Source organism: Coregonus clupeaformis, chromosome 25 (assembly GCF_020615455.1).
Source record: "Coregonus clupeaformis isolate EN_2021a chromosome 25, ASM2061545v1, whole genome shotgun sequence".
In the NCBI taxonomy this organism is placed as follows: Eukaryota; Metazoa; Chordata; class Actinopteri; order Salmoniformes; family Salmonidae; genus Coregonus; species Coregonus clupeaformis.
This window is the reverse complement of record NC_059216.1, coordinates 7503239-7575327: the sequence shown is the minus strand read 5'-3', so window position 1 is coordinate 7575327 and position 72089 is coordinate 7503239. Positions and strand designations below refer to the sequence as shown.

General features: G+C 43.8%; 1 protein-coding gene across 2 annotated transcripts; it reads left to right on the top strand.

Annotated features, from left to right (window-relative positions):
• Positions 1-36877: 36877 nt before the first annotated feature.
• Positions 36878-59653, top strand: LOC121538812 (solute carrier family 35 member F4-like). Of its 2 annotated transcripts, none has more exons than XM_045207430.1 (7): positions 36878-37183; positions 56033-56333; positions 56875-57094; positions 57227-57352; positions 57461-57653; positions 57737-57826; positions 58683-59653. In XM_045207430.1, exons 1-7 carry the CDS (start codon positions 36982-36984, stop codon positions 58922-58924), a joined length of 1374 nt encoding a protein of 457 aa, XP_045063365.1. In that variant the 5' UTR covers positions 36878-36981; the 3' UTR covers positions 58925-59653. The 2 variants fall into 2 exon arrangements, with proteins under 2 accessions (XP_045063365.1, XP_045063366.1); XM_045207431.1 differs by lacking the exon at positions 36878-37183 and adding an exon at positions 50873-51273.
• The last annotated feature ends 12436 nt before the right edge of the window (positions 59654-72089 follow it).

Here is a 72089-nt window from a genome sequence, read left to right as displayed (position 1 = left end):
ATCTGCGGGCCACCAGTTGGGGAACCCTGTCCTATAGGGAAGAGGTCAGAGACATGGCAGTGTGGTGCCAGGACAACAACCTCTCCCACAATGTGAGCAAGACAAAGGAGCCAAGCACCTCATTCACATTGACAGGGCTGTAGTGGAACGGAGATGCTGGATTTCCAGGGCCTTTTCAGTCCACAATGTGTTCTTGAGCTCCCTCACCCTGTGTTGGACATCAGCCTTAACTCTGGAGTGAGCCTCTCTTTTGGCCTTGCAACTGATGTCATTCTGCCAGACACAAAAGGCTTTATTTTTCTTTGTGATGAGCTGCTCTATTTCTGTGTCATTCTCATCAAACCAGTCCTGATGTTTTCTGGACTTGTACCCAAAGGTGTTCTAGCAGGTGTCGAGAATGTTTGTGATCAAGATGTGGTTGTCCCACTGGATAAGAGCGTCTGCTAAATGACTTAAATGTAAATGTAAAATTTAAGCAGACCCCAATGTTCTCCAGTGTTCTCCGATATCCCATGGATATTCCTGTGGGAGTTTTTCACCAAGCGAGGCCTGGAGGTGTAGCCGAGTGACAGTGTCGCCCAGGCTCTCAATGTTCAGTCTTGGCCAGGTCTGCATCTTCTGAACCCTCTTCTTCTGCATTAGTCTGTTGGACATTGTGGAGCGGATAAGGCGATGATCTGTCCAGCAGCAGTGGCGGCTCCTGAAAAAATTCTCAGGAGGGGCAATTTTTCTGATGATTTAGGTGACCTACACACATTTAAAAAAAGATATGTCCAGCAACAACATGAAGACAGGGGCAGCATATAAGTCAATACCAGAAGCATTTATTGACTGATCTCAAAAGTGTTGGCTTACCAGGGTTGGTGGAGCCCTCAGTTTCATCTTTGCCTCGAAAAGCTAACTCAAACACTCCGCAAAACTTCACACACTGGATTAGCCGGCTGAGGATGTGGCGGTTCTTGCTAATGTCGTAGTAAATATATTTGTTATAGTGAATATGGAATATGATATGTTGAGTAAAATGTTGTGCTAAGATCTATTTAGGTCAGGAGCTGGTTATAAGTTATGTTCCTATCCAATAACAATGGACAAAAGGGTCCTATCTTGTCAGCCTTGTCAGCAGGTGGCCAAGGACAACACCCACGCCATAGGCCTCTCAGTTCTTCCAACTCACGAGTTCTTGCTCTGAGGACACACACACACACAAACACACACACACACACACATCATCACTGTTAAACACACACACACACACACACACACACAAAAATCCCCTCTCTTAGGCTGAACATTTGAAGACAGAGAACCCGACTCAGAGCCAATGCAACAGTGACAGTAGCCTGGAGGGGACCTCGCCCAACTCATCAGGACCAATCAGAAGATCAGAACTACTAGATTGAACCTACTTCATTTATTGCATAAAATGTCTGCACACAATGTTTCGGGGCTCTCTTCAGATAATAATAATAATAATAATAATATGCCATTTAGCAGACGCTTTTATCAAAGCGACTTACAGTCATGCGTGCATACATTTTTGTGTATGGGTGGTCCCGGGGATCGAACCCACTACCTTGGCGTTACAAGCACCATGCTCTACCAGCTGAGCTACAGAAAGTGGATACTCATGGATGCGCATTGCAATTGTAAAATGTCAACACAATTGGAGACACCACGTCATTTTTGGAGACATGTTATTGACAGTAAACTATTGTAGATGCGACTGCTAACTAAATAAAACATTTTAGCTGGCTAGCTAATCATCTTAGCTAAATGTGGGGCAAACAATTCAGTTATTTACCGTTAATTTGAGGGATTGGGGTGAAAGAAATCGAGTTACATAGTGATACTTTACGATATACTGTATTGACAATATCGCAATATTTTAGCGCTAGTTGGCTGTACCTGCACCAAAACACCATTATTGTTCCTTCATAGCTTGTTCTCAATCTTTTCACATTGGGAGCCAATTTGTTTTCAGCACTTTTATTTCCATGACTGATCAAAACTCGTTCTCATGGCTTTCTGATCCCTCTGCAACAGACATATGGTGCGCAATAAAATCACAGTATCGAATCGCAATACGTATAGAATCATGAGACTCGCAATGCTGATGCATATATCTTATCGTGAGGTTCCTGGCAATTCCCAGCCCAAGTTCATTTGCCACAACAAATCTCTTCGCTAGCAAACGCAATGCGTCTCCAGCAATGTTTACTTTTTTGACGTTCTATGGCATCTCCACTTTCCAAGCATATATGACCACATGTAATATTTTGGTAAGTGATGCAAATAGTGAACTATGTAGGGCCAGGATGTAAAATATATGTAGCTGCAGCAATTTCTCTTATCTGATATGGTAAGTAATGGGGCTTGATTTATAGCTCCCTAAGAGTTTGACGAACGGGTCCGTGAACGCGATTGCAGATATCTTTACCTCTGAATAAACTGCCTTATATTATACAATTATCCACCTTGTCCAAAAGTCTCTACTTTTTCTCCGTTCTCCAGTAAACTTGTTTTATCAACAATTGTAAGGTTCAATGACACAGAAAGCAGTTCAATGTCGGGGTACAGTCGCTCTCTTACCAGGATCGCGGTCCGCTCTGACCAGGGTGAAGGTGGCCGGCTCCACCTCTCTGCCAGCAGCGTTTTCATTATTTAGTCCGTTCAGTAGCGGGTATGTACCACGATCAACAAGATCAGTCCAAAACCGAAGATCAGTCCAAAGCAGAATGTTTGCAGAATGTTTGTAAACTAAGTCTACAAATTAAAAACATAAAATAACGCCACACTGCAGGTCGCAACATAGACGCTGATAGCCGCCATTGTCTTAGTTACGTTCAACGTTACGTCACGTATGACGAAAGCGCGTAAGTGCATGCACACAGACACCCATAGAGAATGTATTGAAAGCTTTGAAATGTGAAAAAAATAAATTTTACATGACAGGCTATGAGAGACTTCTGGGCGATTTTCAACCTGACTGAAATCGCCCAAAAACGGCGGGGCCATTTGAAGCACGACTTTAGCCTGATTTGACATTTAGTGGCTGGCAGATCAGACGTGAACACTGATAACTGCTGTTGCCGTGATATAATTTTTTATAAATTTATAAAAAAAAATTATATATATATATTTTTTTATTTTTTATAATTGATTAGAAAAAAAATCCCTTCCTTTTCCCGTTTGGCAGTGCGTCGCCCATATCGCCCTATTGAACAAGCCGTCCCTGTCCAGCAGTCATCTGCACTGATCATGGCCCTTGTGACGTTCACGTCACAGCGGTCCCTAGCTCGAACAATGACATAATCAATTAGATGCCACCGTTTGGAGTGGGGGTGCCTCCAAGATGCTTTGAGTTAGTTTTTTTTTCTGGCGGAAGAGAGTGTTAGTGATGGTAAGGTTATACTCAGCACATTTGATGAGAAGGAAAACTCCATTGGAGTTGATGTTGCCAATGCCTTCCTTTCCTATTGTGCCTCTCCAAAGGTTGTGGTCCCGGTCAACCCTGGCATTGAAGCCCCCAAGAAGAATGATCTTCTCCTTCTTTGGGATGCTTGACAGTGTTGCGTCTAAGCTGGCATAGAAGGTCTCCTTTACTTCCTCCTGTGAGTCCAGAGTTGGGGCCAAGGCACTCACAACTGTTGCCATCTGGTTGTTAGCAAGCACCAGACAGATTGTCATGAGGCGCTCACTGATCTCAACGGGAAGTTCAGAGAGGTGGCTGATGAGCTGGTTCTTGATTGTGAATCCAACGCTATGGATCCTGGGCTCATCAGCTGTTTTCCCTTCACAGAAGAAGGTGTACCCACCCTTCTCCTCTTTCAATTGCCCTTCATCTGCCAGACGGGTTTCAGAGAGGGCAGCTAGGTCAATCTGGCATCTCCTCAGTTCTCTGGCTATGATCGCAGTTCTCCTCTCGGGTCGATCACTGGTTGCACTATCCATTAGGGTGCGAACATTCAAGTTTCCAAATATCATTTTTCTTTTTATTTGACCGCAAGTAGGTGATCCCTCTGGATGCAGTGAACCAGTCAGGAGTTTTCGAGGCAGGCTATTTTTAGGGCACCTTTTCTAGCCCCTTCCCGTACTGGGGTAAGCAGAGTGGATCCTAAAGGGGGCTGCTCAGTCATGGGTGCAGCTGCCGAAAGCTCTATATGCCTCAGTCCAAGAGCCCAAAGACTGAATCTAACACTCAGATCTCACAATCCTGCCCCCTACGGCACTTGCTGAACGCCATAGGACTTTGATCCGGGATGTATAGGGCGGATTCCCTTTTAGAGGACGCCTGTGCGTGACATAGCTTTACATGGGGAGACTGATGCACGGGAAGCCAACACACAGTCCTTGACAGATAGGGGTCGGGTCCAGTGGCATGGAGTCCAAGACGAATGGGGACCCTTCTCTGCTGTAGCCTTCCTCCACCTTCACAGCCGTTGTAACTTGCCGTCATCTTCCGCGTGCTCCACTGTTGAGGTCTTGGTTGGATTCCGCTTTGTCTGGAACCTCCCCATTGACCATACCGCCATGGGTGACCCTACCAGGAGCTAGCTTAGCTCCAGACGGCATCACTTTCGGGATCATTGGAACTGTGCAAGCTTCTCCACCACTGCAAGGTGGCGATCCTCGGAGAAGACAGTACAGTAGAGTAAAGTACAGTACTGTACAATGTACTGTACTCTATTGTACTAAACTATACTGTACTGTACTGCACTGCACTGTACTTTACTGTACTCCACTCTACTGTACTGTACTGAACTCTACCCTACTCTACTCTGCTCTGCTGTGCTGTGCTGTATTGTACTGCACTGTACTCTACTGTGCTCTGCTGTTCTGTGCTGTGATGTCCAAACTTGTGAAACATTAGGAGAATGACATTCATGTCCATAATTATGCATTTCTGTGTAGTACAGATCATGGAACCATGATGTAATTCTGTTACCGTAACCGGGTGTAAATCCACTTCACTTACTGTAGTTCAATAACCAAAATAGATTTTTTCTAACTCAAGGTGCCATGTCATAGCTGACACCCCATTCTTTCTGCAGACAACAAGTTTTTAGAAACGTGGTCGCATAAAAACCTGAAGGACATTTTACCGTAATTCCGTTACCAAAGTTTGCATCTGCACAGTTCTTCCACTAAATTAGTTTTTGTAAAATTTTCTGTGACATTTTTTAAAAGTAGTCCTTGTGCATAGAGTTAGTTAAACTTTGAAATCAATGTTGTTTGTTTGGCATACATTTTAAAGTGATGTATGTCAAAGCCTAATTACTTTACCGTGGAATTGCCCCAGTGCTACACCTTCTCCTCAGAGCAGTAGCTCCAAACGGGACAGGGTGGAGGGGGGATAAACCCCACGTCATGGTTGAGCGTTACTGAGGATTCCCATCCAAAGCCTTGCACTGTGTTAATAAGACTGTGTTTACACTGAGTCGCTGTGTTTAGGTAGAGTTGTATGGTCGGGATTAAGGAGAGGCTGGTGGTGTTTTGACAGTCTTGTTAGATCCCCCCCTCCTTCTGCGATCTGAACTCATAGTGGTGCCGATGAGATGAGGGTTTGAAGGCACAAGCCCTGTTAGGCCAGCCTGCAGGAAGTGCTCAAGTGCTTTCATGTCAACGTAACTGGCCCAGTCTAAATGGCACAATCAGTTACAGAGCAGAGCTGTGATTAAATAGGGGCCTGACAGAACCTTCACAACGTTCGCTTCATCAAAGCTCCTGACCTGCAAGTATGGATTATGGCCCTTTAGCAGCAAAGAGGCCTAGATTACACTGGATCATATCAAACATTTAGGAACAGGTTGCAGTGAGATTTTTATCATGATGCGAAAATCACGTAGCGATGCTTAGGAACAGGTCTGTGGAGCTAATGGAGAACAAGATAACTTTGTGTACAAACATCACATTTAAGCAAGGTAATTAGCAATTAAACAAACTGTGAAAGAACAAGCTGCAAAACAAGGATAATAATTTAAATCACTGTAATATCAGAAAAATAACAATACATCCAGTGTTCCAAAATGATGAAGGTTAATTGACCCTGCTGCTTGCTGGCAGAAAGTGCATTTAAGTAATCTGAAACCTACACCTAATGACTATTGCCCCATCTCAAAATCTCAATTAGCTTTGCTTACGTCAAACCACGTCAGATACTTATAGGCAGTGTACATCTTTACCAAAGCTTCCCATGGTAACAATCTCCATCTCCCCACCACTGATTGCTGGGTACAGTAGTTCAGTATAATTCAGTGTAGTGTAGTAGCCTCCACACCAGGAACATGCAGCAGCTGGAGAATGTCAGGGCCAGGCTGCAGCGTCCTTGAAGACCATGTTAATGGGGCCTTGATCCCCTTTACAGTTGGGTCATAGAGGAACTTCCTCTGGTCTAACTCCACTCTCCAGCCTGTGGGCTCAGCGCAAATGGTGGCACAGCTCTGAGAGAATCTACTACTGTACAGTATATACTGTATCTATTGTCTATGTAGTAGTACTGTAAAAAAAAAGCTTTACATTTAAGCAGGGAATCAGGACAGATTTTACTATTAGTGCCATTCTTGCTGGGGATCTTGTGTTGCATATTTGTGTGATAGATAGTGTCCATCACTACAGCAGGAGCTGGCATCAGCTCCTCAGAGTTGTCAACTGTATTATTTTATTTAACAAAGAATACATTGACCAAGGTGATGATATCCAGATGAATGTCCACCTGTGTTGAGTTACCGACAGCAATATAAAAAAAGGGGAAACGTGGTGTTATCTCCGTTTTTATTACCAGACAGAGTCATCAGGTGGGATCATAGGAGAGGCACTTCTCTCGTCCTTAGTTTCTTACACCTGATGTTGTATCTCCAGGGAACAAAAGAGGGACACTACACAGAACTCATCCATCATCGGGACATATTTTAGAACAAGACAATTGCCACTCTAATCTAATGTTCAGCTGGCCAACACTCTCTGGTCTTCCCGATTCCAGCCTCACTCCTCTACACCTGGCTGTAAAGGAACCGTAGCCTACTGGTACCTGTACAGTCAGGACAGCTCCAGATGGAAAGATTAGTTATAGAATGGATGAATGGGGGATTTATGGGAAACAGTGACAGCATGGTCATAACACACTGACACATACATGTGGGATGGCCCTGGAGAGGACTTAATGGGCCATGATTTGGAATTCATCTCCAAGGACCCCAACTAAGGGGTTCCTCCTTTATGTGGAGGGGCGGCGGGACAAGGGATTGAAGTGGTCCCACATCTGTCCCTTTGAGGGTACAGTACAGTAAGAAAAACAGCTATCCCTCCTCCTCTTCCTCCTTCTCCAGAGTGTCTGTGTGACAGAGGGGGTGTACAGTACTGTATTCCCACAGTCAGTCTGAGGCTCTTGGCCCTCTCTGTCGTGACTATGTCCACTTCCAACCCAGAGATAACCCAATGGGTTTATGACTCTGTTACGGCTGAGGGGGAGGCTGTCCCAGTGGACCCCCTGTCCCGTTCCTCGCCTCCCTTCTGAACACCGCGATCTAATAGATAGTACATGACAAATGACTTCTGGCAAATGCATTTGCACACTCACGTGACACATTCTCGGGGACTCACCAATTACGCTGGTGCGGCCCCAGCCTCCCCATCCCACTGGTGCCTCTTATCAATGTGGGAGAAGGCACAAGAGGAAATGCCTCCTTAACTGGAGGAGCCTGCACACTGCTGTTTGTGTTGTCGTGCTCCCTCTCAGTCCACAGTGACAGAGGATGATGGGGGGGTGTAGATGATGTCTCAGAACTATTAGGCAGTGTGCCTAGTGGCACTCCCCTCCCCTCAAGGATCTGCACAGTGGAGTCCAGTAGGAGGATCAGATTACAGAGCTCTGGGAGAAGAGAGGACTACTAGGCTACATAACATGGTAGCAACATGATCCTGCTAAGGGTACATAACATGGAAACAACAGGATCCTGCTAAGGGTACATAACATGGAAGCAACAGGGTCCTGCTAAGGGTACATAACATGGAAGCAACAGGATCCTGCTAAGGGTACATAACATGGAAACAACAGGATCCTGCTAAGGGTACATAACATGGAAACAACAGGATCCTGCTAAGCACATGATCATGGGATCGACATGCCCTTTTACTCAGGGCAGGAAACACACATCTGCAGATGTTCAACAGCTGGGACATATCACTAACTATACCATGGGAACTAAAATATCAAATACACTATACTGTCTGTCTATATACAGCACTCTACTCTTTATCCACTATTTCATATACTTTAGTCATGGAATAATTTCATGAAGTGGACTAATACATTAAACAGATACAAATAAATATAGATATAGTATACAATAGTGATTTTCTTTTAGTTTACCCACTTGGTAATTGTTTTATTAATTGAATTTGAATGAATCTGAATAGGAGTTTGATTGAATAGGGCTCTATAACTTTTTGGTCTAACAATATGCACATTTGAGCAATGCTGAAAAAATAGATGGTTTGTGCAATGTAACTCAGAGTCCATTTGAATCTGTCTTAGTGAAAATTAGATGAAAGCTGGGGAAAGTGGAGAAGAGGAAGAGATGAGAGCACTACATAATTACACAGATGGAGAGAGATAGTAACTGGTATACTACACTCATTGTCCTGTCCATAGCAGACGGTATCAGAAATGATATGCATGCAAGCCAAAGGGAAGTCCCCTGAGGAAAGAGAAAATTGTGAAAAAGCTCAAATAAAGATGGACATTCCCATGGACAGGCTGGAGAGAGACTAGATGATGTTACGCAATTCCAGGATTTTTTTTCCTGGCAGTTCTTAGCACTAGCTGTCACTCACAGCAACAAGCCATCTCTACTAATGCAAATACATTTAAAGAGACTCCTGGCATCTATAAACTCTGTTGGATCCTATAAGGAGAGCATGTCAGTAAATGGAAACTTTATTGAATGAAGATGACTTGTAAAATGTTCATTAAACTGACCCTCTCTCAAACAAAACTTGTTGGCATAATCTACAGTATAGATCAACGCTTTGATAAACTATACATCATCTACTGTGAAATGCATTAACAGTGCTAAGTTGTGCAACTTACACCACTTTCATTCTTAACATGAATCAAAATACCTTTCATGGCCAATAACGAGAAAAACAACATTAAAACAAAAACCATCTGAGATTTTGTTCTATCTCTGTGCAAAATGATTAGCAACTGCTATCATGTCTGGGACCAGCGGTTCTCATGGTCATCGGAGTCTGACTGGGTTCCTGGATGCTGTTAGTGCACGCTATGCAAGAGCCTCAGAGACAATCTGAATCTGTTTTTATTTGTTTTGGCTTCCAATGTTAAAGTCTAATTGCCCTGCCTGTGGCCAGCTAATAAATACTTGTTTAGCTGGCTCTGCAATACAATACTATTGGACCTATTCTGTAGATTCACAGAGGTTTGTTTTAACTCTGACAAATCTAAAAAAGCAGTCACTATTACCTATTGGATTGAGATTTGTTAAAGTTATATTGTTTGTTGCACGACTGATAAATACCCAAAAGAGTAATGGAAGCAGCAGCTGCTCCAGGTGGGCAGGCCTGTGGAGGTGAAGATTAGAGGGGTCATTGACAACTAGTGTCCACCTCAGCTCCTATATGACCCCTAACACTTTCTATTCAGATAACTGATCAGGTTAGAAGAGGTCTAATGCTGAAAGCCACACTCTAAAAGGCCCTGTGATGACAGACAGTCACATTGAGTACCCGAGAATAGGATGTCAATCCGTACAATGTAAACCATTTAAAAATACTTTTCTTAAGTTCACCATCCCTTAAGTGAACATCAAAATATCTTTCAACAGGCTCTACTGTTTGTAATCTTAATTTAAAGTTTTATGTTTTAAATAGGGACAAGAGGAGTTCCTAATATTATCCACTTTTCCAAAATGATCTTGAGATAGAAACTATCCTTAAAGTCAAGCATATCTTTCAAGAACATAAACCGCGGCTGGCCTGTACAACAAACGTGTTTACTTTGGCTGCCTGCTGCAGTATGCAAACCTGTTTCTGGCAAAGCTGAAATAAAATGAATCGAGTTCAATGGGAGTAAGAACCAAACTACAACCATTTGTTCCCACTGTTGAAGCCATTTCAAGGCTAGCAGTGCCTCAAGTTGATGCTGTTTCCACAATGCTGTTTGCAGTTTCCAACATCCTAAGATACTTCCAAGCCATCCGGGTTCGATCCCGGGCTGTGTCGCAGCCGGCTGCGACCAGGAGACCCATGAGGCGGCGCACAATTGGCCCAGCATCGTCCGGGTTAGGGGAGGGTTTGGCCGGCTGGGATGTCCTTGTCCCATCGCGCTCTAGCGACTCCTTGTGGCGGTCGGGCGCATGCACGCTATTTCGGTCGCCGGCTATTTCGGTCGCCGGCTGTACGGTGATTCCTCCGACACGTTGGTGCGGCTGGCTTCTGGGTTAAGCGAGCAGTGTGTCAAGAAGCAGTGTGGCTTGGCAGGGTCATTTTTCGGAGGATGCATGGCTCTCGACCTTCGCCTCTCTCGAGTCCCTACGGGAGTTGCAGCGATGAAACAAGACTGTAACTACCAATTGGATATCACGACATTTGGCAGAAAAAGGTGTAAAAACAAAAACAAAAAGATACTTCCAAGCCATTGTATCCAGTCATAAAATTGTTTTTAGAATCCATCTAACAAGCTGTGGGCAAGCGTTTAGAGTAGAGAATGCAGGATCAGCACTTCTCAGTGCCAGAATTGAAATGACCGTTTCCAATTTTGAATGTCATACTACAGTACGTGTAGATGATATCAGAGTTGGCCATCTCCAGACCACTACCCATTTCTATATATTACTGAAATCTCCTAATGGGAGCTAAACGGAGGTCAATTAGACCTGTAGTTATGCTTAGTACAATCTATCCCCAAATTACACAATTCATAAACTAACAGGCCATTTCATGTTTTTTCCCAACTTGTACTGCATGTATGCTTCATACCGTCAGAACTGATACTGATCATTCAGTACAGTTTAGTCTCTCCAGTAAGGCCGTTGAAGTGACTTTATCTATGACAGATGTGAGCTTTGAGAAAGCTGGCAAAGGGGTTGTGTTCTGCAAACTACTCACAATTTCCTGAAAACTATTGGGATAGCACAGTTGAGTTCCCAGTCAGTCATCATTGGGTCATTCTTCCACAGAATGAAGTTTGTTTTTCATAAGATGCCAATGCGATAACATTTGGCAAGGTCTAGCTTGGCCTGTTCTGACAGCACAGAGAGTAACAACAACCAGTGTTCAACATGTCCCTCTGCACTGACATTGATCATTTGCCAGCAGGTCATGGAATACTGGAGGATACTCAGATGCTTTTGTGGATTGAGAGGCTTTGAAGCAACCAGTCAGACATATTTGCAATCCCCAGTAGGAGCAGTCCTCCATAGGAATGAATGGAATTGTACAGTATTTCAATTAAATGTTTCAATGACAAAATTACATGTATTTAAGTATTTTTTGTTGTAGTGGGGACAGTAATATTAGTAAAGAAAAAAAGTACTTTTTTATATATATATATATATTTATATATATTTAAAAGTATGAGGGGTTGGAACAGGTTCAGGGAACAGAACCAAAAATCGTAATATAACTACATTTTCCGAGGAACAGAATCAGAACTGGGAACGAAAGTGATCTATACTGTTCCTGAACAGAACCAATATTTTAAAATCATGGGAACCGGTTAATAACGTTATTTTACATTCCGGACATTTTTTTCCAGTTCCCACAAAAAAACGCAATAAGGCGCCTATGCAAAGCCCTCCCTCTGTCACTCACAAACGTATTCCAGTGTCTGCCTGCCAGTTGAAAATCTTTGCCAGTGTGTGTGCATGTGTAGGCTACCTGCCCCTTCCCCTCTGAAAGCATAGGCTACTGTAGCCTACTGATGTTTCAAGCGTGATTCAAAAATCTAATCAAATCAAAATAAAATCATTTTATTAGAGAAGAATGGATTAACTTTTTCAATGCTAGTTAAGGATACTATAGTTATCACGTTTCACATTGGATAATTAACTACAAAAAGGTACGTGTTTTTATTTAAATTCTGATGCCACTCTGCACACAAGCTTGTTAGCTAGCTAGCTCTGGTCCAACGTTAAGCCAACTCTCAGAAGTTCAAAGACATTCGAAGTTCCTTCATAGAGGCTGCTCCTCCGTAGGTATAATTCTGTGGGCCTAATTCAGATAATGCATTTCATAACAAGATGCCCAGCACTTCAAGCCAAGCCTCCTCCACTCTCTCTCACTCTCTCCTCACCCACAACATTTCAGTCACATTTAGTGTCCTACACTTGTCTGTCTAATGTATGTAAACAACTATAGCTTGCTCGCTCCATAGCAAGCTGCTCTATCCGCACTGATTTTTCAAGTAATTTAATGTTGAGCTAAATAAAATAAAATGTTAGAGGTTTAAAAAGGAACAGAAACTACCGTTACTTTTTGGGGGTTTAAACCGGTACAGAACTTTATTTTGTTGGTCGGAACAGTGGAACGGAATGAAAAAAATAATGGTTCTGTTCAGAACGAAATGATTGGAAAATAATTTTGCTTCCAACCCTTGAAAGGTATGCATTAAGGCGTCTGTAATAGAATAGTTGTGGCAAAAACATAAGTAGACATTAATAAATGCATTTCTATAGCTTCCAAAATATTTGTAACAATGGTGTAGGATTGCCAAGATGGAGGGGAGGAGGCTTCAACACAGCACACCAGTGGAGGCTGGTGGGAGGAGCTACAGTATAGGAGGATGGGCTCAGTGAAATGGCTGGAATAGAATCAATAGAAAGGAGTCAAACGTGGTTTCCATATGTTTGATGTGTTTGATACCATTCCTTATATTCCATTCCAGCCATTACAATGAGCCTGTCCTCCCATAGCTCCTCCCACCCGCTTCCACTGCAGCGCACCCTATCAGTCATCTACTGTATTTACATGTATAAATCATTGGGTGGAAGCGGACTGGAAGCACTAAACTTGTGTAACCTCAAAAAGGCTGGTGGGAGTTTTTCTGAGCCCCAGCCGCTGTGATCCACCTTGACGTCATACATACCCAGCACACAACCACCTGCTTAGACACAGGAACTAGCTAGGATACGCAGAGTGCACAGCTTTATGCAGAGTATTTCCTATCTAGACATGCTTCCTTTTCAATTGTTCATCTTGTTTCAATTGTTCAAGCTGGAAACCGTAACATGTTTCAATGCACAGTATGAAATTGTATCACTTGATGTAATCAGCTGTGTGATCAGCTGTATAACAAAGCTGTGATTTACTATCCTTGCTTGGAACTGGTTTCAACAGTATTATTATGTGGTGGCAAAGGAACACCATTATTGATCTAAACTGAATGATTTCACACACGTTTTCAAAGTGATTTACCCTTTCTGCCTACTATGCCCATTTGTTGTGACAGGGCCGAAACTGGAGTCGAAGGCCTGGGATGCCTGTCCAGCCTGAATATAGTCTGAACACTGCCTGAATTCAACAGGACCAGATTTGTTTGCACTTCCCTACTCCATGGAAACCCTGTGGAAATGGAGGGATAAGTGTTTTGCCATCTGGCCTGGTGAGGCTGCTGGGCTTTGCCCATTGACTTGGGTGCCTTACACACACCCCAAGAGTGTTTGGTTAATGCTCCCATGGCTCTTGAGTAAAGGTCTTTGTGGGAAAGAAGAGGCTTTTGGGAATTACTGAGAGCATACACAGACTTAAAGCCAGCCTCAGAACTTAATCCTACTGGCTCACTCTCTACGAAAATTGCAGCTCATCCCTTAACTCCTCAAGTCCATCAATCTATTTGTGTTATGCAGCTCCATCTACATTGCAATTTACTATAATTATTTAACTGTCTACACAGTTCTTAAAAGAGGGGTAGTATTATGATTACAGACTAAGATATTAACACAAGGCCTTGTATGAAATTGCTGTTTCACTAACATCAGTTTAAGGAAATAAGTGACAAGGCCAATCTATTCCTGAGTTCGACATATCTATCACCGTAGATACAATTGTGTCCCCTAGTGCACTTACTGTGTATTACCGCAATAAACAAATACCTCTCTCCTCATTACTGTCTTGTTCATGCCTTTATTAAATAGGTCTAGTTTGTTGAAATAATATTGATAAAGTAAAGAGGGATACCTGTAAATAACAAATACTGTAGATCATATGGATACATGCAAAGACCTAATCTAATGCAAGTTTGTGCTGCACAAATACTGAGATGATGAATGAGAATTATCCTTGTTAAATTCAGTTAGGTTACATTTGTACTGGGCAGATAATCAGACTGATCTAATTCCCTACATCCTGAGAGTGATTCAGAGTTCTGGAGAGACCATATGGAATTGTCATTCCACTGGATTCTGTGAACTGTTTATTTCCAGGAGGACAGTCACAAGAACCACACCTCCCAATAGAGCACACATCAAGATAAATCTTCAAGCATATAATGTCCTGTCAGCCCAAGTAAGGAGTGTGGTGTAAACTGTGGTTTATCCATTCATTTTGCTTGATCTGGATACAGCATAACCTGTTATATGGAATAAAGCCAACTCAATTCAAAACGTCACACAAGGGAAATGTTTTTTTCCCTCTGCTGTCAACAAACCACATATATGGGCACCCTATTATATTTCTTGGAATATAAGATCCTTTTCACAATTTTTGCAATAGTGATTGCCGTTTTGGTGGGCATTACTCTGTAAAAAAAAAGTTTTTTTTAATGTAAGGTAATGTCTCAGTTAAGTGATGTTAGTGTATTATATTATTGGTGCAAATGAATGCTATCAAGAGGAACAACACATTAGCAAGAAGCATCAATATCCTTTGATGATCCTTATGAACCACTAAGCACCATTCCCAACAGAGATGGTATGCATCCTGATGAACTGCTAATTTCTGGGGCAAGTGTACAACATACAACGTAAACTTTCAGTGTATCAGTATTTATCAAACAATCCCAAAGTGAATATCTATTTGTACATCACTTGCTTGTGAAGGAAATCATCTTATTTTCATTCTTTCCTCTGTGAGAAAAAACTGTTGTAATTGTCCACATTGTGTTGTATACTGGTTGTCCATAGGGTGGCAGTCTAGTCATATCCCTAAAGTGGATGTCAATAGGCAATGAAAATAATGCCAGGATATACTACTGTATACACTCTCTATATATACTATACTACATTTAAGACTTAATATGTGAAATACACTACAGCCTAAGACAGAGAATGCATTTCTGTCAGATACAGGAGGCTGATGAGGGCACAGTAACAGTTCAGCTCACTCAGATCAACATTAACAGTCAGATCTTGTTGTCTGAGGTAGCAGCAGTGTTGGGAGTGGTTCTGTTATAGAAGAAGCCACCTCCAGGTCATGAAACTCATGTTTCTCCCATAAATAGCCCAGAGTCAGTATGAGGCTCCCTCGGGAGTACCTTGGCTATCTCTGACTGTACTGGAGTAGAGTAGACAGAGACCAGCCCAACTACAACCAGACCTCAACAGCAGCAGAGCCTTCAAGCTTTTATTTACTGTAAGTCCACAGAGGCAATCCATCCTATCAGCCTAATACACCATAATACAGATTCCTTAGCAAATTAATTAATAATACACAGAGGCTAATGCCATGGACAAGTTGTGTCATGTGTTAAGGTCCAGAAAGTAATGCATACTGTGTTGAGTTACAGCTTGATCAATGTCCACTAACTCATACTGGGGCCCAGAGGAGAATTATGAATGATCCATCAATAATCCTATCTAGTTGCCAAAACCAGGCAGGACTGGTCAGTTGTTGGCCACAGAGGAAATTCTCTGGGCATTTCCACCCTAGATAACACCCTTGGGGTCGGGAGGCATTCATCAGAAGGTATTGATTCCCTGTTAAGTTGTCCCTGGGTAGACAGTGATCATGGGAGAGAGAGCTCAGCCTTTTGCCTCAAGCGTCAGCAGGGACAAATTGGTTTAATTAGGCTTGCCCTCTTAGGAGGATGGAAGGGCATTGTGGGTTATATTCAAGCATAAGTGTATTTTGTGGTAAGTCGGATCAATATGTGAAACAGGGGAGCTGTCAGACTGAGGTGGAGGGTCAGCGTGGCGCTGCAAGCAAGGGTAGGGAGATGGCTGACTGGATAAATACCATGCACAAGAAAGCTTTGGTCTCTGAACATGGGCTGTTAATGATTACACAAGTAAGAGATATAAGCTTAGGGAATTGTAACCCATGGAAATATACACAGGTGTTAGGGAATCCCAATAGGAGTGTAGTATAATAGGGGCCAGTATGGCAATCTTAAAGATGAGGACCCATGGACCTGGACAGTTTTTGAGGAGTCAAGGGCTCAGTGCTAAATCAGGCTTGGTTCCATTATAAAGACCTGACTATGACCTTTTCTTTTACCACACTATTACCTTTTTATTACACAACAACACAGACATTACTTTCTCAGTGACACATGATCGTGGCTTCATTATCGTCACTTTGAACAGCAGGCCAGAGGAGAGTCATCAAAGCCAATGTGGTAACCATCCCTCTACGTATTTCATCTACCATGTGATGTTAACTGTTCTCCCTCTCTAATTGCATGATAACAAATGGCTGCTATTGGCATGTTATAAAGAGACCATTTAGTGAGTGGTCAAGTAGGAGCTACTCATGACAACACTTATTCACTTGGTCAGGGATTCTACATGCGTGAAGAAATGGGCCAACCATAAATAACCAGAGTTTAATGAGAGTCTTGAGCCAGTATTGGAGGACTGTGAGAGGCCGATGTAAAGCGACACTAGTCTTGACCTGGGAGGACAACGTGCTCGGCCAACCATCTCCATACCGCTCTGGGCACCAGCTAGGGGAGAAATCCCACCTCTAAGATTGCCAATATCCCAAATCATTACTCTCATTACGGACAAATGACAGAGGCTGGTACAGAGGGCTCCTTTGAGACTTCTTAAATCCCTCCCCTGATCTCTCACTCTCTGGTGACTTCGACCTTGAATCCCCAGAGTGAGTGTTGCCTCTCCTACCATCAGGGTTCAGTGGGTTTTGGTTTGAGGAATGAACTCTCTGTTGATTTCCCTTCCATAGATCCCCTTTAATGACCCGTGGGGAGAGTGGCTGTAGGCTGCGTGGTCAATGTTGGGCTCAGAAATCTAGCCAGGGAGTAGAGTAGAGACACCCACCACTATACTGACTCCACAGTAATGTAGGCCTATATCATAATGCTGGTGCATTTCAGGGAGAAAACTGCAGTCTAACCAGAAACCTCCAAAATGACTGTACATTTAGCAGATGCTCTTATCCAGAGCAACTTACAGTTAGTGAGTGCATACATTATTTTTACATACTGGCCCCCCGTGGGAATCGAACCCACAACCCTGGCATTGCAAACGCCATACTCTACCAACTGAGCTACATCCCTGCCGGCCATTCCCTCGCCTACCCTGGACGAATTGTGCACCGCCCCATGGGTCTCCCGGTCGCGGCCGGCTACGACAGAGCCTGGGTTCGAACCAGGATCTCTGGTGGCACAGCTAACACTGCGATGCAGTGCCTTAGACCACTGCGCCACTCGGGAGATTACAGATAATAGAACTGGTGGGTTGTCTGTGGATACTGCATAGTAGATTGAATTTTCTCAGCGCTGCAGTAGTAAGGTGGGGTTGATTAAGTGGCAGAACTCCCATGGGACCTGCTCATAAAATGTATGTTGAGAGAAGACACCTGAAAGAATTCCATAGCTTTAACATGTAGCCTATCCATCCACCTCTATTCACAGCATCTCTTTAATGAGATTGTTATCTGGTAGCTGAGAGAGGTGAATGAGAAAAGGTGGTTCTATGAATTTCATCTTGTACATGTAGGTCTCGGTTTTTACAGTGAAGATTTATGGTGGAGGTGGTTAGTGAAGAATGGCTTGCTCATTCTGTGCTTTTCTATTTGGCCCCTCGCCTGCATTTTATTCTCACTTTACTCTTACTTTCTTCAGAGAGGACAGTTCACAGAATGTTCTCCTTTTATTGTATCACTCCTCTTATTGCCCCCTCCTTCTCATTTAAGATGGGAGAGTTATGTAAATCAATGCAGGCTTATCTCTCACAGCTACTTTGTAGAGTTTTTTTGTTGTTGTGCCAAATGTGACTGTTTTAGATTGCATTAGGAGAATGGGATCAGAATCCATAAGCAACAGACATAAAGTAGTATCTGAGTGGCACAACAGACCTTTTTACGATGCGGTGCTTTTAAAAGGGGTATTGAGGCAGCTTTACAGATAGCTGTAAACTTTATTTGATTTTGGTCGTATCTTTGGAGGGGGAACTGCAGCCAATAATCTCTTACCTATTTGATCACGATCTATGCAGGTTTTTTATAGAAATTGTAGCATACAGAGGAAAGTGACAAAATAGAACTGTGTCTTAATGTCTACTTTCTGCAGAAGACTGCAGACTTGAGAATTTTCCTTTTGAATATCCTTACAGTCCTGCAGGGCCGGCGAGAGATTTGGTTGGGCCCCCCCCCACCAAGTGGGAGAAGAAAAAAAATGGTGTCCCCCCTCTTGACACCGGAGAGAAAAATGTACGTTTTTAAAGTGAAATTCCTGCATTTTTACACATTTTGCCATGGGGCATAGAGAAAATGTTGCTGTTTTAAAGCAAGTTTACTGCAGTTCTACACATTTTGCCATGGGGTCATTTTTGCAATTTTATAACAATGGGGTGGAGATACATTTTTGCAGTTTTAAAGCGAATTTCCTGTAATTCTACACATTTTACTATGACTTATGCCATGTTAATAATATCTGAGTGTGAGTGACTAACTAAATCAATGGGGACCGAGTGACTAACTAAATCAATGGGGACCCCATGGTGGTCAGGGCCCCTGGACACGTGCCCTGCATGCCCGGTCGGTATTCGGCCATGATTACTACAAGTTTAGATAACCGACTATACTAACTTACCAATCTAAAAATTGTTAGCTGACATGGCTAATTGAGTGACTGTCAGTGACTGACAAAACAAGAGAAAAACTGCTGATGCACAACCCAATTTCCAACTTGCACCTTGTGTATTCTACTATTCTAACTATCAACAGTAAGTTGAGACCCCGACTGAGTTCCCTAGCAACAGGGTGCCCTAAGCGACTGCTTATGTCGCTTATGCCTGGTGCCGGCTCTGCAGTCCTGCATTGCGTTGCCCACAAGCCTATCAACATTAACACACAGTTATCAGTCCTCCTTATCGTTCAGTCCGTCCTCCTCAACAATATCTCCTCTCCAGGCGACCCCATCCATCATAGTGACTGGGGAAGGAGAAGCAGGAGCAGCTAGAGGAGCTGCAAGGGGCTCTAACTTTGTTAGGTTTATATAGAGAGTTAATAAATCCCTCTGGTCCTCCAGGTACGATTGAGTTAAACTGCAAGGAGAGGATTTGCCTTTCAATGTCCAGTCCAGCCCAGTCAGTCACTGTAGTGTCACAGGCTGAGTGTACCCTATACCCAGACTAATACAGAGCATCAAAGAGCATCCACTAATAAAATCTATGCATTAGACATACTGCTTCACCACTGAGCAGCATGATCTGCAACCAAATCAATTTCCTGATCCAAACCATCCATAACAATGGACACATCAGGTAGGTAGATATTGAACATACTAGAATGGGACGATTCTCTTTACCCATAAAAGCCATTATCTGAACTTTTAGTTCTGTTGCCATCTCAGACAATGTAACTATCATCGAAGAGGCAGAGTGCATTAGAAAGTGGAGAACCAGCCTTTCAACCTATTCCCAGATGGGGCATGCCCCTCTATCTTTGGGGAGTTAGGCTCTCTAACCACCATGCTTTACATTCCTCTCTCCACTTCAAACACACTCATCATCCCACTTCTCTGTTATTTTCAGCACAGCAAATGGACAACCTGGATGATTTCCTGAAATAGCAAATTATTCACTTGTTTCTTTGTGTGAGATGGGAAGTTACCCTGGCCTGTATCCCCGAAAAATGGTTTGGAGAGATGAGATGAGCATGAGGAGACAGCCAGGCACCGCAGTAGCACAGTAGGATCCATGCTGAACTGCATGCGTCTGAGAATGGCACAAGGCCCATAACATCCAGATAAGGAAAGTAGATCCTGGCTTCTCTATACTATAATGCATTAACTGTATGTAAAGCCATTCATTAAGACACTGTTATTGACATGGTTGTGCAGTGTTACTTGTCAGGCTACTCTGCTGCAATCATGTTAACATGGATGACCACATTCAGCCACTCTGGAGACCTTCACCACCATATGAATTTCATGGGAAAGTGAGCAATTCTATGAACGAGGCAGAAAGCCAGTTTAGACAGTACTTGAGCGTGGCACCAAGGCTGATGCCACATGGGTTCCATATAAACATGTGGTGGCAACATGGTGGAATGAGAGACAACAACACCATCACCACCTCAGACTTACTGGAGTACTTGTCTCTGTAGTGAGTAGTGTAGTGATCTAACTGTTTCTCACTAAAAGCATGTTCAAACATGTATGAAACAAGGCGGAACTTGGTATGTTAGAGAAGCTTAGCGCTGTACTTCCGCTATTTTTTCAAATGCAGTCTGGTGTTTTATTCATATAGAGACTGGCTTAGGCCTACTTACAGCAGAGTGAGTAGAATACCTATTCGGCAATGGCCTTTTCTATTGGCAAAAGCAACCTTTAAAAGTAAATGGAAAGAAAGAAGAAATGTCATGGGCCGACCAGTCCACAGCAAGACCACGTTACATAAACAGCTGACTGAACTGTATGTTTGTGTTTGCAGGTCAAAACAACAAAGAAAGGTCTTCATCAAACGACATCTAGAGTCATGACTACATGGAACTCTATTCCACATCAGGTAACTGATGCAAGCAGCAGAATCAGATTTCAAAAACAGATAAAAAACATCTTATGGAACAGCGGGGACTGTGAAGAGACACACACACACATACGCACACACGCTAGAACATGCACGTACATTGTAATATTGTTGTATGGTGGTATTATACATTTTGTATTGTAGATATGTAATAATGTTATATGTTTTATGTGTTATGTAAGTGCCTTAATGAGTTTGGACCCCAGGATGAGTAGCTGCTGCCTTAGCAACAGCTAATGGGGATCCCTAATAAACACAAATACAAATCTTGATATTTAATCTGGAGTGCGTTGTCCATGGATGTAGAGGCCATGTTATATTCCATAGATATGCATCCTTGTTTTATTGATGAAGCAAAGCTCATACAGAATATGACGCGTGTAAGAATGGCCCTAAGTGAAAAAATATTAGGGCCTCAAAGATTACTCTGTACACTGGGGAACAATTCAGTGAGTAAAACATTTTAAGCCTTCATGCACCATTGCTTCTGTATTAGATTTTTGATCACACATAACTCCTCTCTGATTGGGTCAACGAGTCTTCTATAGCTGCCTACCATCCAGCCCAGTAGGTATTGTATACTATATAGTTCCCCAATGGCATTCTCCATCCTACCCCACCTCCACCCTGTCTAATTAAAGCTATACATCGCTACAGTGGCATGCTGATCAAAGACATCAAATATTTAGCAGCCTTTTAAATCTGACCTTTTAGCAGGCCAACACGGCAGGCAGCCACCGCTGGCCTTGCTATATTCTAATGAGAAAACCTCTTCTACAACAGCCCTCTTTCTCCACCACCACGGCACGAGCAATGTTATCTTTAGTGCACATTGAATATTTATAAGGGAAAGAGGCTGGGAGCACCGTCACTGATCTGTAAGGTGACTTGTGGTGTCTTTGCAGTGGGTGCTGGCGCGGTGCCAACCAAGTCACATGGTACGTGATGTCTCATCAAAGTTTCCTTTATTCCTTTTAGGGGAAGGATTATGTTTAATTCTTGCTAGCTGTACCTATTAGTAAGGGCTTTCTCTGGAGTCATTAATGTACATTAGAGTCATTGCCAGAATATATAGATGTGTCAATCTACACCGGCGGTAGGTACAGTGAGGGAAAAAAGTATTTGATCCCCTGCTGATTTTGTACGTTTGCCCACTACAAAGACATGATCAGTCTTAATGACTTGGAGAAGATCTGCTAAGGGACAAAATCCCTCCTGAGATGTGTGCAGACCTGGTGGCCAACTACAAGAAACGTCTGACCTCTGTGATTGCCAACAAGGGTTTTGCCACCATGTACTAAGTCATGTTTTGCAGAGGGGTCAAATACCTATTTCCCTCATTAAAATGCAAATCAATTTATAACATTTTTGACATGCGTTTTTCTGGATTTTTTTGTTGTTATTCTGTCTCTCACTGTTCAAATAAACCTACCATTAAAATTATAGACTGATCATTTCTTTGTCAGTGGGCAAACGTACAAAATCAGCAGGGGATCAAATACTTTTTTCCCTCACTGTAGCCTAGCGATTAAGAGCATTGGGCCAGTAACCAAAAGGTCGCTGGTTCGAATTCCTGAGCCAGCTAGGTGAAAAATCTGTTGATGTGGCCCTGAGCAAGGCACTTAATTGCTCCTGTAAGTCACTCTGGAAAAGAGTGTCTGCTAAATAAGTAAAATGCAGTTATACAGCAGGTCTGCCTGACCCATCAAATCCAGCCTCTCTTTTAGTACCGAAGCTAAAAACAGAAGCTTAACTGTCTAATTGGTCTATTTATAGGCATTTGCTCTCCAACTGACTGAAAAACATGTTACTGATAATAAGCATCAACAAACACTGCTGGCATGTAATCTCCTCTTCTGATGATGACATGACACCTCATTAGAATAGAGTGGGGAATATACTGTAGGGTTAGAATGCTAATGTATTCAATTGGTCGTAGGGCTAAAATACACACTTTTGACACACAGTTCAGAAGAGGAGAGGAGAGGAAAGGAAAAGAGGAGAGGAGAGGAGAGGAGAGGAGAGGAGAGGAGAGGAGAGGAGAGGAGAGGAGAGGAGAGGAGAGGAGAGGAGAGGAGAGGAGAGGAGAGGAGAGGAAAGGAAAAGAGGAGAGGAGAGGAGAGGAGAGGAGAGGAGAGGAGAGGAGAGGAGAGGAGAGGAGAGGAGAGGAGAGGAGAGGAGAGGAGAGGAGAGGAGAGGAGAGGAGAGGAGAGGAGAGGAGAGGAGAGGAGAGGAGAGGAAACGTAATAAGACCAGACCCAAGTGGGTTAGCTGTGCCTGAGAACCAAATTGTTAACCACAGTCATCTTCACAGAGACAAGACGTGAGGCTGAGAATGGTTTGAATACTGAGCAGGAGGATGTAGAATGTAGAAGTGTCATTGGGACAGAATGCATCTTCATCCCTACGTCCTCATGTTCTCCTTATTACTGAGGGGATGTCACATCACAGACTAAATATATGACAAAATAATATTCTGGATGTCCATATTATGAATTACTGAAGAAACAAATTATTTAGAAGTGCAATCTATTTTCTCTTTGATGATTCCAAGCCAGTTTAATGTAATGTGACTTCTGGATTCTAATAAATTAATAGATAAACAGCCGATCCGCCAGACAGACACAGACTGTCGGTGATCATGCATACTAAGTCGACTGATTGCTCATTGCTGGTGATGCATGCTTTGAAGGCTTCATTGGAGACTAAAATGTATATCATACTTGCTAGCTTCCTCTCCAAAAAGCCATTAGAAAACAATCAGCCATCCCTCTAAATTGAATCCTCCTCTGTACTATACAGCAGGTGACTCAGGGATTATGAATGTGAACAGCCTCCCAGGCTATTCATATGCCAGAGGCATACATCACTAAAGTGCTGGGTAAAATTAAAAACAATCTGTAGAAACCCACTGGGCACAGATGTCAATTCAACGTCTATTCCACGTTGGCTCAACGTCATTTCATTGAAATTATGTGGAAACAACGTTGATTCAACCAGTGTGTGCCCAGTGGGAAACCACTAAGCCCTGAGCTTCAAAAGCAACAGACGGGGGGACATCAAATATTGATGGGTAGAAATAAATAAACAGGCTAAGGACAACCAGAAGGACACTACATAAAATGGAGCCATAGATGTAAACCAAAAGTGTTCAGATCACAAAAATATGATCTCTTTAGGATTTTGACCTTCCAGAATTAAGGTTTCTAAATTCTGCCTGCTCCTCACATAAGACCCACACTCACCACATGCCTACAACTTAGCGACACTAACTTTTTTGGCACTGTAGTTTGTGAAGACAAGACTCATGTGGCCAATAATAAAATCACAGAAACAAATCTCACAAAGCCTTTGGGGGAAAACACTTCTGAGCTCTGGCATCTCTATGTTGCTGCAGCCATAACGCTATCATATCCCTGCTGGGTAGGGGAGAGATAACTGTTCTGGAGAAAAACAACGAGAGACAATAGAACATGAGGTGGAGATTGGTTTAGTAAGTAAGAGAGGGAGAGGAAACACTGCTGGCATCCAGGGGCATTGCCACAACTCAGCGGGTGTCTGCACAACAATGCCAACAGGGGTGCAAATTCTCCATACTCTAGAAATCAATTTCACACAAAGTGCTGAGGACTTGGACAGAGGCGTATCGGAAAGACATTGAAATACTGCAGCTTGTGTTATTGGATTTGGAGCCCAATAGTCAGCCCTTTGGGCAACATCCACAAACTGGGGGATCCAGTCAAGGGGAGCTTCCCTTCCTTCCCTCGCCAGCCCAGAAACCTCTGGCTCTCCCTCAGCCATCAGTGGAAAAGAGATTGTTATGGGTTTTTAAGTCAGATTTAAAGTTCTGTCCTCATATTTGAATACAAACTTTTTGGGTTGCTTATAGTACCCATACTGGAGAGTATGACTACTATCTCTGTTTCTACTCTGTTGTAAACTGCCTGCTTTAAAAACATGTCCGAAAGCTGTGAACAAATACATATGGACACTGTACTGTTACACTCTCACTCACTCTCCAAGCCTCATGCATATTTCATTGAAAACAATCAATAGAAACATCACCCAAGGGTTCTTAAGTATTGAAGTACAGCATATGTGCACTGTGGAAAACTAGTGAGCCTACAGGGAACACTGAATGGATTCTGCAAATACAGTGCCTTGGAGGGAAAGGGACATTATTGTTGATTTGTGACAGGATGAAGGTTGTAGTCAGGGTATTAGGCCTACATTATGAGAAGGTATTTTACATGAACCTACAGAGATTTAACAGAAATCTTAATTCATTCCTCCCCCAAAGACTCATCTTTCTCAAATACTGTATGTTGCCAAGTGACTTAATGTGATGTTTTGATGTGGCAATCATATATTTTAGAAAAGCTGATGAGGTTAGGGTTAGGCATAAGGTTAGCAGTGTGGTTAATGTTAGGGTTAAGGTTAGAGTTAGGCATAAGGTTAGCAGTGTGGTTAAGGTTAGGGTTAAGGTTAGAGTTAGGCATAAGGTTAGCAGTGTGGTTAAGGTTAGGGTTAAGGTTAGGGTTAGGCATAAGGGTAGCAGTGTGGTTAAGGTTAGGGTTAAGGTTAGAGTTAGGCATAAGGTTAGCAGTGTGGTTAAGGTTAGGGTTAAGGTTAGAGTTAGGCATGAGGTTAGCAGTGTGGTTAAGGTTAGGGTTAAGGTTAGGGTTAGGCATAAGGTTAGCAGTGTGGTTAAGGTTAGGGTTAAGGTTAAGGTTAGGGTTAGGGTTAGGTTTAAAATCAGATTTCAAGAAGAGAAATTGTAGAAATAGGCTGTGGCTATGGTAACTAGTGACGACCATAATCAAATCAAATCAACTCAAACGTTATTGGTCGCATACACATATTTAGCAGATGTTATTGCGGGTGTAGCGAAATGCTTGTGTTCCTAATTCCAACAGTGCAGTAATATCTAACAATACACAACAATACACATAAATCTAAAAGTAAAAGAATGGAATTAAGAAATATAGAAATATTAGGACAAGCAATGTCGGAGTCCAGAGTATAAACATATATATATATATATATATATATATATATATATATATATATATATATATATACAGTGGGGGGAAAAACGTATTTAGTCAGCCACCAATTGTGCAAGTTCTCCCACTTAAAAAGATGAGAGAGGCCTGTAATTTTCATCATAGGTACACGTCAACTATGACAGACAAATTGAGGGAAAAAAATCCAGAAAATCACATTGTAGGATTTTTAATGAATTTATTTGCAAATTTTGGTGGGAAATAAGTATTTGGTCACCTACAAACAAGCAAGATTTCTGGCTCTCACAGACCTGTAACTTCTTCTTTAAGAGGCTCCTCTGTCCTCCACTCGTTACCTGTATTAATGGCACCTGTTTGAACTTGTTATCAGTATAAAAGACACCTGTCCACAACCTCAAACAGTCACACTCCAAACTCCACTATGGCCAAGACCAAAGAGCTGTCAAAGGACACCAGAAACAAAATTGTAGACCTGCACCAGGCTGGGAAGACTGAATCTGCAATAGGTAAGCAGCTTGGTTTGAAGAAATCAACTGTGGGAGCAATTATTAGGAAATGGAAGACATAACGTGACCAAATACTTATTTTCCACCATAATCACTGATAATCTCCCTCGATCTGGGGCTCCACGCAAGATCTCACCCCGTGGGGTCAAAATGATCACAAGAACGGTGAGCAAAAATCCCAGAACCACACGGGGGAACCTAGTGAATGACCTGCAGAGAGCTGGGACCAAAGTAACAAAGCATACCATCAGTAACACACTACGCCGCCAGGGACTCAAATCCTGCAGTGCCAGACGTGTCCCCCTGCTTAAGCCAGTACATGTCCAGGCCCGTCTGAAGTTTGCTAGAGTGCATTTGGATGATCCAGAAGAGGATTGGGAGAATGTCATATGGTCAGATGAAACCAAAATAGAACTTTTTGGTAAAAAGTCAACTCGTCGTGTTTGGAGGACAAAGAATGCTGAGTTGCATCCAAAGAACACCATACCTACTGTGAAGCATGGGGTGGAAACATCATGCTTTGGGGCTGTTTTTCTGCAAAGGGACCAGGACGACTGATCCGTGTAAAGGAAAGAATGAATGGGGCCATGTATCGTGAGATTTTGAGTGAAAACCTCCTTCCATCAGCAAGGGCATTGAAGATGAAACGTGGCTGGGTCTTTCAGCATGACAATGATTCCAAACACACCGCCCGGGCAACGAAGGAGTGGCTTCGTAAGAAGCATTTCAAGGTCCTAGAGTGGCCTAGCCAGTCTCCAGATCTCAACCCCATAGAAAATCTTTGGAGGGAGTTAAAAGTCCGTGTTGCCCAGCGACAGCCCCAAAACATCATTGCTCTAGAGGAGATCTGCATGGAGGAATGGGCCAAAATACCAGCAACAGTGTGTGAAAACCTTGTGAAGAATAACAGAAAACGTTTGACCTGTGTCATTGCCAACAAAGGGTATATAACAAAGTATTGAGAAACTTTTGTTATTGACCAAATACTTATTTTCCACCATAATTTGCAAATAAATTCATTAAAAATCCTACAATGTGATTTTCTGGATTTTGTTTTCTCATTTTGTCTGTCATAGTTGACGTGTACCTATGATGAAAATTACAGGCCTCTCTCATCTTTTTAAGTGGGAGAACTTGCACAATTGGTGGCTGACTAAATACTTTTTTCCCCACTGATATATATATATATATATATATATATATATATATATATATATATATATATATATATATATATACAGTACCAGTCAAAAGTTTGGACACACCTACTCATTCCAGGGTTTGTCTTTATTTTTACTATTTTCTACACTGTAGAATAATAGTGAAGACATCAAAACTATGAAATAACACATATGGAATCATGTAGTAACCAACAAAGTGTTAAACCAATCAAAATATTTTTCATATTTGAGATTCTTCAAATAGCCACCCTTTGCCTTGATGACAGCTTTTGCACACTATTGGCATTCTCTCAACCAGCTTCACCTGGAATGCTTTTCGAACAGTCTTGAAGGAGTTCCCACATATGCTGAGCACTTGTTGGTTACTTTTCCTTCACCCTGCGGTCCGAATCATCCCAAACCATCTCAATTGGGTTGAGGTCGGGGGATTGTGGAGGCCAGGTCATCTGAAGCAGCACTCCATCACTCTCCTTCTTGGTAAAATAGCCCTTACTCAGCCTAGAGGTGTGTTGGGTCATTGTCCTTTTGAAAAACAAATGATAGTCCCACAAAGCCCAAACCAGATGGGATGGCGTATCGCTGCAGAATGCTGTGGTAGCCATGTTGATTAAATGTGCCTTGAATTCTAAATAAATCACGGACAGTGTCACCAACAAAGCATCCCTACACCATAACACCTCCTCCCCCATGCTTTATGGTGGGAACCACACATGTGGAGATCATCCGTTCACCCACACCTTGTCTCACAAAGCCACGGCAGTTGGAACCAAAAATAAGGAAAAACCCTGGAATGAGTAGGTGTTCTAAAACCTTTGAACGGTAGTGTATAGATATATACACAGTACCAGTCAAAAGTTTGGACACACCTACTCATTCAAGGGTTTTTCTTTATTTTTACTATTTTCTACATTGTAGAATAATAGTGAAGACATCAAAACTATGAAATAACACATATGGAATCATTTAGTAACCAAAAAATTGTTAAACAAATCTAAATATATTTGAGATTTGAGATTCTTCAAATAGACACCCTTTGATGACAGCTTTGCACACGCTTGGCATTCTCTCAACCAGCTTCATGAGGTAATCACCTGGAATGCATTTCAATTAACAGGTGTGCCTTCTTAAAAGTTAATTTGTGGAATTTCTTTCCTTCTTAATGCGTTTGAGACAATCAGTTGTGTTGTGACAAGGTGGGGGGGGTATACAGATGATAGCCCTATTTGGTAAAAGACCAAGTCCATATTATGGCAAGAACAGCTCAAATAAGCAAAGAGAAACGACAGTTTATCATTACTTTAAGACATTAAGGTCAGTCAAGTGCAGTCGCAAAAACCATCAAGCGCTATGATGAAACTGACTCTCATGAGGACCACCACAGGAATGGAAGACCCAGAGTTACCTCTGCTGCAGAGGATAAGTTCATTAGAGTTACTAGCCTAAGAAATGGCAGCCCAAATAAATGCTTCACAGAGTTAAAGTAACAGACACATCTCAACATCAACTGTTCAGAGGGGACTGTGTGAATCAGACCTTATGGTCAAATTTCTGCAAAGAAACCACTACTAAAGGACACCAATAAGAAGAAGAGACCTGCTTGGGCCAAGAAACACGAGCAATGGACATTAGACCGGGGGAAATGTGTCCTTTGGTCTGGAGTCCAAATTGGAGATTTTTGGTTCCAACCGCCGTGTCTTTGTGAGATGCGGTGTGGGTGAACAGATGATCTCCGCATGTGTATTTCCCACCGTAAAGCATGGAAGAGGAGGTGTTATGGTGTGGGGGTGCTTTTCTGGTGACACTGTCTGTGATTTATTTAGAATTCAAGGCACATTTAACCAGCATGGCTACCACAGCATTCTACAGCGATACGCCATCCCATCTGGTTTGGGCTTAGTGGGACTATCATTTGTTTTTCAACAGGACAATGACCCAACACACCTCCAGGCTGTGTAAGGGCTATTTTACCAAGAAGGAGAGTGATGGAGTGCTGCATCAGATGACCTGTCCTCAACCCAATTGAGATGGTTTGGGATGAGTCGGACCGCAGAGTGAAGGAAAAGTAGCCAACAAGTGCTCAGCATATGTGGGAACTCCTTCAAGACTGTTGGAAAAGCATTCCAGGTGAAGCTGGTTGAGAGAATGCCAAGAGTGTGCAACGCTGTCATCAAGGCAAAGGGTGGCTATTTGAATATATTTTTATTTGTTTAACACTTTTTTGTTTACTACATTATTCCATATGTGTTATTTCATAGTTTTGATGTCTTCACTATTATTCTACAATGTAAAAAATAGTAAAGATAAAGAAAAACCCTTGAATGAGTAGGTGTGTCCAAACATTTGACTGGTAGTGTATATACAGTGGCTTGCAAAAGTATTCACCACCCTTGGCATTTTTCCTATTTTGCTGCCTTACTACCTGGAATTTAAATGGATTCTTGGGGGGTTTGTGTCATTTGGTTTACACAATATGCCTACCACTTTGAAGATGCAAAATATGTTTTATTGTGAAACAAACAAGAAATAAGACAGTAAAACAGAAAACTTGAGCGTGCATAACTATTCACCCCCCCAAAGTCAATACTTTGTAAAGCCACCTTTTGCAGAAAATACAGCTGCAAGTCTCTTGGGGTATGTCTCTATAAGCTTGGCACATCTAGCCACTGGGATTTTTGCCCATTCTTCAAGGCAAAACTGCTCCAGCTCCTTCAAGTTGGATGGGTTCCGCTTGTGTACAGCAATATTTAAGTCATACCACAGATTCTCAATTGGATTGAGGTCTGGGCTTTGACTAGGCCATTCCAAGACATTTAAATGTTTCCCCTTAAACCACTCAAGTGTTGCTTTAGCAGTATGCTTAGGGTCATTGTCCTGCTGGAAGGTGAACCTCCTTCCCAGTCTCAAATCTCTGGAAGACTGAAACAGGTTTCCCTCAAGAATTTCCCTGTATTTAGCGCCATCCATCATTCCTTCAATTCTGACCAGTTTCCCAGTCCATTCAGATGAAAAACATCCCCACAGCATGATGCTGCCACCACCATGCTTCACTGTGGGGATGGTGTTCTCGGGGTGATGAGAGGTGTTGGGTTTGCCCCAGACCTAGCATTTTCCTTGATGACCAAAAAACTCAATTTTAGTCTCATCTGACCAGAGTACCTTCTTCCATATGTTTGGGGAGTCTCCCACATGCCTTTTGGTGAACACCAAATGTGTTTGCTTATTTTTTTCTTTAAGCAATGGCTTTTTTCTGGCCACTCTTCCGTAAAACCCAGCTCTGTGGAGTGTATGGCTTAAATTGGTCCTATGGACAGATACTCCAATCTCCGCTGTGGAGGTTTGCAGCTCCTTTCAGGGTTATCTTTGGTCTCTTTGTTGCCTCTCTGATTAATGCCCTCCTTGCCTCGTCTGAGAGTTTTGGTGGGCGGCCCTCTCTTGGCAGGTTTGTTGTGGTGCCATATTCTTTCAATTTTTTACTAATGGATTTAATGGTGCTCTGTGGGATGTTAAAAGTTTCAGATATTTTTTTATAACCCAACCCTGATCTGTACTTCTCCACAACTTTGTCCCTGACCTATTTGGAGAGCTCCTTGGTCTTCATGGTGTCGCTTGCTTGGTGGTGCCCCTTGCTTAGTGGTGTTGCAGACTCTGGGGCCTTTCAGAACATGTGTATATATACTGAGATCATGTGACAGATCATGTGACACTTAGATTGCACACAGGTGGACTTTATTTAACTAATTATGAGACTTCTGAAGGTAATTGGTTGCACCAGATCTTATTTAGGGGCTTCATAGCAAAGGGGGTGAGTACATATGCACGCACCACTTTTCTGTTATTTTTTTTTTGGAATTTTTTTTAACACGTTTTTTTTTTTCATTTCACTTCACTAATTTGGACTATTTTGTGTATGTCCATTACATGAAATCCAAATAAAAATCAATTTAAATTACAGGTTGTAATGCAACAAAATAGGAAAAACACCAAGGGGGATGAATAATTTTGCAAGGCACTGTGTATGTGATGTATAGACATTATGGGGATTACATTTACATTTAAGTCCTTTAGCAGACGCTTTTATCCAGAGCAACTTACAGTTAGTGAGTGCATACATAATTTTTTATACTGGCCCCCCGTGGGAATCACGCCATGCTCTACCAACTGATCTACATCCCTGCCGGCCATTCCCTCCCCTACCCTGGACCAATTGTGCGCCGCCCCATGGGTCTCCCGGTCACAGCCAGCTACGACAGAGCCTGGATTCGAACCAGGATCTCTAATGGCACAGCCTTAGACCACTGTGCCACTCGGGAGAATATGTAGTATTCTGAAGAATACGTAGGATACATTTTAGCCATTTAGCAGATGCTCTTATCCAGAGCGACTTACAGTTAGTGAGTGCATACATGTTTTTTGTTTTTTTGTTTTTTCATATTGGCCCCCCGTGGGAAACAAACCCACAACCCTGGCGTTGCAAGCGCCATGCTCTACCAACTGAGCTACACGGAGCCGGGATAGAATAATACATGTACAGCAATAGATGAATTTATTAATAGGATGGCCTTGACTAGAATACAGTGTATAAAATGGGTAAAACAGTATATAAAAATTATTAAAGTGACCTGTGTTCAATGTCTATGTATATAGGGCAGCAGCCTCTAAGGTGCAGGATTGAGTAAACGGGTGGAAGCCGACTAGTGACAGTGACTAAAGTTCAGGGCAGGGTACTGGGTGGATGCCGGCTAGTGATGGCTATTTAACATTCTGATGGCCTTGCGATAGAAGCTGTTTTTCAGTCTCTCGGTTCTAGCTTTGATGCAACTGTACTGACCTCGCCTTCAGGATGATAGCGGGGTGAACAGGCCGTGGCTCGGGTGGCTGAGGTCCTTGATCAAACTAGGCTATAATAAACTTCCGGGTACTGTCTTTCGATTGTAAAAGATACACTGAGGCCCAATCCCAAATCGACCCCTAGACAATATGCCAGAGGTACTTAAGTACTATTTGAGAAGGTCCGGTCACACACATTTCCTAGGTGGCAAAAGTCCGGATGGATATTGCCATTTATCGGCATAGTAATAAACACCCAGCTCGCAATCCATGCGACCCCAAACTGTTCACACCCCTCTTGTTGGCGGAGATAAAATGTTGCTGTTTTAAAGCTCATTTCCTGCAATTCTATACATTTCTTGCAATTCTACACATGTTCCCATGTCTTATTTGTGTTTAAATGATACCAGGGGTCGAAGCCAGACCTATCCCCCCTCCCAAAAAAAACCCATTGTGGTCCGTATTGACCCCATTCTGGGTCCGGCCCTATGCACTTGCAGAGATCTGAAAGGATGTGATTGGTATAACCAATATGGTGAAACTTCCACATAGCCTATCAAAGGGCAAGGTGGCGCTGTTACCATATTGATTGGAGTCTTCATGCAATAGAGGGCACAAGGGGTACGTGCCCCCTCATATTTTTTGGGGTAATTAAAAAATCTATATTTATACTGTATATATACTACCGGTCAAAGGTTTGGGGTCACTTAGAAATGTCCTTGTTTTTTAAATATATATTTTTTGTCCATTAAAATAACATAAAATTGATCAGAAATACAGTGTAGACATTGTTAATGTTGTAAATGGTTATTGTAGCTGGAAATGGCTGATTTTTTATGGAATATCTACATAGGCGTACAGAGGCCCATTATCAGCAACCATCAGTCCTGTGTTCCAATGGCACGTTGTGTTTGCTAATCCAAGTTTATCATTTTAAAAGGCTAATTGATCATTAGTGTCAAGGCGTCAGTGTATGCGGTAGACGAAGTGAGGCGCAGGACACAGAGCTAATCGAAAAACGTACATTACTCATAGGTAAATGAATGAACAAAACCTCCATGCAGGGAGTAACAAACCTGCACACTAACAACAACCAAAACATGAACAAACACGCACAACACACAGTGTGAGACAGAGGGTTAAATAGGGAAGACATAACTACATGATGGGAAACAGGTGTGACCAATAAAGACAAAACAAGTCGAACATAGACACATGGATCGGTAGTAGCTAGTACTCCGGTGACGACGAATACCGAAGCCTGCCCGAGCAAGGAGGAGGGGCAGCCTCGGCTGAATTCGTGACAATTAGAAAACCCTTTTGCAATTATTTTAGCACAGCTGAAAACTGTTGTGCTGATTAAAGAAACAATAAAACTGGCCTTCTTGAGACTAGTTGAGTATCTGGAGCATCAACAATTGTGGGTTCGATTACAGGCTCAAATGGCCAGCAACAAAGAACTTTCTTCTGAAACTCGTCAGTCTATTCTTGTTCTGAGAAATGAAGGCTATTCCATGCGAGAAATTGCCAAGAAACTCAAGATCTCGTACAACGCTGTGTACTACTCCCTTCACAGAACAGCACAAACTGTCTCTATCCAGAATAGAAAGAGGAGTGGGAGGCCCCGGTGCACAACTGAGCAAGAGGACAAATACATTAGAGTGTCTAGTTTGAGAAACAGACGCCTCACAGGTCCTCAACTGGCAGCTTCATTAAATAGTACCCGCAAAACACCAGTCTTAACGTCAACAGTGAAGAGGCGACTCCGGGATGCTGACCTTCTAGGCAGAGTTGCAAAGAAAAAGCCATATCTCAGACTGGCCAATAAAAAGAAAAGATGAAGATGGGCAAAAGAACACAGACACTGGACAGAGGAAGATTGGAAAAAAGTGTTATGGACAGACGAATTGAAGTTTAAGGTGTTCGGATCACAAAGAAGAACATTTGTGAGACGCAGACCAAATGAAAAGATGCTGGGGGAGTGCTTGATGCCATCTGTCAAGCATGGTGGAGGCAATGTGATGGTCTGGGGGTGCTTTGGTGGTGGTAAAGTAGGAGATTTGTACAGGGTAAAAGGGATCTTGAAGAAGGAAGGCTATCACTCCATTTTGCAACGCCATGCCATACCCTGTGGACGGCACTTGATTGGAGCCAATTTCCTCCTACAACAGGACAATGACCCAAAGCACAGCTCCAAACTATGCAATAACTATTTAGGGAAGAAGCAGTCAGCTGGTATTCTGTCTATAATAGAGTGGCCAGCACAGTCACCGGATCTCAACCCTATTGAGCTGTTGTGGGAGCAGCTTGACCGTATGGTACGTAAGAAGTGCCCATCAAGCCAATCCAACTTGTGGGAGGTGCTTCAGGAAGCATGGGGTGAAATCTCTTCAGATTACTAGAATGCCAAAGGTCTGCAAGGATGTAATTGCTGCAAATGGAGGATTATTTGACGAAAGCAAAGTTTGAAGGACACAATTATTATTTATATTAAAAATCATTATTTCTAACCTTGTCAATGACTACATTTCCTATGCATTTTGCTATATTTCCTATTCAAACTCATTTCATGTATGTTTTCATGGAAAACAAGGACATTGCTAAGTGACCCCAAGCTTTTGAATGGTAGTGTATATATTTTTTAAATTAAATTTTCAGATGTTAAATTAATTACTAAACGTATTTTTTAAGCCCACGTTTTATTATAATTATTTATAAAAAGATCTGCCAGAGGTATTTTGCGGAAGGGGCACAATGACTGGACCAGGCAAAGAGTACCCCCCCGCGCTCTATTCTCCCTAGTAAGTGGTTCCTTCCAAGGTGCACCATGGGAGCAAAGATATGCTAGGCAGGACACTAGAAACTCTAGTATGTGCAAACAGTATCGTTAGTGTAGGAAGAGAGAGAGTGTCAAGTGATACACACAGCGTTTGATTTTATTTTAGCTGCCGGTGATGGGCAGGACTCGCAGGAAATATGTTTGTAAATTAATTTGAACAAGCTATGTAGCCTATTGATTCCTTCTTGATGAATAAATAAAACAAACATGTTTTGTTGTTTCTCTGTAATACTAGCCAACTAGCAATTTTGTTTAGTTGGCTTTAGCTAGCCAGCTAGAAAGGTTCCCAATCTCCCAACCTCATAACTAGCTACCAAGCCATTTCAGGCTGTCAAGTTAAAGTAGCTTATCTAACTATCTTAGCTAGCATGCTGGCAAGGTTGCAAAGCTTTAGAAAATACTAAAATTGCTTTAATTCTTGGGTTATGATATATACCAGTTTGGCAGTTGTACTAAACGCCTAAAGCATAAAAGTTCTTAAAGGTCCAATGCAGCCATTTTCATCTCAATATCAAATCATTTCAATTAGGTACCTTTAAAGGGGTGGCTTAAGATAAATGTACTGAAAAACCTATTAATTGAAAACTCCAGCAAGTAGGAGGGTTTTCAGCAGTTGAATGAAATGTATTCAGAGCGGGCAAGGTAGCCACACCTGCAGAGCGTGTTAAACAACTGAATAAGGTAAGTCTACCAAATACTGAGAAGTGCGTAGGAAAGGCGTAAATTCCTAAGTCGGAATCAGGCCTCTAAGGCATAAAAGTTCTTAAAGGTCCAATGCAGCTGTTTTCATCTCAATATCAAATAATTTCTGGGTAACAATTAAGTACCTTACTGTGATTATTTTCAATTCAAATGGTCATTGTGCATCATTAATTAAAATGACAATTGAAAAGGTAAAGAAGTATGCTTAGACAACCTATGCAGAAAAAAATATATGTATATTTTTTACATAGAATTAGGCATAATGATTACAATTTAGTAGATGCTCTTATCCAGAGCGACTTACAGTTAGTGAGTGCATACACACATTTTTTTTTTCATACTGGCCCCCCGTGGGAATCGAACCCACAACCCTGGCGTTGCAAACGCCATGCTCTACCAACTGAGCTACATCCCTGCCAGCCATTCCCTCCCCTACCCTGGGTCAATTGTACGCCGCCCCATGGGTCTCCCGGTCACGGCCGGCTACGACAGAGCCTGGATTCGAACCTGGATCTCTAGTGGCACAGCGCCACTCGGGATGGCTATTAACTCTCTAGATTGGCTCTAGATTGCTCTAGATTGCAGGAAAAAGCTGTTTCCCCTCCATGCTCATGTACTTCGTGCCCCCTCTAAAGTAAAAGGTGCATGACGCCCCTGATTGCACCTGTCATACCCTCCCAGATCTCCACAAGTGCGTAGGGCATAAAGTTTAGGGTTTAGGTCCATTTGGGATTGGGCCTAAGACTACTACAACTGAATTTAGATGCGATAGTGACACGCCCCATGGTATACGATGTCTGTCACGCTCCCAATTCAATAACCTCCGCGCCTTGCGCACAGTGTGGTGCAATGTGAATGTCCTTCCATAGCTGTTAGTTGATGCCTTTGATACTATCTTTTGCATGGTGAGCGCGGAACACCCGAAACCTTCCCTTCTGACTGCCCGTTTGGACGATGATCAGTACCGAGGGTGCTGAAGGTGGAGGAGACCAGCCCTGCTTTCGGCTGGAGCCTTTGAACGCGCACCTACCCCGCAAAGCGGGGGACAAGGACGCCACCTCTAAAGTTACGGCCAACGGTGTGCAAGACATTGAGGATAGAATTTTGCGGATCACTGGTTATTACGGTTATTACCCGGGCTACTCCAGTCACAGAAGTAAGTAATGAAAACAGTTGTGAAAATAAAGTAAGAGTCAACTAAACGTAAGCGTAAAACTGAAGGGCTTTGTCAATTTCACACTATTGCTCCTCTTCATCCAGGTAGAGACAATGGCACGGGTAGTAGCCTTACTGTATGTGACCAGCATATTACAGAACAGGGAAGAAGCTTTGCTTTCCCATATGAAATGAATGTTAACCATTTATATGGGGTTGCAGGAATAGGCTAAAACATTATCTACACTCACAAAATATAGTGATTGTTGGGGCATGTGATTTTCTACTGTTTTTTTTCAACCAATTCTGTCAATCACTGATTGTTGTGTAATGTCAGAAGAGGGCATTTCTTTTTAATTCTTCTATTCTCTACCTGAGAGCTAGGGGTGCTGTATAGCCTATAATTCCATTTGTTTGTGGAATGAGCAGTAATGGAACCACATTCTAAGGTGATATGTGGCTGACACAGCTGCAGTTATGGAGACTATTGAATATGTTCCAGACAGACAGGCAGGCAGGCAGGCAGGCAGGCAGGCAGGCAGACAGACAGACAGACAGACAAACAATGCAATATGATAATGTGACATGACATCAATGCAAATAACATCAATGCAAACCATTGTGCCTGTTACCATGACTGTAAATAATTTGAACTGTAGTGTTTATGTGATCATTTAACAATCTAGATGAGGAAGAGACAACATACACTCTATTAAATGTTAGATGCATATTGAATTGTTTGTTGCTGGTCATGTTAATAGTTTTGCAGCTTATTAAAATGATAAATATTTTATAGTAGACAAATGCTCTCCTCACATGCAACATCCCATGCTTCTATTACTCTGATTCTGCAGGACATTATATGTTTTCTGAAATGACAGAAACACAATGATAAAAAATTAATCCCGCATTGCGCATTGTACATGCATTGTACATGCATTGCAGATATAACAATCATTGGGATGCTTGCCACCTCACAGTTATAGAAGAAGCTGCAAGCAATCTGCCTGGGCTACCCTTAATTGGATTGATTTTGATTTGCAATAAATGTATGATTGCTGCGGTGAAATCATGGGTTGAGATTAAATGAGATTGATTATACGGGTTGTTCACAGGGGATCTCTATCTAAGAGCTCTGCAAAGTGGCAAAATCAGCATATACAGTTGAAGTCGGAAGTTTACATACACTTAGGTTGGAGTCATTAAAACTTGTTTTTCAACCACTCCACAAATTTCTTGTTAACAAACCATAGTTTTGGTAAGTCGGTTAGGACATCTACTTTGTGCATGACACGAGTAATTTTTCCAACAATTGTTTACAGACAGATTATTTGACTTATAATTCACTGTATCACAATTCCAGTGGGTCAGAAGTTTACATACACTAAGTTGACTGTGCCTTTAAACAGCTTGGAAAATTCCAGAAAAGGATGTCATGGCTTTAGAATCTTCTGATAGGCCAATTGACATAATTTGAGTCAATTGGAGGTGTACCTGTGGATGTATTTCAAAGCCTACCTTCAAACTCAGTGCCTCTTTGCTTGACATCATGGGAAAATCAAAAGAAATCAGCCAAGACCTCAGAAAAAAAATTGTAGACCTCCACAAGTCTGGTTCATCCTTGGGAACAATTTCCAAATGCCTGAAGGTACCACGTTCATCTATACAAACAATAGTACGCAAGTATAAACACCATGGGACCACGCAGCCGTCATACCGCTCAGGAAGGAGACGCGTTCTGTCTCCTAGAGAGGAACGTACTTTGGTGCGAAACATGCAAATCAATCCCAGAACAACAGCAAAGGACCTTGTGAAGATGCTGGAGGAAACAGGTACAAAAGTATCTATATCCACAGTAAAACGAGTTCTATATCGACATAACCTGAAAGGCCTCTCAGCAAGGAAGAAGCCACTGCTCGAAAACCGCCATAAAAAAGCCAGACTACGGTTTGCAACTGCAGATGGGGACAAAGATTGTACTCTTTGGAGAAATGTCCTCTGGTCTGATGAAACAAAAATAGAACTGTTTGGCCATAATGACCATCGTTATGTTTGGAGGAAAAAGGTGAAGGCTTGCAAGCCGAAGAACACCATCCCAACCGTGAAGCACGGGGGTGGCAGCATCATGCTGTGGGGGTGCTTTGCTGCAGGAGGGACTGGTGCACTTCACAAAATAGATGGCATCATGAGGAAGGAAAATTATGTGGATATATTGAAGCAACATCTCAAGACATCAGTCAGGAAGTTAAAGCTTGGTCGCAAATGGGTCTTCCAAATGGACAATGACCCCAAGCATTCTTCCAAAGATGTGGCATCACAAAGCCCTGACCTCAATCCTATAGAAAATATGTGGGCAGAACTGAAAAAGCATGTGCGAGCAAGGAGGCCTACAAACCTGACTCAGTTACACCAGCTCTGTCAGGAGAAATGGGCCAACATTCACCCAACTTATTGTGGGAAGCTTGTGGAAGGCTACCCGAAACGTTTGACCCAAGTTAAACAATTTAAAGGCAATGCTACCAAATACTAATTGAGTGTATTTAAACTTCTGACCCACTGGGAATGTGAAATAAATAATTCTCTCTACTATTATTCTGACATTTCACATTCTTAAAATTAGTGGTGATCCTAACTGACCTAAGACAGGGAATTTGTACTAGGAGTAAATGTCAGGAATTGTGAAAAACTGAGTTTAAATGTATTTGGCTAAGGTGTATGTAAACTTCTGACTTCAACTGTACATACCCTTTACCAGTGACAGCAGGAAGAAATAACACCATTTGACACTCCACAATGCAATTACTACCAGCAATAGCTATCACATCAAATCAAAATCAAATCAAAATGTACTGCATAGAAGAAACAGCAGAGCATTTGACTGGTTATAATGACAATTATGTATAGCATATAGAGAACTAAATCTCATGAGATTAAGGCCAGTATTCTTCACATAAGATGCTATACTGGTCATAAATCTAAATTAATTAGTTGTTACTCAGACCTAAAGAACAATGGAAGTCAGTCACACACATTATCACTCTGGGTGAATAACAAGTCACCAGGCTTTAGTGCATCAACCAAATTCAATCAAATGTATTTATAAAGCCCTTTTTACATCAGCAGATGTGACAAAGTGCTTATACAGAAATGTTCTAGTCCATCATACATCAGTTTTCCTGGCAGAATGGGAAATAAGTTTCAGCATAGCAAGAGAATGTCTGAATTGATATTATTTTATTTTATACTGTCAAAAGCCCAGTGCAGTCAAAGAATGTGATTTTCCTGTGTTTTATATACTGTATATTTCCACACTATGAAGTTGATGTCTGAGAATTGCCTGACACTTATTTGTTAGTTAGATTTTGAAATCAGAATTAAATGTCTCTTGAAATGTTGCATATCATTTAAAAACATCTGTTGGGTTGAAGCAAAAATAGCACAGATATATAACATTAGTTTGATCTTACCAACGCCATTGGGTAATTCTATTTTTTGCCATTTTCTGTTGGCGTTTTGCTATTGTTGCCATCTGCAGTGAGTTAAAATATGCCTCCAAGGAGATTCATGGACTACATTTTCAGAAAGGGTCTTGGCTAAAGTTCACACAGTGGTTGTGATAACTTGTTAGGTAGTGATATGACAAAAAATGCAAATGTTTTGCTCACATTAAGTGATAAAATAACTGTGAAATTGCAAAACTGACTAAAGTTGAAGTGTTGCTTTGAAATTTTACAAAATATATTTCCCTGTCTCTTACCCCAGCACAAGTCCTCAGATCAATTCTGGGGACTCCTCATTGGCCCTTCTCAGCCAAATTGCAGATCAGTGTCCCTTGAACAAACATTAGTTTAATTTATTATAATTCGTGGTGTATAGTATCGTGCCTGTGAAGTGCTGAGATGGCCTGTTCAGAGGAACTGGCTGGGCTGGCACACCACTGGGCAGACTGGCAGAGGAGAGAGGAAGTGAAATGACAGGCCCTGGCAACGCCACTCAGCACCGGGCCAGGCTGGCAGCTCACATTAACATTGACATTAGAATAAGAACTCTCCTTGGAAACTCCAGAGACTGGTGTATGACTAGGCACTCTATGATACTTATGGCTCTAAAAGTCTCCCCAGACACACAGACAATCACATTCATGTTTCAATTTAATCATTTAAGATTTTACTCAGACATTCCTCATGTAGGCCTGTGTCTGCACTCACTTTCCCTTGTCCCACTTAAGCCTCACTCTTTCAGCGTGCTATTTTTAACTAGCGTCTAATGGGATGTGGGCTTTCTCTTGAACCACCATAGCACTGTTAGCCCTTAGCTCTCTTGAGAATGGGTTAAAACCTGTACAAATTAATGGTGAAATATTTATTCAAAAGAGTTTAAGGACTCCTGTGTGTTTGCCAATGTAGCAAACACACAAACATTAGAGGCAACTTAACCTCACACAAGAATCTAGATGCTTAGGATAGGTAATTAAAGGTAACTCTGCATACACTGCATATTCTTGAAAGTGAGTTTGACCTCATATTCTTAGTGTTATTGAGACTTTAGCAACATTATGGCACAGAATATTCAACTGATGGAAGAAATGCACAGCTATTTACCACCTTGAATTTGGACATGCAACCATCTGTTAAGACCAGATCTCTACTCCACTAATGGATTGACTGTTAGAGGTTGTGGTTACCATGTGTTGCCCCCTCTCTCCTCTGGTCAGCCTGTTCTTTAACTCACTCCAAACAGCAGCATAGTACCTGTTCAGTACAGCCAATCCCTCCAGCATAGAGAGATTTATATACACTGAATGTACAAAACGTTATGAACTCTGCTCTTTCCATGACATAGACTGAACAGGTGAATCCAGGTGACAGCTATAATCCCTTATTGATGTCACTTATTAAATCCACTTCAATCAGTGTAGATGAAGGGGAGGAGACAGGTTAAATAAGTATTTTTAAGCCTTGAGACAATATAGACATTGATTGGGGCGGCAGGTAGCTAAGTGGTTAAGAGCGTTGTGCCAGTAACTGAAAGGTTGCTGGTTCTAATCCCCGAGCCGACTAGGTGAAAAATCTGTTGATGTGCCCTTGAGCAAGGCACTTAACCCTAGTCGCTCTGGGTAAGAGTGTCTGCTAAATGACTAAAATGTAAATTGTGTATGTGTGCCTTTCAGAGGGTGAATGGGCAAGACAAAATATTTAAGTGCCTTTGAACGTGGTATAGTAGGTGCCAGGCTCACCGGTTTGTGGCATGAACTTCAATGCTGCTGGGTTTTTCACTCTCAACAGTTTCCCGTGTGTATCAAGAATGGTCCACCACCCGAAGGACATCCATCCAACTTGATACAACGGTGGGAAGCATTGAAGTCAACATGGGCCAGCATCCCTGTGGAATGCTTTCGACACCTTGTAGAGTCCATGCCCCCAACGAATTGAGGCTATACTGAGGGCAAAATACTTAAATACATGTAATTTTGTCCTTGAAACATTTAATTGAAATACTGTAGAATTCCTATGGAGGACTGCTTCTTCTGGGGAGTGCTTATATGGCCGACCGGTGGCTCCAAAGCCTCTCATTGGCCAATACATAGCATCCAGGATTTATATACCTCATTGGTCTCCTAGTGCCCTCTTGTGGTCTATTAAGCTATCTAAACCTCAGCATGAAGTCTCATTCTGTCCTCCAAAGAAATTATAGCTGGTAAAAGGGGAGCTGTGACTGGAGGTCTACTAAGCCTAATTACTACCTGCATGTATAAGTCAACATGGAGAGCTCCTTAAATCGCACCCACGCTGAAATCCATTATATCAATGGTTCTAATGCAGAGTGACTTACACAGCCTCAGTGACCCTAGAAGATCCACTGAATGCACATAACATGGGTATATGTATGGCATATGGTGCTCTAGATGACCAGAGTTATATTTATACACAGTAGACGCCAACATCATACAGAAAAGAGTTGGTAATGTTCACAACTGATGCTCTCACTCTGCCACTCTCCCTAACGCCCACTAGATGTCCTCCTCTTAAAACTAGTCATCTTCGATTAAAACCATGGGCAATGGTTTTAATCATCAATCTTAACTTCACAACCTCACACCATTTTGTATAGTCCTGGAATGATTCAATATGCGTGAGAACAATATAGATGCAAATTGTATCCTTTGTAATAATCATATGGGTTAGTCAGAATACTATTTCACTACCACCTACTCTAATACATTATTTCAGTGGCTCTCTGTCCTCTCTCTCCTCGCTCTCCTCTGTGTCCTCTCTCACCTCTCTGTCCTTTTCCTGCTCATCTCTGAGACGTACTGATTAACAGAGAGATGCATAAAGACAAAGGGCTGTACGGTGGCAGAGGAACACGGGCTAATCTGAATGACAAAGGGCCTGAATGGGGCGACTGCGTCAGTGTATCGGGCCAGAGCACACCGGAGCACCACCGTTGCTATGGAGGAGTGATGGGTTTATTTTAGAATCTGTACCCTGGTCCAAGATGCGACAAAAGCATTGTGTTGGCTATGGATAAACCCTGGTCAGGGGTCTCTGGGGTTGTGATGAGAGGCTAGGCGGATGTGGTTGGTCGGCAATAAGGTGGATAAGTGTGTCATTGGGACACAGAGTGAGAGGGCTTGTCCCAATCCTTATGCCCACCCTATCCCAGCACTAGGAATGAGAGTCACACCAGATGTTCCATCTCACCAGCTGCTACAGTGGCTTGTGAAAGTATTCACCACCCTTGGCATTTTTCCTATTTTGTTGCCTTACAAGCCGGAATTAAAATTGATTTTTTGGGGGTTTATGTCATTTGATTTACACAACATGCCTACCACTTTGAAGATGCAAAATATTTTTTATTGTGAAATAAACAAGAAATAAGACAAAAAAATCTGAACTTGAGCGTGCATAACTATTCACCCCCCCCCCTCCCCAAAGTCAATACTTTGTAGAGCCACCTTTTGCAGCAATTACAGCTGCAAGTCTCTTGGGGTATGTCTCTATAAGCTTGGCACATCTAGCCACTGGGATTTATGCCCATTCTTCAAGGCAAAACTGCTCCAGCTCCTTCAAGTTGGATGGATTCCGCTGGTGTGCAGCAATCATACCATAGATTCTCAATTGGATTGAGGTCTGGGCTTTGACTAGGCCATTCCAAGACATTTAAATGTTTCCCCTTAAACCACTCAAGTGTTGCTTTAGCAGTATGCTTAGGGTCATTGTCCTGCTGGAAGGTGAACCTCCGTCCCAGTCTCAAATCTCTGGAAGACTGAAACCGGTTTCCCTCAAGAATTTCCCTGTATTTAGCCCCATCCATAATTCCTTCAATTCTGACCAGTTTCCCAGTCCCTGCAGATGAAAAACATCCCCACAGCATGATGCTGCCACCACCATGCTTCACTGTGGGGAGGGTGTTCTCGGGGTGATGAGAGGTGTTGGGTTTGCGCCAGACCTAGTGTTTTCCTTGATGGCCAAAAAGCTTGATTTTAGTCTCATCTGACCAGTACCTTCTTCCATATGGTGGGTAGTCTCCCACATGCCTTTTGGCGAACACCAAATGTGTTTGTTTATTTTTTTCTTTAAGCAATGGCTTTTTTCTGGCCACTCTTCCGTAAAGCCCAGCTCTGTGGAGTGTACGGCTTAAAGTGGTCCTATGGACAGATACTCCAATCTCCGCTGTGGAGCTTTGCAGCTCCTTCAGGGTTATTTTTGTTCTCTTTGTTGCCTCTCTGATTAATGCCCTCCTTGCCTGGTCCGTGAGTTTTGGTGGGTGGCCCTCTCTTGGCAGGTTTGTTGTGGTGCCATATTCTTTCAATTTTTTAATAATGGATTTAATGGTGCTCCGTGGGATGTTAAAGTTCCGGATATTTTTTTATAACCCAACCCTGATCTGTACTTCTCCACAACTTTGTCCCTGACCTGTTTGGAGAGCTCCTTGGTCTTCATGGTGCCGCTTGCTTGGTGGTGCCCCTTGCTTAGTGGTGTTGCAGACTCTGGGGCCTTTCAGAACAGGTGTATATATGCTGAGGTCATGTGACACTTAGATTGCACACAGGTGGACTTTATTTAACTAATTATGTGACTTCTGAAGGTAATTGGTTGCACCAGATCTTATTTAGGGGCTTCATAATATAGTCTCCATACCATGTCCGTGCTCTATGTCAATATCCGTGCCTTATGTCAATCCCCTAAGCTCTCAGTGATTAGCATCCTTGGGCCAAATGTGCTGACTAGCTACCTTTCTTTTCCCTCCCTGTCTAGCTGCTGGCTCCACTGTGGTTAGGCAGGGCTATTTTTAAGTCTAGGTGCTGCAGCACAGGTTCACTGTACTGTTGTTCATATCTCTGGTGAAATATTGCTGTCACTCCCTCGCGGGGGGTGCTGAGAATGTTTTATATTTTGGTCCGCTCATACAGTGTGCTACATTTGTGATAAAAATACAAAATAAAATTAGCAGGGGGTGCTGCATCCCCCTCAGCACCCCTACTTCCCACGGCTATGTTCCCCGGCCGGCTTGCCTTGGATTGATTTTTCTGGCGTGAGAGTAAGCAGGGTGGGGGATATACTAAGATTATACAGGCAGCTGACCCTCTGCTCTGTGTCTCACCGCATTGATGCTGTTGTATGCTATTGATGTAGGCCGACAGGACGGCGAGGCCCATTAGAACCTTTGATTGTGAAAACCGCAGACAGAGGCAGGATGACAGGGAGGGAGGGCAATGTGAGACGGAAACTCTTGACCACACTCCCATGGTCCAGTTAGCACATAACGTTATGAGAACCATATGTTTCTTAGAGTTTGGTGAGAGCGTGGTTGTCCTATGGTTATTTTGCATACAACCTTCCCACAACTTTCTGGGAATGGTGCAAGATAGTTGCTTGGCTTTGGAACATTCTCAGTACATTTAAGGAACTTGACAAAACAATGTGGTCCTCTGTAGCTCAGCTGGTAGAGCACGGCGCTTGTAACGCCAAGGTAGTGGGTTCGATCCCCGGGACCACCCATACACAAAAATGTATGCACGCATGACTGTAAGTCGCTTTGGATAAAAGCGTCTGCTAAATGGCATATTATTATTATTCTTGGAATTTCATTACTTTAACAAAACGTTTCCTAACAGTTCAAACATTGTTACATTTGCTTTCAATTTTGGTAATGTTCTAGGAATGTTATCTAACTGGTTTGACATTGGGAATGTTCTCAAATAGTTCAGAGAATGTTAAGAAACAACAATTATTTTGTGGGAATTTCAGTACTTCATATAACGTTTCCTACAGGTTTCCCAATGGTTCTATTTAAAGTCATGTTCTCAAATTATTCCTAGAACATTAAGAAAACATTCCATTAAAACCACAAGAAAACTTTAGTAATGTTCAGAAAACGTACTAAGAATGTTGTTTAAAAACATGTACATTACGTTTTCGGCATTAGCAAAACTCTCGCTATCCTCTATCTTGTTAAGTGTATTCTTAATGGGTGCTTGTTTCTTTTGAAATGGGGTCCATTTGAATAGACTAAAATGAACAGCTTTGTATGCATAAAAAAACATGGCATGCCAGTGCCATCCTGGTGGAGCAAGTGGACTAATTCCATGGATAGAGAACAGAAGATTCTAGGTTCTAAATCACTAATGCTGTGTCAAAATAAAAAATAAATGTTTGCATGATTAATGCATAAGGAAATTCATTTCCATGTGTCATATCTGTGCTTAGAAAAAAGAAGAAAAAAAGGAACCCAAAATAAGCTAGCAGGGGTATTAAAAGTCTAATTGAAACATTCAGTGAAAGTATTAGGAACTTATTCACAAACCTCCAAATAACCTATTATTTCCGTTAATAAAACCTCCCAGGAAAAATTTAAATGAACCAGAGTAAAACGTTCTCAGAACCTCCCTGCAACCTAAAAATAAACGTTCCCAGAACAGGCAATTTGTTTCATTTTTAACGGTCAGGAAACATTTGGCTTCATTCACAGAACCAATGGGAAACAAAAAATGTACGTTCCCACAAATTCCAAGGAACCAAAGGTGCTAGCTGGTTATGCCCTGAGCTCACGTGTCACACCCTGGCTCTAGGGACTCTTTTATGTTGAGCCAGGGTGTGTAGAGTCTATGTTTTGTGTTCTTTGTTTCAGTTTCTAGTTCATGTGTATCTATGTTGGCCGGGGTGGTTCTCAATCAGAGGCAACGAGAATCAGCTGTTGCTTGTTGTCTCTGATTGGGAACCATACTTAGGCAGCCTGTTTGGCACAGTGTATTGTGGGATCTTGTTCCGTGTTGGGTTGTGTTTGTTACCAAGGACTTCACGTTTCGTTTTGTTGTTTTTGTTCGTGTGGTGAATATATAATAAAGTATGTTTGCATTCCACGCTGCGCATTGGTCCAATCCTTTTGACGATCGTGACAGAAGATCCCACCAATACTGGACCAAGCAGCGTGTTTCGGAGCTAACGCCGGGTAAGGAGATGGAGAAGTTGGCGATGGCCCAGGTGGGCCAATGGTGGTCCTGGGAGGACATGTTCGAGGGCAGAGGACCATGGGCAAAGGTTAAAGCCTTGGCGAGAGAGGAGGTACGGCGCCAACAGTGTCGTCGTCGGACAGGCGAGAGGCAACCCCAAGAAATTTTTAGGGGGGGGGGCACATGGCATGGACGACGGGGCTGCTGGAGGCAGATAAGGGGCGAGTTTGTGGACTAGGAGAGAAGGCCACCGGGTTACGGGAGCCATTGGTGATTAGAGGGAGGGAAAGTGTAGAGGCACGGCCCGTTCCTGATCCCCGTATAAGGCCAGTGGTGTGTGTTCCCAGTGCGGTCCGGCCTGTTCCTGTCCCACGCACCAAGCCTGTGATGCGCGTCGCCAGCCCGGTCCGGCCTGTTCCTGCCCCTCACACCAAGCCTATGGTGCGTGTCGCCAGCCCGACCCGGCCTGTTCCTGCCCCTCGCACCAAGCCAATGGTGCGCGTCGCCAGCCCGGCCCGGCCTGTTCCTGACCCTCGCACCAAGCCAATGGTGCGCGTCGCCAGCCCGGCCCGGCCTGTTCCTGCCCCTCGCACCAAGCCAATGGTGCGCGTCGCCAGCCCGGCCTGTTCCTGCTCCCCGCACCAAGCCTATGGTGTGCGTCGCCAGCCCGGCCCGGCCTGTTCCTGCTCCCTGCACCAAGCCTATGGTGCGCGTCGCCAGCCCGGCCCGGCCTGTTCCTGCCCCTCGCACCAAGCCAATGGTGCGCATCGCCAGCCCGGCCCGGCCTGTTCCTGCTCCCGCACCAAGCCTATGGTGCGCGTCGCCAGCCCGGCCCGGCCTGTTCCTGCCCCTCGCACCAAGCCAATGGTGCGCGTCGCCAGCCCGGCCCGGCCTGTTCCTGCTCCCCGCACCAAGCCTATGGTGCGCGTCGCCAGCCCGGCCCGGCCTGTTCCTGCTCCCGCACCAAGCCAATAAGGCGCGTCGCCAGCCCGGCCCGGCCTGTTCCTGCTCCCCGCACCAAGCCTATGGTGCGCGTCGCCAGCCCGGCCCGGCCTGTTCCTGCTCCCCGCACCGAGCCAATGGTGCGCGTCGCCCGGCTCGGCCTGTTCCTGCTCCCCGCACCAAGCCAATGGTGCGGCCGCCAGCCCGGCCCGGCCTGTTCCTGCTCCCCGCACCAAGCCTGCATGGTGCGCGTCGCCAGCCCGGCCCGGCCTGTTCCTGCTCCCCGCACCAAGCCAATGGTGCGCGTCGCCAGCCCGGCCCGGCCTGTTCCTGCTACCCGCACCAAGCCTATGGTGTGCGTCGCCAGCCCGGCCCGGCCCGTTCCTGCTCCCCGCACCAAGCCAGGGGTGCGCGTCGTCAGCCCGGTCCGGCCCATTCCTGCTCCCCGCACCAAGTCAGTGGTGCGCGTCGTCAGCCCGGCCCGGCCCGTTCCTGCTCCCCGCACCAAGTCAGTGGTGCGCGTCGTCAGCCCGGCCCGCCCGTTCCTGCTCCCCGGACCAAGCCTGTGGTGCGCATCGTTCAGCCCGGTCCGGCCCGTTCCTGCTCCCCGCACCAAGCCAGGGGTGCGGCGTCAGCCTTCGGTCCGGCCCATTCCTGCTCCCCGCACCAAGCCTGTGGTGCGCATCGTCAGCCCGGTCCGGCCCGTTCCTGCTCCCCGCACCAAGCCAGGGGTGCGCGTCGTCAGCCCGGTCCGGCCCATTCCTGCTCGACGCACCAAGCCTGTGGTGCGCGTCATCAGTCCGGCACAGCCCGTGCCCGTTTCACCGGTGCCTGGTCAGGTACCGGTCAGCTGCTCCACACCGGAGCCTAAGCAATCCGCTCCACCGATGTCCGGTCCAGCTCCAGCCAGCGGGACCAGACCAGGGGCACTACGGGGGGGTTATTAGAGGGTGGTGGTCACGCCCGGAGCCGGATTCGCCTCCGAGGAGGAATGCCCACCCGGCCCTCCCCTATTCGGTTTATGTTTGGCGCGGTCGCAGTCCGCGCCTTTGGGGGGGGGGTACTGTCACGCCCTGGCTCTAGGGACTCTTTTATGTTGAGCCAGGGTGTGTAGAGTCTATGTTTTGTGTTCTTTGTTTCGTGTTCTTTGTTTCAGTTTCAGTTCATGTGTATCTATGTTGGCCGGGGTGGTTCTCAATCAGAGGCAACGAGAATCAGCTGTTGCTTGTTGTCTCTGATTGGGAACCATACTTAGGCAGCCTGTTTGGCACAGTGTATTGTGGGATCTTGTTCCGTGTTGGGTTGTGTTTGTTACCAAGGACTTCACGTATCGTTTTGTTGTTTTTGTTCGTGTGGTGAATATATAATAAAGTATGTTCGCATTCCACGCTGCGCATTGGTCCAATCCTTTCGGCGAACGTGACATCACGCCTCTGCTGGGGCATACTGGGAAACCTACAAGTGGTTTCCCCTCTCCTGTGCAGGATAATATAATAATAATAATAATAATAATAATAATAATAATAATAATAATAATAATAATATGCCATTTAGCAGACGCTTTTATCCAAAGCCACTTACAGTCATGTGTGCATACATTTTTACTAAGACAGTGGGCACTCCTCAATCAAAAACAATAGCATGAACAGGGAGTAAACCCTTTGAAAAAGAGTTCTGAATGATACCCTGTTCTTCCCTATTATTATACTGTACCTTGTAGGAGCTACATTCTTTGTGTCTGGTCCATGCTCTCTCCAGCCCCCTTTCTGCTGGCATGACAGAGCACCATGAAGTGGGCTGGATGTGTGGGTGTTGGAGAGAGGATGTGCAGCCAGTCTCGCTTCTCTTTCTCATCCAGATCCTACTGCAGCAGATCTCCATGTCGTGAGGTGTAGTGGGGAGTTAGGGGTGGTGGGGGGACTTAGGTAAGTCCCTTCCCTGTCTCAGTTTAATTCAATCATGTTGCAGTGGCGCAGACAACAGGACAGGACCTCTATATATAATCTAAGACTGAAGGAGTAGTGAAGTAGGGGAGAAGTGCCAGCAGAGGAGAGAGAGAGAGAGAGAGAGAGAGAGAGAGAGAGAGAGAGAGAGAGAGAGAGAGAGAGAGAGAGAAGCAGCTAACACAGCATAATTAGCTGGGGCTGCTTGGTTACCTTCCAAACAAAGCAGCTGATTTGCGGAGCAAACCAAGAGGAGGGGAATGCAAGGGAGGAGGAGGGGGAACGACAGGAAAGAGATGAAGGGAGTGATTGCACGGTGCCCCACACTTGAATCTCAGTCTCCCTTGGAGACAGTGCAACAGTAGTCTCCACTCCACAGCACTTCTACTGAGCTCCAGCACTGAGAGAAAGAGAGAGAGCATCTGAGTAAGAAACAGTGAGGGAGTCAGCTCAACTGATTGAGAAAGAAGGAGATATAAGAAGATATAAACATCAATATACATTTAGAAAGAAGAGACGGATAGAGAGCTATAGCAAGCCGCCTGTGGAGGAGCCAGGAGCCTGGGGATGCAGAGGGATTGCAGGAGGAGCTGCTGAATGTAGCAGCAGTCCAGGCAGACAGACAACACACACACATCCCAGGGAGGGACTGTTGGCTCTGCCTCTAGTGGAGGATGAAGAAGCACTCGGCCAGAGTGGCTCCTCTCAGCTCCTACAGCTCCCAGGTCCTCACCTGCCCCATCTCCGAAGGTAAAGACACCAGACTGGGGGTAGGGGACGGGGGAGAAGGGACGAAGTCTGGCCCTAGGCGCCATGTCTGGGACATGTGTGTACGTTTGTGGGTTTTGCGTATGTGTGCGTGTCTGTGTGTCTAAGATGGGCAGCATTGGCAACTCATCAAACCCTTCTATAAGAGCGAGGATATGTGTGGAGAGATTACAATATCTTTATGCATTGTTAATGCCTATGGCTAAACAACTATGGCAGTTTAGCTGTTTTTCCATATTAGTATGTTTGTGGAGGCCTTGGTGTAATGTGGTCATTACATTGTTCATTAAAATCAACCCCAAAGGGCAGAATATGAGAGAGGTAGAGAAAGAAAGAGAGAGGGAGGGGGAGAGAGTTAAGGTAGCTAAAACAAATTTGGATGTGTCCAGTCTTAGTATAATTGTGTTGCTCTGGGCTTTCTATGATTATGTAAAGGGAACAGACTGTGCCTTCCACAGACTGGGCTCCTCATTAAGTCTATGAAATGTCAGAAGGGCTTGAAAATATAGTTATCAAGTAGACTATAATGTTCTTCATTATCTTGTGACTATTCACAATCATACACAATCAGATTAATGCTTATATTACCAATCAACTGTTAGGATTATTTAAATACTTTCACTTGAATGACTGTTTTACATAACTATGAGAAACATTCATGCCTTTGCTCTTCACCACTCTTTGGGAGGGGATACAGAATTTATCGACAGGGACTCTGGTATCAAAGCATATGTTTAGTTGTGTTCAAGTTGTATTTTGTGCCTTACCACTCATGTTGCCATACCCAAACAGGCTCTCACATCTGTTCTTTCTTTCTTACTTGTCTTGCATGTGATTAGTTTTAGGCAAAACCCATTTAGAGAGGGACATGGGTACCTTGTCATTTAAATGGGACTGTTCTCTCCACAGCCATACAATGTCCTGTCTCTAAGGCTTTAAGATATCATCCATTGCCTTTGTATCTATTTTCCAGAGATCAACAAAATATACACTTAATCTTAATCCTCAATAAAACCATGTATTTTATTCTCACCTGGTATGGACTAGATGCATTGCCTGACCTCTGTATACCCCTGCAGGAACATTCATGTGAACTACTAGCCTTCTATTAGATTCAGCACTAGTTTATCCATCACTGTCTCCACCACCCTTCCTCTGTCATGGATTGCAATGCGCCACGTTGTCAGCATATACTGTATATGTTCTCTTAATGGGAGTTTGTATTTCACACCTTTGCTTATGAGTCAACTCAAATAATAGCTTGGGGCTTAATACAGTATAGGTAACTGGCTGTATATAGGTACCTACTAGGTAAAGGTCTACTAAGCAGCAGTGCGTAAAGATATTCCTGTCCTTTGCAAGACCTCAGCCATATGATGCTCTCAGGTGTCTAGACTACAGTGTGTGAGATACCTTAGTTTGTGTTATGCTATTATTTGCTGTGCCCTACTGTATTGTGGTCTAACTTTTTATAGCACCATCAGCAGACAATATTGCAGTCTGTTTACAGGAGCTTAAATGTAGCCAATAATTCAGCATTAATGAGGTGGAATGTGGAATGATAGTTTTGTTTTAATATCCACATCCTGGCAATGGATCAGAGCATGGTGCATTTGCCTGGGGAAACAGGATGCTAACAAGCCTACAATGTGTCACTCTCTGCACCCAGCACCCACTACAGTACTGTACAGTGAATTAGGTCCTGTCAGTATGGGCATGGTCTTTGAATGGTCAATGGGAGGAGGACAAAGAAATGTAACTTAGCGTACAACATCTATACTTCTGCTTTTAAACCATGCAGTTCTTGATTGTCTCCCTTTCTCCGCTGAAGGTATATCTGTCTGTCCCCATCTGGGACAAAGTGAGATAAAACATGTCATCAATCTTTAGTTTTAAGGCATACAAATCGATAAAACATTTAAGTGCCAAGTTTTGCATTTCATGGATGTATTGGAGATGACACTTTCATCCAATATAAAACTCTACATTATTAAACTCACCACTATACGCCAAGATCCCAAGCCAAATTGCCAGAGTTCCAAATGCCAGTGAAAGTTGTCACAGTAACCTCAGTGTGACAGATACAGTTTCCCTATCAAAATGATCATTTGAAGAAAGAAGTCAAACAACATAGACTGGAACTGATTCTCATGCATTGTTTGTCTTCATAATGTGTGTTTGGCCAGCATTGTCTTTTCGTTCCTCTGGAAAGGCACTTTTTGGAGAGATGCAATGCTCACCTAATATTATGTACGAACTGTAGGTGTATGAATGCTTTTCAATGCTGTTACTGTTAGGTTTGTCATCATGACGTTTCTGCCCACACCTTAGCATGGGTACTGAATAGCAGCATTATTGTATCTTTGGGTCAGACAGCATAAAGTGTCTTGGGTTTCAAGGACATTATCATTCTGGGTGTGCTGCTGAAGTCTTTTCTCCTACTTCTAAGGCTTTCAAGTTTTACAGAACCCAGCACACACACTCTTAAGCATCTATGACATTTTAAGCCAGCAATTAATGTTACCCTTGTTCTCTTTCAATCAAAACGGATTTGAAAGAGTTTCATCTCATACATATTCCAATCCATTACACACTGCTTTCTGATTTAGAGAACCTAAGGGGAAGAGTCAAGGTATGAATCTCAGTGGCACACTTTTATAGTTTTGAGCTGGATTTTTATTTTGGAACGGAAGACTGCTCTGAACCAAAGGTTTGTTTTCTCTCTGGGAGCAGAGGGTCGATACCTAGTGGTGCACGTTAGGGGTTTTATTGGATACCTTTGAGGCACTGATTGTACTCATATTGCTTTGAGCACTGCTAATGCTCCTCCTTAGAGCTCTGAGTAGAGGGGGGGGAGAGAGAGAGGCTGCTACTTCCTGCTTTATTGTAATGTAATGTCTATAGCCATGGTGGAAATGGCAGGGCTGAGCCCATAGTGCTGAACCAGCAAGCTGAAAGTGAGCAGCAAACACCCAGCACATGTCATATTTTATTCCTGCCCTGGTGTAAATTGATCATGCTCTGGAGGGTTATATATCGGATCCTAACTCTCTCCGGAAACGCCCTCACATCATCTCAGTGACACATACACAAACCACACACACACACACTACAGCAAGTAAGCAATGACCCAGAAGGCATTCAGTCCCGCAATCCATTAAGGCAGTGCACCCCCCAACATTATTCTGCTTTGACTGCAAAATGACTGCTGCAAGGAATAACATTCAATATAAGTCCTTACATTTCTGTTTTCAATTCCTGGTTGTCTGTTGTAGTGGGTTTGATGTGTGTGCTCACAGTTAGTTTTAGGGTTCTCCTTGCTCCCAGTCTCCCTACGCACACTGCACCAGTCCAAATACCACCCAGTCTGCACTGAAGCCACTGAATGCAGAAATGCACACTCAGAGCTTTGCTAATCTATTCTCTTTACAGTCGCAAGCAAAAACAAAAAGGCAGGTCTGCTAACCTTTTAACAATGTTTTCTTGCGGTTGTAAAGATGTCAGGAGTCTGCCGTAGTTGCCCTGCTATGTCCACAAGGGAAAGTGGAAGATCTTGCTCAGTGCTGACTTCCTAGTGGAAGATCTTGCTCAGTGCTGTAAAGGTGTTTTTGAAAAGTCTTATTCCTCAATAGTCAGAAATCTGAACTACTGTATCAATCCTGTAGTTTCTTTAGATAGTGATAGAAAGCATGATAAGAAACAGGAGGCTGCCACAATTGACAAGGTTGTCATGTCTTTCTAGACGGATGTCACGTGATTGGGCTGACACATCCATATTGTGGATCGTTTTTTGGGCGTCAGGTTTCTGTGCACGTCTGACTACATGTCTATGTTAGGACCGTATCCACTGTGCTATATCATGACTTTACGGTGCTATTTCTGACATGGGCAACCAGCAACCACCATACTAAGGTAATTCAAACTGGGGGATTGACTGCTCACTAAGGACGAATGATCAATTCTTGCTTGCTTACCTCAGCGAGGCAGCCAGGATAGTGTCAAAGAATGGAGCATGGAACCCATTGGCCTATGGAACAATCCACTGTAAATGTATTTGTGAAAACTATTCCACATCAGCTTTATTCTCAAGTGCTAAGTGTTTTATTGTGAAAACTGAACATTCTAATTGATTGTGTCTGTTGATGAAAAGAGGGTCAGAGACAGCTGTATTACACAATTGCATGTCATGAATCTCTCATGCCAATGGCTACTCAAGTGGTACACATGTACTAGTTGTGTACTGTCATCAACAACCACACACTGGAAACACAAATATTAAAAACCCACGCATATGCCTTGTCCACTGTGCTGGGCAAATACCACTGTCCATGGTGCTGAAGCCATTCAGCTGTCCATGGTGCTAAAGCCATTCAGCTGTCTATGGTGCTGAAGCCAGTTCCACTGTCCATGGTTCTAAAGCCAGTTCCACTGTCCATGGTTCTATAGCCAGTTCCACTGTCCATGGTCATGAACCCAGTTCCACTGTCGATGGTGCTTAAGCCATTCAACTGTCAATGGGGCTGAAGCCAGTTCCACTGTCCATGATTCTAAAGCCATTCAACTGTCCATGGTGCTGAAGCCAGTTCCACTGTCCGTGGTGCTGAAGCCAGTTCCACTGTCCGTGGTGCTGAAGCAATTACTCTTCAGCCACACCTACGCCCATGCCTCTCACAGTGTCACATGCCTACATCAATAACCCTATCCCCTACATAGTTCAACAGCATGTGCTTTCCCCCCACAGGAGAGGAGGGTTCTGAGTCTCATGCGGACACACCAGGCAGTGAGGCCAGTGGAGAGGGGACATCGTACCAGACGTGTGCTAACACAGTGCTGAAGGTGCTGGGGGGCATCCTATTGGTCCTATGTGTCTCCTCCTCTTGGGTGGGCACCACTCAGCTGGTCCAGCTCACCTTCAAGTCCTTCTCCTGTCCCTTCTTTGTCTCCTGGTTCAGCACCAACTGGAACATCCTCCTCTTCCCTCTGTACTACGGAGGCCATGTGGTCACCACCCGGGACAAGCAGACGCCTATACAGAGATTCAGGTGATTTATTATGACAGTGGGGAAGGGCTTATACATATATTTCTCTTTGAGAAGCCATAGACTCCATAGACTATATGGAGGGTATTGAATCAGTGGTGACACCCAGAAGTGTTTATGGGAGCTACAGCCATTATAAGATTTGTAAAATGCTGTTTGTTCAGTATTCAGTGGCTTTGATCTCCTCCAGTGCTCAGTGAGACGTTGTTTATATGACACATCCCTCCTCTAATTACCATTGGCACTCAGGCGTGTGAATGGGGATATTGACCGCAACCAGGAGAAATGGCCATTGAAGTAATGGTGATGTCTGCATATTTCAATTAAGCGGCTGGAAAAAAACAACAAAAATTATCTAATTTACCTGAACAGTTTTGACTTTCATCCAAAGTTTTTGGATTCCCACTCTTACATTTAGTAATGGGAATAGACCTAGAACTAATCCCTTTGATAAGTGCTCTTACCAACAACAACAATTTTTAGAAGTAAATAGCCTCTCCCATTGCTCTATCCTCCATTTCCTCTCTATAATTCTATTTGTCAGAGAGTGCAGCAGGCTTTTCGGGGAAGATGGGATGACCCTTAAGCTGTTCCTGAAGAGGACAGCCCCCTTCTCCATCCTGTGGACCCTGACTAACTACCTGTACCTGCTGGCCCTGAGGAAGCTGACCGCCACCGACGTCTCAGCCCTCTACTGCTGCCACAAGGCCTTCGTCTTCCTGCTGTCCTGGATCGTCCTGAAGGACCGCTTCATGGGTGTACGGGTCAGTACTCTACCACTACTATTACTTCATTGGGCTTAGTCACACAGCTACCCAATGAATCATACAGGGGAGTGGGACAGTAGGCACAAGTATTAAGGTTGATTGGTTTACCTCCCTCATCCCTACCTGCAGATTGTGGCAGCCATAATGGCCATCACAGGCATCGTCATGATGGCATACGCAGATGGTTTCCATGGGGACTCCATCATAGGCGTGGCCTTGGCTGTGGGCTCTGCCTCCACATCGGCTCTCTACAAGGTTTGTTTACTAAGCATGTCTGTTTACTGAAATTCTTAGTATTTTCAATTAGTTTTACACAAAGTTCCATCAGTAAAACATACTTGGACATTGTTTCCTCTGCTGCAGGTGCTGTTTAAGATGTTCCTGGGCAGTGCCAACCTGGGTGAGGTGGCTCACTTCCTTTCCACCATGGGCGTCTTCAATCTTATCTTCATCTCCTTCATCCCCCTCATCCTCTACTTCACCAAAGTGGAGCACTGGGGCTCTCTGTCCTCGCTGCCCTGGGGATACCTGTGTGGCCTGGCCGGGCTCTGGCTGGGTGAGTGGACACCTATGGGAGACACACACCATTTTTTCTTACTTGGAAAGATATTTGGGTTAACATTGTCATTTCTCTTCCAGTGTTCAATATCCTGGTTAATGTTGGTGTGGTGCTTACGTACCCCATCCTCATCTCTATAGGGACACTGCTCAGTGTGCCCGGAAATGCAGGTATGTGTCTGTTTGTGTGTGCGTGTGTGTACGTGCATCCGTGAGTGTGGATGAAGTAAAGTTTATACTGACATTGACTTTTGTAAATAAACTAACTGGTTATTTTCTTCATCATCTTTATAATGCGCAAATGTTGAATGTCTGTATCATCTCTGAAATGTGTGTTAAGGCCTCTTTATTCTAGTGCATGCAGAGGTATTGTATCCAGAGGTCAGCACTTAAGGCCCCCTCAGCAAACAGATTACACAGCAAGTCTGACTCTCTCACCTCGGAAACCCAATCATCAATGTGCCTTCACACAGACACAGCAACTATCCCTCACTAAGGGAGGATTAGGTGTCTAAGGCAACAATAAATGCCTGCAGACTAGTTATTTTCCTTAACCACAGAGGCCTGTATGAAGGTCAGTGGGTTACGACAGCTTGGCGCGGTGCAGGGGTCTACACTCTTAGAAAAAAGGGTTCTAAAAGGGTTCTGCGGCTGTCCCTATGGGATAACCTTTTTTGGTTCCAGGTAGAACTCTTTTGGGTTCCATATAGAACCCTCTGTGGAAAGGGTTCTACATGGAACCCAAACGAGTTCTACCTAGAACCAAAAGGGTTATATCTGGAACCAAAGGGGGTTATTCAAAGGGTTCTCCTATGGGGACAGCCGAATAACCCTTTTTGGTTCTAGATAGCAACTTTTTTTCTAAGAGTGTAGGCCAATAGAGCAGAGAGAAAATGTATTGGCCATTTTGTGCTGATTGTAAGCTGCATTGTTAGCTATGTTTATCTCTCTGTCCCCCCCTACCTCCTTCCTTCCCCTCCTTCCCTCCCTCTCTCTCTCCCACTCTCCCTCCCTCCCCCCTCCGTAGCGGTAGATGTGTTGAAACATGAGGTTATCTTCAGTGTGGTGCGTCTGGCTGCCACCTGCATCATCTGCCTGGGCTTCCTGCTGCTGCTGCTTCCTGAGGAGTGGGACTCCGTCACTCTGCGCTTCCTCGCCGCCTTCGCAGACAAGAAGTCTGAGGAGCATGGCGAGGAGCTGACCGAGTCCAGCATCCACACACGCAGCCGCAGCCGAGCCAATGGCACAGTCTCAATCCCTATGGCATGATCCCATGATCCTCCACTGCCCCATCCCATCACCAACCCCCATCCTCGCACGTTTCTACATGTCCCATCAGGGAAGCGTGGCGAGATTACTCTGGTGCTGACTACAGACCAGGAAGTCCAAAATCAGGAGAACAGGAAGTGTATCTAGGACTGAGAGAAACTATCAAAGCTCTGTCACTTTCCCCAGGAACTACTGGGGAGTGAAAAGAGAACATTTACTGCTGAGTTTGCTGAGCAGAAAGTTGGAAAGTGTTATTTACTTTCTTGAACTCCTTGCCACGCCCATTCTTGCCCGTCACACGCCCCTAGACCAGTGTTTCCCAACTCCGGTCCTCCAGTACCCCCAACAGTACATATTTGTGTTGTGGCCCCGGACAAGCACATCTAATCATCTAGCCCTTGCCACGTTGAATCAGTTGTTTTTGTCCGGGGCTTCAACAAAAATGTGTGCTGTTGGGGGCACTGAAGGACCGGAGTTGTGAAACACTGCCCTAGACCAGGTAAACCCAACCTTGAACCTGCTCCACGGACTGTATTCTGTGAATATAAATATTGAAAGGGCCAGTTTGGCTCAATCTTATATGTATTTATTGAATTTACTCAGAGGTGTATCAATATAGTATTTACATTTTACTTCTTATATAGTATTATGTACAGGAATGGGTTGGGAAATACAGTTCCTTTAGAAAGTATTCACACCCCTTGACTTTTTCCACATTTTGTTGTGTTACACCCTGAATTTAATTACATGTAAAAAAAATAATGTCACTAGCCTACACACAATACCCCATAATGTCAAAGTGGAATTATGTTTTTTTATAATTTTTTACAAATTAATTGAAAATGAAAAGCTGAAATGTCTTGAGTCAATAAGTATTCAACCCCTTTGTTATGGTAGGCCTAAATAAGTTCAGGAGTAAAAATGTGCTTAAACAAGTCACATAATAAGTTGCATGGACTCACTCTGTGTGCAATAATAGTATTTAACATTATTTTTGAATAACTACCTAATCTCTGTACCCCACACATACAATTATCTGTAAGGTCCCTCAGTCGAGTAGTGAATTTCAAACACAGATTCAACCACAAAGACCTGGGAGGTTTTCCAATGCCTCGCAAAGAAGGTAGATGGGTAAAAAAAAAAAAAAAGCTGGCAATAAATATCCCTTTGATAATGATGAAGTTATTAATTACACTTTGGATGGTGTATCAATACACCCAGTCACTATAAAGATACAGGCGTCCTTCCTAACTCAGTTTCCGGAGAGGAAAGAAACAGCTCAGGGATTTCATCATGAGGCCAATTGTGACTTTAAAACAGAGTTTAATGGCTGTGATTGGAGAAAACTGAGGAAGGATCAACATTATAGTTACTCCACAATAGTAATCTAATTGACAGATTGAAAATAATAAAAATATTCCAAAACATGCATCCTGTTTGCAACAAGGCCCTAAAGTAATACTGCAAAAAAATGTGGCAAAGCAATTAACTTTTTGTCCTGAATACAAAGTGTTATGTTTGGGGCAAATCCAATGCAACACATTACTGAGTACCACTCTCCATATTTTCAAGTGGTGGCTGCATCATGTTATGGGTATGCTTGCAGTCGTTAAGGACTGGGGAGTTTTCCAGGATAACAAATAAATGGAATGGAGCTAAGCACAGGAAAATCCTAGAGGAAAACCTGGATCAGTCTGCTTTCCACCAGACACTGGGAGATGAATTCACCTTTTCAGCAGGACAATAACCTAAAACACAAGGCCAAATATACACTGGAGTTTCTTACCAAGAAGACAGTTAATGTTCTTGAGTGGCCAAGTTACAGTTTTCACTTAAATCTACTTGAAAATCTATGACAAGACATGAAAATGGTTGTCGAGCAATGACCAATAACCAATTTGACAGAGCTTGAAGAATTTCGAAAATAATTATGGGTGTGGAAAGCTCTTAGAGACTTACCCAGAAAGTGTCACAGCTGTAATCGCTGCCAAAGGTGCTTCTACAAAGTATTGACTCAGGGGTGTGAATACTTCTGTAAATTAGATATTTCTGTATTTAATTTTCAATACATTTGCAAAAATGTCTAAAAACATGTTTTCACGTTGTCATTATGGGGTGTTGTGTGTAGATGGGTGAGAGAAAAATGTATTTAATCAATTTTGAATTCAGGCCGTAACACAGCAAAATGTGGAATAATTCAAGGGGTATGAATACTTTCTGAAGGCACTGTATATGCTTAATGTACAGGCTCCTTTTCTTTTTTTAATAAAATACAAAAAAAGACCAATCGCTTCTTGTTATTGGTGCCTATCAGATCAGATTATCTTATAAACACATTCACTACCTTTAAACACATAAACACATGCTATGTTCAAAACATGAAAATGATTGAGATGGCTATAAATCGATATTTCAGTTATCAATAGCCATAGAAGTGGATCTGGTCCACATTGGACAGGGGCTCCTGGCAGAGCTTCTGAGGTCTCTCTCTCCATACAGCCAGGGCCTTCAGATCCTCCTATTACATCACCTCTGCATGGACCACACACTTGGCACACAGACAGCAGGTTCATGTTTATATGTATAACTAACTGCTCATTAGAACTGCTCACACAGGCCTGAGAATGTACTGCCTTCTTTAGATCAACTATATCAGTACTTTTTATAATGAGCTTTAGAAGGCTGTGAACCACACCTAATGCCCGCTGTCACAACCAGGTATAAAGGCTTTTATGGCCCAGCAGCAACCAAGCACTGATTCATGTGCAGTTAGCATCTCACAGCTCCTCCACAGCCAGACAGTGACAGAGCAGCAGTAAAAACCAGCAGCAGGGCGCCTCAGCTAGCAGGCAAAACAGCCTTTCAGCATGATATAAAATAAAATGAAACCAATATGAAAGATGGAACAACTTAATCTTAAATTCATTTCAGGGCACATTAATTGCTTTATTCCTGGAGACGAAGTGGAGTGTGTTTGTTGGAGCTGTTCTCCTCTGAGGCTGTGAGACACAGAGCTCAATTCCCAGTCAGTGCTGTGATGGCTGGTGTGCTGTCAGTGAGATGTGCCCTCTAATGAAGCATTTGCTGAAGTGACAGATTCACAGACACAGACTGTTGTGGCTGCTGCCTCATTAAACCAAATGAGCGAGAAAAGGGGAGTAGGAGGAATGTAGGGAGGGGTTTAAACCCCTCATCACTGATGATATAGTTACATATCCACATACTGAGGCAGGAGAGAAGGCAACTACTCCATGTTATGCAGGTAGTCTGAACTTCCTCATCAGCATTGAAAAGTCATGCTCCAACTTTTACCCTTATTTCCTGCTGTGAATTACTTCCTTGTGGAAAACTGAGTCCTGGGAAAGTAGAGTATATGTTGTTGAGGCAGCTCTGTCTCTGATTCTCTACCCATGCCTGGGCAGTTCAGAACAGGGAGGGGAGGAGGTATGGGGCTCGAAACAGAACAGGGTCTTTCAAGCATTAACTTGGAGTTACAAAGTAACCTGTAGGGAGAGTTGCCATAGAAACACAGCTCATTATAATGAAAAGGTATAAAGACAGGGAGGGTGCACACACCTTCCATGTTAACCACAACTAAAACTGGTTACTGCACTTGTACATATGCAACATACAGAGAGAGGGTTTCAGGGGGGAAACGCTCATGTTGCCAGTGGGAGGATTTGAAGCCCACTTTGATTGATAGCTATAGATAAGATGACAAATGGATAGCTGAAATGTATGCCACCACAACTAACAAAGGAAGTTATTATGTAACTCATGGTGTCATACCAAAGGGCTATGCTAATTTATCAACAAAGAAAAGTCAACTACAGTATATCAAGAGCCATAGCAGCCGTGGGGGAGCATTGGACACCACATACAGCCAAGCGACTGAGAGAACCTGAGCGGAGAACTCCAAAACAAGTGAGATGAGACAAGTTCCTCTGATTTCAACACTAAAGGTAATTTAGACCGTCCGGATGCAAAAATACTAACCAACCCAAATTGGAGTGTGATTGCTTGACTGAGCAACAGACTTTCGCTAAAAGCAAAAGCCTAGCATAGAAGCCTGATGGCCATAGCAGAGGACTAGTGGTGGACTATGGGCTCTACTGGCTCCAGGCCCAGGCTCAGTCAGGTGGCCCCGTGTCACAATCAGTCAGAGGGAGACCAGGGCCAGCAGGCCAGTCATCCCACTTCACATTGGACCATCCCTGCCACACCAACGCCACTGGAGCAACAACATGGGCCCCAGGGACATAGGAGGACTACCCAGCTGCCGCCACTGAAACTGGAAAACCCTGCAACATTCCCACCACTATCTACAGGTTGGTATACAAACAGAACACTATTCAAAACTTGGTTGTCATCCTCATGAAGGCTTAACTGTATTGTGTGTCTATCTGTGCATGTGCGTGTGTGTAAGAATCATCATATGTATCAAGCAGCCTCCCACAGAGTCAAATCAACATTTGGGGTCCAAGCATCATTCATTCTCATTTACCACGAAGACTACAGGTCAGAACAGTATAGCTTTCACTAAAATTGTACTGCAAACTGTTACTAGCATTCTTGTTCAACTGTTCCTATATTTCTACTTTGTTACTTTCCTATCTCTATGTGAGATAAATTGTATTTCAGTATAGTGTCTAGGACTCTATATTGGGGAGGAGTGGCTGTATCATTGCTTTGACTGTGGTTGTGATGTATGTGTACCCATTAGGGGTGTAACGATCCATCTACTACATCGATGTATCGATTTATATTCCTATGATCCAACTACATCGATCTGTGCTCGGCGAGTTGGCCTTTTGGACAACATATATCGATCTAACATCGTTTTAAAATGTAATAAATCGATTGTATCGATACTAGGAAATAACCCATTGGATTTAAGCACGTCAGACTTTATATGGATGTTTTTTCTTAGCACTTTTAATGATAAAGGCTTTAAACATTACTCGATTCAGTCTGCCTATCCGTGACGTCATCGCGCCAACAGCAGCGCAAAGGCGCAAAGACAACAAAACATAGCATGGCGGACGACCGAGGAGAAGCCGACGAGCGAGAAATTATCAAGCCACCATTGCAGTCCTTACAAGAAACAGGAATCTAGGAAACTTCACCTGCACTGTCCAGTATCCAGGTATTTATTTCAGTCACACTGGTTGAATTTTTGGCTAAAAGGTTACTGAATCGATTTCAAGTCACTGAATCGTTTCGGATCGTATCGTTCTAAATGAACCAATATCGTCCTTGAATCGTATCGACAACCACAAATCGTGATACAAATCGAATCGTTGTTAAAACGAATCGTTACACCCCTAGTACCCATGCAGACCTCCCATCATTCTCTCTCTTCAAGCGTTACAACCACTGACCCCTCTTAGTGCAGGCCTCAAGGTTACTGCCAATCACATGGCCATGGTAAAAAAACAACAACACAAAAACATCATAGTGTCATTTTGTCTCTGTGTGTGTATACCTGTGTGTTTGCATGGATACAAAGCCTTTGTCAATTTTGAAGCTGTTTAAATTACCTTATGCTTCGGTTTGGTTTGTTCTCTCTCTATTGTCACAGGGCAGGGACTGGAGAGATGGGGGTGTCCTCCACTTTTCTACACCCAGCCAGCGGGCACACGGTGGCACCGGCCGCCAGCCGCAGGTGCAGATAGATACTGTAATGGATTAACATGCCTATGTTACTCAGTTGTTATGAGAGGAAATGTACGTGCGTAAGTGCATAGTGTCTCCAGCAAGATAGCGCTGTGCTTGGTCTGTGAGTGGGTCTGAGAGAGAGAGAGAGAGAGAGAGAGAGAGAGAGAGAGAGAGAGAGAGAGAGAGAGAGAGAGAGAGAGAGAGAGAGAGAGAGAGAGAGAGAGAGAGAGCGCGCGCTGGTGAGCTGCGAGCCCAGGCCCCTCTTGTTCCAGTGGGCCTGATTACAGCGCTGGTGGAATGGAAAGTGGGGGGACCTTATAGATAATTGTATGTGTGGGGGTACAGAGATTAGGTAGTCAATCAAAAATCATGTTAAACACTATTATTGCACACAGAGTGAGTCCATGCAAGAGGGTACAGGGAACAGGAAAAACCCCACGACCAGGCAAACACACACAAGCATGTATGCGCACATACACTCCCTCACAAACTGACAGACAGAACATATTTTGTAAATGTTCATGTTTCATTGCATAGGGCATGATCAAGAGATCCATGTTTTTTCTGTAGCATATTTCTGGTGAATTTTCTGTAGCATATCATTGGTGCATTATGTGTATAACGTGGCATGTGACTATATTATATTTGTTGGTGACCCATGAATGGTGTGGTCTCTCTGGCTGTGTGGGTTGGGTTGTGTTGGGTAGGGAGGACTCCTGGAGGCACAGATGGCCCTCAGTCAACAGGCCCAGCAGAGACGGAGAGCCCACCAGAGACGAGTCCGAGAGCAGCGGGTGCACGAGAGGACCATCTATACAGATAATTGTGAGACTGGCCTCCCGAGTGGCGCAGCGGTCTAAGGCACTGCTTTGCTTGAGGAATCACTAGAGAACCGGGTTCGATCCCAGGCTTGGTCACAGCTGGCCGTGACCGGGAGACCCATGAGGCGGTGCACAATTGGCCCAGCATCGTCCAGGTTAGGGGAGGGTTTGGCCGGCCGGGATTTCCTTGTCCGATCTCGCTATAGTGACTCCTTGTGGTGGGCAGGGCGCCTGCAAGCTGACTTCGGTCACCAGCTGGACGGTGTTTCCTCTGACACATTGGTGCGGCTGGCTTCCGGGTTAAGCGAGCAGTGAGGCTTGGCAGGGTCGTGTTTCGGAGGACGCATGGCTCTCGACCTTTGCCTCTCCTGAGTCCGTACGGGAGTTGATGGGACAAGACTGTAACTACCAATTGGGGAGAAAACGGGGTAAAAATAAAATAGATAATTGTGAGACTGGATACATTTTGTACCACCAACTTGAACATTTTCTAACTGACGCATACAATCCATAGATAAATGGTGTACTTGTATTATTGTCTTGCTCTCTTGGCCTCTGTAGTTGGAGCACCTAGCAGCAAAGGGATACAGAGACTGTATCTACTGAACAGGCCAACACAAGAGGACATATTTTGGGAACGGATGACAGGAGAGAGCCTTGACCTCAGGGAGATCCTCCAACCAAGCCCCCTTCCCCCGGAGCAAGGAGAGAGACAGCAGTCCCAGCCTGGACCACAACCACAGCGCCTGTGTAGGATGAGGAGCTGATCAACAGAGACCTGGCTTAGGGAGGCCTCAGGAGTCCTCACCAGAAAACCAATACTCTCACAGACAGAGGCATGGGAGACGGATGGTGGACCGACTATGAGGAAAACCTTGGATTGGACTGGAAGACAGAGAAACAAGGAGATCCAATTCCCAAACACTTGAGCTCATTAGGGGATAGTAAGAGGGCTAGTAGGTGGGACATGAGGCCCAGGCCTCTGAGAGGCCGGCAGAGAGAGGGCATTGGTTGAATCAACATTGTTTCCACGTCATTTCAATTAAATTAATAATAATGGAGCCGGAGGGGATGGCTGCCGTTTTACGGGCTCCTAACCAACTGTGCTATTTTGTAGTTTTTTCGCATTGTTTGTAACTTATTTTGTACATAAAGTTGCAGCTACCATCTCTTATGACTGAAAAGAGCTTCTGGACATCAGAACAGCGATTACTCACCTTGAACTAGACAAAGGTTTTTCTTTAATGAGTCCGACGCGGAGGATATACTGCTTCCTGGAGACCAGGCCCAAATCCCTGTCATTCGCTAGAAGAAAAGACGAAGATACAGGGGGCAAAGGTCGGGGTGCCTTGTGAGGATTCGTAGGCGAGGGAGTAAATCGCCACTACCATTGGTTCTATTGGCCAACGTGCCATCACTGGAAAACAAACTGGATGATCTACGGTCGAGACTATCCTACCAACGGGACATTAAAAACTGTAATATCTTAAGTTTCACCGAGTCGTGGCTGAACGACGACACAGATAATATAGAGCTGGCTGGGTTTTCCATGCATCGGCAGGACAGAGCAGCTACGTCTGGTAAGACGAGGGGCGGGGGTGTGTGTCTATTTGTCAATAACAGCTGGTACGCAATGTCTAATATTAAAGAACTCTCGAGGTATTGCTCGCCTGAGGTAGAGTACCTCATGATAAGCTGTAGACCACACTATCTACCAAGAGAGTTCTCATCTATATTATTCATAGCCGTCTATTTACCACCACAAAGCGATGCTGGCACTAAGACTGCACTCAACAAGCTGTATAAGGCCATAAGCAAACAAGAAAATGCTCATCCAGAAGCGGCGATTAATGCAGGGAAACTTTAATCAGTTTTACCTAATTTCTACCAGCATGTCACATGTGCAACCAGAGGGAAAAAAACTCTAGACAACCTTTACTCCACACACAGAGACGCATACAAAGCTCTCCCTCGCCCTCCATTTGGCAAATCTGACCATAATTCTATCCTCCTGATTCCTGCTTACAAGCAAAAACTAAGGCAGGAAGTACCAGTGACTCGCTCAATATGGAAGTGGTCAGATGACGCGAATGCTACGCTACAGGACAGTTAGGCTAGCACAGACTGGAATATGTTCCGTGATTCATCCAATGGCATTGAGGAGTATACCACCTCAGTCACCGGCTTCATCAATAAGTGCATCGACGACGTCATCCCCACAGTGACCGTACGTACATATCCCAACCAGAAGCCGTGGATTACAGGCAACATTCACACCGAGCTAAAGGCTAGAGCTGCCGCTTTCAAGGAGTGGGACACTAATCCAGTCGCTTATAAGAAATCCCGTTATGCCCTCAGACGAACCTTCAAACAGGCAAAGCGTCAATACAGGACTAAGATTGAATACTACTACACCGGCTCTGACGCTTGTCGGATGTGGCAGAGCTTGCAAACTATTACGGACCACAAAGGGAAACCCAGCCGCGAGGTGCCCAGTGACGTGAGCCTACCAGACGAGCTAAATGCGTTTTATGCTCGATTCGAGGCAAGCAACACTGAAGCATGCATGAGAGCACCAGCTGTTCTGGACGACTGTGTGATCACGCTTTCCGCAGCCGATGTGAACAAGACCTTTAAACAGGTCAACATTCACAAGACTGCGGGGCCAAACGGATTACCAGGGCGTGTACTCAGAGCATGCGCGGACCAACTGGCAAGTGTCTTCACTACCATTTTCAACCTCTCCCTGACTGTGTCTGTAATACCTACATGTTTCAAGCAGACCACCATAGTCCCTGTGCCCAAGAATACGAAGGTAACCTGCCTAAATGACTACCGCCCGTGGCACTCACGTCGGTAGCCATGAAGTGCTTTGAAAGGCTGGTCATGGCTCACATCAACACCATCATCCCGGAAACTCTAGACTCACTACAATTCACATATCGCCCCAACAGATCCACAGATGACACAATCTCAAACGCACTCCTCACTGCCCTTTCCCACCTGGACAAAAGGAACACCTATGTGAGAATGCTGTTCATTGACTACAGCTCAGCGTTCAACACCATAGTGCCCTCAAATCTCATCACTAAGCTAAGGACCCTGGGACTAAACATCTCCCTCTGCAACTGGATCCTGGACTTCCTGACGGGCCGGCCCCAGGTGGTAAGTGTAGGCAACAACACATCTGCCACGCTGATCCTCAACACCAGGGCCCCTCAGGGGTGCATGCTTAGTCCCCTCCTCTACTCCCTGTTCAACCATGACTGCATGGCCAAGCACGACTCCAACACCATCATTACGTTTGCTGATCACACAACAGTGGTAGGCCTGATCACTGACAACGATGAGACAGCCTATAGGGAGGAGGTCAGATACCTGGCAGTGTGGTGCCAGGACAACAACCGCTCCCTAAATGTGAGCAAGACAAAGGAGATGATCGTGGACTACAGGAAAAGGAGGGCCGAACAACACCTTTTCCCCCTTCAGGAGACTGAAAAGATTAGCCAGATCCTCAAAAAGTTCTACAGCTGCACCATCGAGAGCATCCTGACCGGTTGCATCACCGCCTGGTATGGCAACTGCTCGGCATCCGACCGTAAGGCACTACAGAGGGTAGTGCGTACGACCCAATACAACACTGGGGCCAAGCTTCCTGCCATCCAGGACCAATATACTAGCTGAACAATTAATCAAATGGCCACCCGGACTATTTACATTGACCAAATATGTTCTTAACTCTATTTCTTGAACTACATTGTTGGTTAAGGGCTTGTAAGTAAGCATTTCACAGTAAGATCTACACCTGTTGCATTCGGCGCATGTGACAAATAAGATTTGATTTGATTTGGTCACTTAGAAAAAGCAGAAATTGTGTCTCGTTTATTTGTTAAAATGTTTGCATTTTACTGTATGATCGCATGGCAAAGTTAAATATTGGTTTGTTATCAATTATGTTATAACCAACGTATTTCAGAAAATGTGTCCACCACCAGTGTTAAACTATCACCTGAATGTATTTATAGGATTACTTAATTGGAATAGCAGCTGGCATCATTACCATGATGAAATCCATTTTCTACTGCTTCTGTGTAGAGCTGTTCCCTCTCACCTGATAATTCATAATTTTGTCACTGTGATTAAAGTAAGTCTCATTATGGGAACTAGTCTAATAAACGTGTTTGTGACAGTGCGTCAGTGTATTATTCCAGTATGTTTGAAGCCACCGAATGTGGCGCCCTCTAGGGATGATAGTGATAATACAGGTGTGGAAAGGACTAACGTGCTTGACGCAACACCAGTGTAATGTTCAGAAGGTGAGAAAGCGCATTCAAAAATAATACATTTGTCTTGTGTCATCTTCAGAGAGAGATTATTTAGTTTTAAATTTTTTACATAGTACTTTTCAAGGAACCAAAGTGGCTTTAATCGATTTGTTCGTTTTGAATCTTATTTCCTTATTATGATTAATACCTTCCACTGGGCAAAACCTGGTTAAATCAACGTTGTTTCCACGTCATTTCAACCAACAAAGTCAATGTGATGACGTTGAATCAACGTGGAAAACTGTTTGAAAGCGCAAAAAGTCATCAACATAAGGGCATTTCTTATTTTTTCACCCAATTTTTTACCTAAATCCAATGACATGGTGATTTGTTTTTTTCCGTTGAATTAACATTAGTTGACAACTCAACCAAATGTAAATCAAAACTAGACTTTGAACACTGTGCCCAGTGTGATGGTATTTATATAGCACTTTTCAAGGACCCAAAAACGCTTCAATTTCGTTACTTAAATTTAATCTATAAAAAAATTGAAACATTTCTTCTCTCAATCGCCATTTAATCTAGCTTCAAAGAGAAAGTATTTCAAAAAAATCAAATCAAATTTTATTTGTCACATGCGCCGAATACAACAGGTGTAGACCTTCCAGTGAAATGCTTACTTACAAGCCCTTAACCAACAATGCAGTTTTAAGAAAGAATAACAAAAAAAAATCACACAAAAAATACAATATAAAATAATACTAAATAAAAGTAACAAATAATTAAAGAGCAGCAGTAAAAATAACAATAGCAAGGCTATATACAGGGGGTACCGGTACCGAGTCAATGTGCAGGGGCACCGGTTAGTCGAGGTAATTGGGGTAATATGTACATGTAGGTTATTAAAGTTATTAAAGTGACTATGCATAGATAATAAACAGAGAGTAGCAGCAGCTAGACTTGGCTTGCTGTGCAGTAGCAGAGAGAACAGTCTATGACTAGGGTGGCTGGAGTCTTTGACAATTTTTAGGGCCTTCCTCTGACACCGCCTGGTATAGAGGTCCTGGATGGCAGGAAGCTTGGCCCCAGTAATGTACTGGGCCATACGCACTACCCTCTGTAGTGCCTTGCGGTCGGAGGCCGAGCAGTTGCCATACCAGGCAGTGATGCAACCAGTCAGGATGCTCTCAATGGTGCAGCTGTAGAACCTTTTGAGGATCTGAGGAATAGGTCTCCTTAGGGGAAATAGGTTTTGTCGTGCCCTCTTCACAACTGTCTTGGTGTGCTTGGACCATGTTAGTTTGTTGGTGATGTGGACACCAAGGAACTTGAAGCTCTCAACCTGCTCCACTACAGCCCCGTCGATGAGAATGAGGGCATGCTCGGTCCTCTTCTTTTTCCTGTAGTCCACAATCATCTACTTTGTCTTGATCACGTTGAGGGAGAGGTTGTTGTCCTGGCACCACATGGCCAGGTCTCTGACCTCCTCCCTATAGGCTGTCTCGTCGTTGTCGGTGATCAGGCCTACCACTGTTGTGTCATCGGCAAACTTAATGATGGTGTTGGAGTCGTGCCTGGCCATGCAGTCATGAGTGAACAGAGAGTACAGGAGGGGACTGAGCACGCACCCCTGAGGTGTTGTTTCCTACCCTTACCACCTGGGGGCGGCCCGTCAGGAAGTCCAGGATCCAGTTGCTGAGGGAGGTGTTTAGTCCCAGGGTCCTTAGTTTAGTGATGAGCTTTGAGGGCACTATGGTGATGAACGCTGAGCTGTAGTCAATGAATAGCATTCTCACATAGGTGTTCCTTTTGTCCTGGTGTGAAAGGGCAGTGTGGAGCGCAATAGAGATTGCATCATCTGTTGATCTGTTGGGGCGATATGCAAATTGGAGTGGGTCAAGGGTTTCTGGGATAATGGTGTTGATGTGAGCCATGACCAGCCTTTCAAAGCACTTCATGGCTACAGACGTGAGTGCTACGGGTCGGTAGTCATTTAGGCAGGTTACCTTAGTGTTCTTGGGCACAGGGACTATGGTGGTCTGCTTGAAACATGTTGGTATTACAGACTCAGACAGACAGGGACACGTTGAAAATGTTAGTGAAGACACTTGCCAGTTGGTCAGCGCATGCTCGGAGTACACATCCTGGTAATCCGTCTGGCCCTGCGGCCTTGTGAATGTTGACCTGTTTAAAGGTCTTACTCACATCGGCTACGGAGAGCGTGATCACACAGTCATCCGGAACAGCTGATGCTCTCATGCATGTTTCAGTGTTACTTGCCTCGAAGCGAGCATAGAAGTAATTTAGCTTGTCTGGTAGGGTTGTGTCACTGGGCAGCTCGCGGCTGTGCTTCCCTTTGTAGTCTGTAATAGTTTGCTAGCCCTGCCACATCCGACGAGTGTCAGAGCCAGTGTAGTACGA

Excerpts from the sequence above, each read along its gene's own strand:
- LOC121538812 (XM_045207430.1), top strand. The coding sequence starts at position 36,982 with ATGATCAGTACCGAGGGTGCTGAAGGTGGAGGAGACCAGCCCTGCTTT. Across the intron at positions 57,353-57,460 it reads CCACATCGGCTCTCTACAAG|GTGCTGTTTAAGATGTTCCT; the intron begins GTTTGTTTACTA and ends CCTCTGCTGCAG. Across the intron at positions 57,654-57,736 it reads CCTGGCCGGGCTCTGGCTGG|TGTTCAATATCCTGGTTAAT; the intron begins GTGAGTGGACAC and ends TTTCTCTTCCAG.